Source organism: Nelumbo nucifera, chromosome 6 (assembly GCF_055504915.1).
Source record: "Nelumbo nucifera cultivar China Antique chromosome 6, China Antique-T2T, whole genome shotgun sequence".
Taxonomy (NCBI): Eukaryota; Viridiplantae; Streptophyta; class Magnoliopsida; order Proteales; family Nelumbonaceae; genus Nelumbo; species Nelumbo nucifera.
Window position 1 is genome coordinate 23477489 of NC_142654.1, and position 71940 is coordinate 23549428.

The window sequence follows — 71940 nt, forward strand, 5'->3', positions numbered from 1 at the left end:
CGCGTCCAAATTTCAGCTCGCATTCAAGCTTTTAGCTCGCGTTTGAGTTCTCGTAGTCCGTTCAAGCCTTTTTCGGGGTGAGTACTTTCCTGGAATCCATCTTCTCTTTCCGATGTCGAGCTCGAATAGCTCAGACAGTTCTTCAAGGGGGTTCGATGCAGGTTCTACGAACCGAGTTGCATCCCCCGACAGTCCTAGCGAACCTGAGGTAGAGCTCGAGGAAGAGTTCGAACCCATAGGCCGAGTCGCCTCGGGTAGTTTGGCGTCCTCCTCCCGCCGAGGTCGAACGTTAGACAAATTTGGGCCTTCGACCATGACACCTGAGGGGCTTCACTCCCTTATTACCCAGTTTTAACTTGCCTAGGGAGTACACCTATTTTATACCCTCGGGCAGTTTCCCTTGGGAACACAGTCCTGATGAGATCGTGATATTCCAGGAGCAGCTCGCTGCTGGGTTGCGCCTGCCTTTCCACCCCCTTATAGTCGAGGTCATGAACCACTTCGGCGTTACTGTCGGCTAGCTTCACCCGAATTCTATTCGTAACTTGGTGGGAACAATCTCCCTATTTTGCGAACAGATTTTGCCCATAGACTTGGAGATTCTTTCTTCCATTCTGATGCTTAAGAAGCAAGCGGGTCCCCTTCTCGGGCGTAGACGGGCATATTACCTGTCTCCTCGTCCGGGCTTTAAGCTTTTACACGATCTTTCCAATAAGGTCCCGGCGTGGAAACAAGACTACTTCGGGGTGTGAAGTGCATTGGGGTGGCCGTTCCAAACCGGGTGGGGGATGGCTGCCCCTGATGCCGGTGTTAGGCTTGATAAGGAGACGACGAAGGGCCTCTGGGAATGGGCACGGCTTGGGCTAAAATGCCACCATTATCTGATGGAGGCCAAGCTCATTGAGGCCAGTTTGAGTTCGGGTAGGTTCCTTACTCAGAGGCTTACCTTTTGTTTTTGCTTTGTTCTTTCGTTTTTCTGATGCCGAGCTCTTTTTGCAGGTGTGATGGACGCAAAGAAGACTCGTGGTGGGAATCTGTTTCACACCATGAAGAGGAGGAAGCGAGTCGCCAAGTGAACTCGTGCCGAGCTGCCCCGAGATGCGGAGCCCGAGGTACCAGACTACCCGTCAGTGGATCCGCCTAGGGAGCCCGAGATGGCCCCTCCAGTACAAGCAGCGGCAGGGGCCCCTTATGCCGAGGCTACTTACACGGGGGCTCCCGCTTACTTTGAGTCCGTTTATACCCGAGCTGGGCCTTCAGGCTCGGGATACCAAGGCGAGTTCAGGAGCGTGTTGTCGCCGAACCACGCTCTTCAGAAGAGTAGGGTGGCCATTTATCCTGAGGAGGTCGCGGCATGGACCGATCTCCCTCTGAACCAGGTGGCTTGTCGTGCTGTCACTCATGCCATGGTGGTAAGTCAGCGATTTTCTTGTCGGGCTCTTTGCTTTTATCTTTCTTGCTATCGTTCTTTTGATCATTTGTTATTTTTCCTTTTGGTAGGTGAATTCTTTTATCCACACCTTGGCGGCCCAAGTGGAAAGGAGCTCGAGGCAGGCGCGAGCTGCTGAAGAGGCTTCTCGAGCTACTGAGGCGGCTTCTCGTGCTGCTCAGGCCAGGCTGGCGAGGTCTCAGAGGAATACCGAGGCCATGGGAGTTGTCGTGAAGCATATGGCGGACCTGAGGCTGGATTTGCAGCATCAGGTTGAATACCTTCAGGAAGACATTAGGGAGAGGACACAGATCTTTTCTCAAGGCATCGAGGATGCCAAGAAGAAGGTCGTTGATGAATACATCGCCTCGTCGCGCTTTGACGACCTGATGGTGGGCTAGTACAGAAGGGGCTTTAAACTAAGCTGGTGGATGATCCGGAATACGTACCCCGAGCTCGATATCAACACCATAAACACTTCGCGCATTACTCAGGAGATGGCCAACGCTGTAGACGCTGAACCGGACTCTGAGGATGAGTCAGGTCCTTCGGGCGTTGTTGAAGTGGCCTCTGATGATGACGAAATGCCTCCGGGCCTGTGAGCTCGACATGTATTTTTTTTTTTGGAAATGTACACTCCCTTATTTTGAAATGGAATGACTTTCTTTTGGTTAAGTGTTGGTTGCTCTTTCTCCCGAACTGACCGTATTTGCCGAACTGACCATATGCCCGATCTGTTTTTTGCCCGGGTTACTGCACTCGCGCGGCCTGTTTTTGTGTTAATACTTAGCCTCTGAGATGCCGATGCCCCTATTAGTTCATTGTCAACACTTTGCCTGAGCCTTTGGTTGGCACTTTTTTCCTTTGCTTGCCTATGCCGAGGTTTCTTCGTTAGCTCGGCATCCTAACCCTTAGGCTCTGGTCGCGACTTTGTCCACTTCGCTTGGTGGTCTATAGGTAGTATCGCCTTAAGTTGACGACGTTCCACGCTCGGGGTACTTGTTTGTCCTCTAAGGTTTCGAGCTCGTATGCCCCCACCCTGAGCGCTCTCTTTACTCTGTAGGGCCCTTCCCAATTTGGTCCAAGTTTGCCCACGCCGGGTTCGGGTGCCAAGATCTTACGGAGAACCAGGTCGCTGACATGGAAGCTCCGCTTCTTTACTCTGGCATTGTAGTACCGAGCTACTTTTTGCTGGTAAGCTGTTGTCCGGATGTACGCGAGGTCGCTTACCTCGTCTAGTAGGTCGAGGTTGGTACGTAACTCGTCTCCGTTTGTCTGATCGTCATATGCTTCTAGTCGCAATGTAGGTACTTTGATCTCCTCCGGGATTACCGCTTCAATGTCGTAGGTGAGTTTAAAGCGGGGTCTCTCCCGTGGTGGTTTTTTCCGTAGTTCGGTGAGCCCATAGAACACTTGGTAGCTCGTCCGCCCACAACCCTTTAGCTCGGTCTAGTCGTGCTTTCAGTCCGCGGAGGATGGCTCTGTTCATTACTTCTGTCTGACCGTTTGCCTACGGGTGTGCAACCGATGTGAAGTTCTGACGAATTCCCATATCTTGGCACCATTCCTGGAACTTGATATCCTCGAACTGCTTGCCGTTATCGGAGATCAGTACCTGAGGTAACCCGAAGCGACATACTATGTTCTTCCAAAAGTTCTGTATGTTTCGGGCTGTAACTGTTGCCAGAGGTTCAGCTTCTATCCACTTCGTGAAGTAATCTACCGCCACCACTAGGAACTTCCTCCCACCTGTTGCTGGCGGGAATGGCCCCAGGAGGTCGATGCTCCATTGCACAAAGGGCCATGGACTGGTGAGGTACTTGAGGTCGGCAGCAGGCTGATGGTGAATATTGGCATGCTTCTGACACTTGTCGCATTTTCTGACGAGCTCGACGGCCTCTGCCTTCATCGTTGGCCAGTAGTACCCTTCTCGAAGTGCCTTTTGGGCGAGGGCCCTGCCTCCCAAGTGTCTGCCGCACAGACCTTCATGAGTGTCGCGGAGTACGAGCTCGGCTTCGGTAGGTCGCAAGCAACACAGGTAGCGGAGCGTGTAGGACCGTCGGTACAGCCATTCGTCTATTATGACGTATTTGGCTGCCTGGCGTCGCACCCTCTTGGCTACATTGCGGTCCGCAAGGAGGGTTCCATCTAACAAGAAGCTCGCGAGTGGGTCGATCCAGCTCGGCTCTGCTTCAAGGACGGGAGCGACCTCCTTTGCCCCACCGAGAATGCTAGGCCGAGGTAAGTCCTCTATGTACACGGTTCTCATGGTGTTGTGACTCGTGCTGGCTAACCGGGACAGGGCGTCGCCCTCAATGTTCTCTGACCTCGGTATTTGCTTGATGAAGTGTGCCTGGAAGTTGAGCAGAGCCTCCTTTACTTTTGCCAAGTAGGCGATCATAGTTAGCTCGCATGCTTCATATTCGCCCGTAACCAGGTTGACCACAAGCTGGGAATCGCTACAGATAACTATGTGTTTTGCTCTTACTTTTTGCGCTAGGTTCAGTCCGGCTATCAATGTCTCATACTCCGCCTCGTTGTTGGATGCAACTCAAAGCGTAGTGCGTATTCCAATTTCGTGCCAGCTTGGCCGCGCAACACTATTCTAGCCCTGCTGCCTTGTTGGTTCGAGGAGCCATCTACGTGAAGGATCCAGGGCTCCTCATCCCAGTTTGCGTTTGGCCTAACCAGGAGAGATGCCACACTGGCTACTACTTCACGGGGTTCAGACTCTATTGGCTTGGGAGCTCCGTGCTTACCCGAACTGGGGATCTCGGGCTCAACCGACCTGGGGACTTTGAGGCTGAACGTGCACTCAGCGATAAAATCTACTAGGGCTTGGGCCTTAATAGCAGTTCGTGGCTTATACTGGAGGTCGTACTCGCTGAGCTCGATGGCCCACTTCGTCAGCCGACCGGAAACCTCGAGCTTGAGTAAGACTTGCCTCAGAGGTTTGTCAGTCAAGATGATGACAGTGTGAGCCTAGAAATATGGGCGGAGTTTCCGAGCTGCAATTACTAGTGCGTATGCTAGCTTTTCTATCTGCAGGTATCTCGTCTCTGCTTCCTGCAAAATTTTACTAACATAATAGATGGGTCATTGGACCCGATCTACTTCTTTTATTAGTACCGAACTGACCACCTCGTCGCTTGCCGAGAGGTACAGTTCCAAGACCTCACCCTCCTTGGGCCGGGTTAAGATTGGCACACTAGTGAGGTAGTTTTTTAACTCGTCGAACGCGAGATGGCAGTCTCGGGTCCATTTGAACCCTTTGCCTTTGATTGCTTTAAAGAAAGGCAGGCAGCGATCTGCTGATTTGGACATGAAGCGGCTCAGAGCGGCTATGCGGCCGTTTAGCCTCTGAACCTCTTTTACTTTTCGGGGTGGTCTCATATCTAGGATGGCCTTTATCTTGTCCGGGTTGGCCTCAATACCGCGCTAGTTGACAATGTACCCTAGGAACTTACCCGAGGTGACACCGAAGACACACTTGTTTGGGTTCAGTTTCATGCTAAATTGACGCTAAATTTGAAAGACAAAATCTAAGTCTTGTATTAATTCCTATGAAAACTGCGTCTTGACGACCATATCGTCTACATAACATTCTATTTTCGTGTCAATTAAGGGCTGAAACAGCTTATTGACAAGTCTTTGGAAGGTCGCCCCAGCATTCTTCAATCCGAAGGGCATGACCTTGTAGTAGTATAGGCCGAACTCGGTTATGAAGCTGGTTTTTTCCTCATCGGACTGGTCCATCCTGATTTGGTTGTAGCCCAAGTAGGCGTCCAAGAAGCTTAGCAACTCATGTCCCGAGGTCGCATCCACTAGGCGGTCAATTCTGGGGAGGGGTAAGCAATCTTTCGGGCAAGCTCGGTTCAGATCGGTGTAGTCGACGCACATACGCCACTTGCCGTTTGCCTTTTTCACCAGCACTGGGTTGGCTACCCAGCTCAGGTAATGAACTTCCCTTATGAAGTCTGCTGCGAGGAGCTTTTCAACCTCCTCATCGACCGCCCTCCAGCGCTCTGGGGCTAAGTTGCGTTTCTTCTGTCTAATGGGTCTAACTATAGGGTCAGTATTAAGTTTGTGAGTTATAAGGCTGGGGTCAATACCGGGCATATCAGCCACGGACCATGCAAAAATATCTAAATTTTGAAGTAAAAAACTCACCAGTTCGGTTCGTAGAGGTTCCTTGACGAAAGCACCGATCTGTAGCGTACGAGCCGGGTCCGTAGCCGAAGTCGGGATTGCGACCGTTTCCTCTGTGGGCTAAGCTCGTTCCTCGCCTTGCTCCGTAGGCCGCTCCAGTTCAAGGTCATTGGCCGCCTTGGTTTTTCCCTTCAAGCGGCAACATAACACTTGCGGGACTCAAGCTGGTCGCCCCGCGCTACCCCCACACCGAAGTCTGTAGGGAACTTCATTGCCAAATAGTAGGTGGAGACCACTGCCCGCAGGATATGCGTAATTGGCCGCCCTATTATGGCATTGTATGGGGAAGGGGTCGCGACCACTAGGAAATCGTGGTTGAGTCTGACCGCACAAGGCCATGTGCCGACTTCCACAGGTACTGTTATTTTCCCGAGGGGCCTGACTTCCTCTCCGCTGAAGCCCACCAGAGGAGTGTTTGCGGGCTTCAACTCGCTTCTCTGCAACTATAGCTGGTCAAATGCCGACTTGAAGAGGATGTCTGCCGAGCTGCCCGAATCCACAAGTACGCGCCTGACCTCGAAGTCGTTGATCCTTAGTTTTATGACAAGTGCATCATCGTGGGGGTAGTGGACCCCTCGCGCATCATCTTCTGTGAAGAAGATCGGTTCTTTCGTCTCCGGCCTCTTTGGAGGGTTCTGTTCTTCTCGGTCTGCTTCGCGAACTGACGTCCGGGCCGCTGCCGAAGTACAACCTGCTACCACCGAGCCTCCCACTATCACATGGATGGTTCCCCGAACTGGCCTCTCTTTCGGAGGCTGTTGTTGCAACGGTTCGGCTGGCCTGTTGCTGGATTCGGGGGCATCCCTTCCGTGCTCCCCTTGCCGACCTGCCTTATTGTTATTATTATTATTATTATGCTGTACAAAATTTCTCAAGTAACTGCGACGGATGAGTCCCTCTATCTCATCCCGGAGATTATTACACTGTTCGGTACTATGACCGTGATCTGTATGGAAACTACAGTACAAGTTTTTATTTCTCTCGTTTGGGTTCCCCTTTAGGCGAGGTGGCCATTTTACGTATGGGGCGTCTTTGATCGTCATCAAGATCTCGGTCCGCCTCATGTTTAACGGTGTGTAGTCTGTCCGAACTGCTAAGGGAGCTCGGAACAGCTGGCTCGGCTTCGGCTCCCGGACTAGGTTTTTTCTTTTGTCGACTGGGGCTCGCCTTCCCTCTGTTCTCATGAACTTATCCGCAAGCTTGAGGAATTCGGCCACGGTTGCGGGCTGGTTAGCTACCATGTGCCATTTGAACTCCTTGTGTGTTACTCCTTTCTTGGCCGACACGAGCTGCACCGCGGGGTCCAATTGCGGTATTTGCAAGCACGCGTCATTGAATCGCTTGATATAGCCCCGGATGGACTGTCCTTCCCTCTGGACTACTCCAAAGATGCTCTCCTCGGTTCTGGGGCATCGCTTGCTGGTGACAAAATGCGCGGTGAAGACTTGCACGAACTGGGTCCAGCTTCTTATCGACCCGGGGGTCAGGTTCCTGTACCAAGTGCGGGCCACCCCCCTGAAGGTGGTGGTGAAGGCCACGCACATGCACGATTCACTGGCCCTAGCTAGGTGCATTTGGGACTGGAAAGCATCGACGTGGTCGTTAGGGTCGAATGACCCGTCATACTTGTCCAAAGGTGGGAGCTTGAACTCTCTGGGCATGGGGACTGCCAAGAGTTCCGATGCGAGGGGGGAAGGAACTAAGAGAATCGGGGCAGCTTTTACCTCGTTCGAGCTTGTCTCTTCTTTACCTCTGAGCTTGGGCAGGACACGGGTGGCAGTTCGGCAACTTTGCCGGCGCCTTTGTTGCTGAGTGGGCCTGGTGCTAGCGCTGCTGGCCTCTGTGTTGCCGAGCTCGATGGACCCGGGCTGTTGGTAGTCTGCCGCTAGGACGCTGAATCGATTCTCTGTCAGCGGGAGCTCAGACTTGGAGTGCCGAGATACTGACTTGGCGAGCGAGGTTCCCAACCCGCCGGTGAGTTGCGAGGCGGGGGTAATTTTTCTTTCCCCTCAGCCCGGGGATGAGGCCTGGCTCTTGTGGGGGTTCTGAGGTTGGGAGGCCTCTCCTCGATGACGGCGTCCACCCTGAGGGGTGGGCTTAACCGGCTTTGGAGCAGGGTGCCGAGGTGGAAGCAGTGGTTGGTTCAGAGGCAGTTGGGGGAACTGCTGCTGATAGTGATACTGAGAGATGTGGTGCAGTATTTGGTGCTGCTGGAGCTGATGTTGCTGGAATTGTTGCATTTGGGCTTGCATTGCCCGCATGCATTGCATCAGGTCGTCCAACTGGTTCTGGCTGGTCGCCAGGGGGACAACAGTTGGTTCAGGAAAGGTTGTTTCGACAGAGAGAGGAAAGGGGACGTTCATGGCAGGAAGGTTTACGGGCGCCACTGTTTGTGGCGCATTCAGGCTAGGGATCCCATCCACCGGAAGGGGGATGGTGAACTGTCCGATGCACACCACGGGGACTTGGAGTTGTTCCCTGGTGGTGTTCATCTCCGTGCCACGTCCGACATTGCTGGAAGAAGCCATGAGTGTTGGGGTTTTGAGAAAAAGAGGTTATGAGAGTTTTAGAGGGAGACTTTTAGAAGCGTTCCCACAGACGGCGCCAATTGATGGTGCACAATCCGGCGGGTCCTAGCTGTCAAAGATCTTGCCTCGGGCTGGAGCAAAAGGTGCCTGAAACGAAGGGGGAAGAGAGTAATCTCCGGGGAAGAACCCGGTGAATATGATCCGAAGCTCAAGTTAGTATTTCCTCAAAGGCAAGATAAAACCAGATGGCACAAAGTCCACATACCTTGTTCTTGGGGGATAGAGAGCCTTTTATAACCACTTCGCGCACTCACTCCTAAGCTTCTGTCAGGTCGGGTATGATTACTTCTGTGCTTTTGCCAGTTCGGGTGTCATCACCTCTGCTGGGACAGAACCACCACTGCTCTCTTTGTCGGAGCCGTCTCTGTAACTGGAGATGGCAGTGGCAGGTCGCCGTTGAAGTGCGGCTGTCAAGCGTTAGATCCCAAATCAGTCAGGTGCGCCGCCCTTGGATACGGACTCCTTCGGTGTCAGGTACGGTGCGGTTTGTTTAGTTCGACGTCTTGGAGGCGAAGTACTGGAGTGGTGTCCGAGGTTAAGTCTTGAGTTCGGATAGAGGTGTGGCCCGAACTGCCATGTGCCGGGCCAGTTGGGGTTGTTTCGTAAGGCACGGGGCCTAAGGGAGAGCCCGGGCTCCTTGCGGGGAGTTCGGGCTCTTTGTGGGGAGTTCGGGCTTCTTGTAGGGAGTTCGAGCCACTGGTTCCTCCCTTCGGAGCTCTCGCCTTGGGCGTGCTGTTGTGCCGAGCTGTTGCCTTTTCCACGCATTGAGTGGTTACGAGGTCAGGCCAAATCTTCCTTCATCAAAACTATTTACTTGTTTTTTAATGTTTTAACATTTCTGTCTGAGCAAATTCAAACAAACAGGCACACTTAGGGTGGATTTTAAGCAATGTTTTAAAAGATGACCCAGAACCAGAATTGTTCTGGCCACTGGTTTCTGAGTCGATAGTTTGATCGTCCAATTCAAACAGACAACCCATTCTAATAAAAAAATAAAAATAAAAAAAAATAATTAAAATAAAAAACAGCCAAAGCCCGTTGAACAGGTCGACAGTTTGATTCCCCAAGTCAATGGATCATTAATCGATTCAACAGTTTTTTGCCAGTGATCAGTTTGGGGTAAAACATAACTGGTTGCCCGAATGGTTCCCAGGCCGAATGGTCCGATCGTCTACGTCAACTGCGATTTGAAAATCATGATTTTAAGCATTTGGATCTTATCTCCAGGCTCACAAACTTGGTATCTTATCTCTTAAATAATCACTTTCTTTTAATTGATTAGTTTTCTTTAAATATCCATGCGTCAAGACTTGTGAAAGTTTAGCATATCCATCTATCCATCTTGATCTAACAAGCCCAAGATAGAAACAAAGAAAATAATATAAGTTAAGAAACCCCTATTGCAAGTAAAATTGGAGTTAAAAAAAGCTAATTAGATAAATGATCTCAACCTTAACAAAAAAAAAAAAAAAAAGAAAAAGAAAAGCAATTGAAATAACTAGCTTCTACAAATTATCGTTCATAATAAAAAATGTTCCAAGGGTGTGTTTGGTTATAGTGCAATTGCATGGGAGTGCAAAGGAAAAGAATACAAATTTTGATTTAATTTTGTTTTGGGTTTTATTTTATTCTACTTCATATCTTATTTTACTTCATTTGTATTGCAATCAAACAAAATAAAGTAAAATTTGAAACAAAAATAAATCAGAATTTGCACAGTTACATTAGAATAGTTTTACATCAGTTCAAATAAATTTGTACTGCAACCAAACACAGCCTAATAGTTTAGTTGTTGGGAGAAGTAACCAATTACAACCCCTCCAAGATATCAACTACTGGTTAGATGATCAAGATATATAAAATATAATTACTTAGTTAAAGAATTGGAACTCAAAATTTCATGGTGCCCACATGAATGTTTTTTATGTTTTTATGTTTTTATTTTAATTAAGAAGCAAAGTTATCAGTTTTGTTTCAAAAATTATCCTTATTTTTTAAAATCATCAAAATAATGACTTCTACAAGAAAATCAAAATTTTGAATATAAACGATTATATAATCTATAAAATATGATATCATTGATCAGATAAAAACACATTATTCGAATCATCTTGGGTGTTTAGAGAGGCAAACCAGGCAACGGATTGGCTCACTCACAAGTCACAATGCAATGTCTTCTATTCATTCTGTTTTCTCTTTTAACTCTTGTAATGTTTCTAGGCACATTTTCTTTCGTATAAAAAAGAAAAGAACACTAATATGTGCAAGAATTAATCTGTGTAAATTTTCAGAAAGATAATGGCTTTTTAACCATCAGTAGCTAAAAGCCTTCTTTATTTTACGCTTCTCAAGAGTATGGTTACTGGCTATGGTATGGAAGAAGAACAAAACCGTTATAGCGGTCGTTAAAACCGTTAAAAAGATTGGTACTTGTTATCCAAAGCCACGAACTTCTTTTATTGTGAGGACGGTGTGAGCGGTGTGAGCAGGGATTTTCTGATGAGGACGAAATCCATGTTCTTATTTTCGAAGGAGAAGAGAATTCCGCAGACCAACCACACAAAGTTGTCATCTTTCTATCTATCCGTCCATGGAAAGCTTAATCTTTCCTTCCTCTCCCTTCCCCATGAATCCTGATCTCCTGCGCTTCTCATTTTTCAAACCTCGCCAACCCTGTAGTCTTCCCAGAGTCCCAACTTCTAAAATCCCTAGGGTTTCCATCAAAGCTCCTCCACCAGAATTCGATTTCAGAACAGAAGTTCTGGAGGACTCCCGAAACGTCGTTGCTGAAATGTATCCGGAGCTGCTGGACTTGGTCGAGAACGGAAGCCTGGTCCTCATTGAGAAGAGGCGTTTCGGTCCTGTGCCAAAATGGAGAACTGAATTCGTGGAGCCGGAGGTGATTTGGTTAATTGGGACGACACATATCTCGCGAGAATCCGCCACTGATGTTGAGCGTGTTGTGAGAGCTGTTAAGCCGGACAATGTCGTAGTAGAACTCTGCAGGAGCAGGCAAGAACGGTTCAATTTTAACTTTTCTATTCTTCTGAGAATATGAGCAATTTTGGATGCAACATTACAACTTAGTTAGTCTTCCAAAAACTAAAAATCGTTAGACAGATGGCAAGGAAGATTTGATGATGCCATGACAATTGCTCGAATTTGATTCATTAATACCGGATTTAACACTCTGTATGTTTCAGGAAGAAAAAGGGGGGAAACCTAGATGAACAATAATTGATAATTATACTATTTAATTATATTATTTCTTGCATTTGTGTTGAATTAGAGAGCCTGACGTCTGCTGAACTGAAATAGTAATTTCTTGTATTTAAAGGAGTCATGTTGTAATCTGAGGTGATTGTTCTGATACAGTGGTACCCATCATACCCGTCAAAAAATATATTCTTTCAACAAGCAAATTATATTTTTGCTCAACGGTTCAAATGCTTAACAATTCCACTAATAAAAATGATGCCAAACAATTTGATGATGTGTATGTACTCAGTAGAGATTGTTAAGTCCCTCGAATTCAATCTCTTCTGCAGTTTTTGTTCAGATTCAATCCCGCAGCTTAACTTCAATTGTTGCAGAGCTCATTTTCAGAGCTGGAATCATGTATACTTCCAATGAGGATGAGCCTAGTACGCAATTAAGATCGAATATGTTTTCCCTGAGTGGGGCTGGCTTTTTTGGAGCTGTTGGTCGGAGCATAAATTTGGGTAAGTGCCAATTTAGGCTAAAGTATGCTTTTAGAATGTACTTTTTTTCCTTCCTTTTCTTCTTAACATGTTAGAAAGAATTCCATCAAGCTGCTTCTGAATACCGAAGTTACAAGCAGCTGTTTTTACACTGGCAGGGGGTCAAACTGCTCTCGCACTACGGCTGCTTTTGGTGGTTTTCTCCTCCAAAATCTCTTCAAAAGTGGACAGACCTTTTGGGGATGAGGTTAAAGATTAGATTAGAAAGAAAATTATCTGAAGTAGCATATACAATGATATATTAAACAAAAGAATGGAATGCTATTCCTTATTAATTTCCATTAAAGGCATTTTCTTCCTAATGACCAGTTTCGTTCTGCTCGGAGAGCATCTGAGGAGGTTGGAGCTCAATTAGTGTTGGGGGATCGGCCTATTGAAATAACTGTATGTTACTTCCTCATCCAAGTTAAATGTGGTTATCTCATCCATTCTGGTTAAATGGGTTTTGATATATTGAGTGATTATAGGCTATATTAATTATTAAAGAGGGCACATCTGCTGCAACCACAGTTGTATAAATTCCTTGAGACCCCCCAAATAAACACGGACACGCCAGTGAAGGAAAAAAACAAAACAGATCAAATGATGTCTTGAATTTTATTTCCATCACAGGTCTGTGTTTAATTGGAAGGTCAGCAAGGAAGTTCTTCAGATATGAACTTTACATTAAGTCCTTATTTTCTTTTCTCACAAGTTCAATTGTTGATTGATTAATGTCTGCTGTTACAGCTTGAAAGGGCTTGGAATTCTCTCAAATTGAATGAGAAGCTAAGTTTGGTAACCTCGGTTCTTCGTGGAATCACTTCACCATCTGAGATATCAGGGAACAAATTGAAGGTCAACTTTTACTGATGTTTATTTCTATTATTTCAAAAAATTGCCCGCATTTAATTTTTCAAGAATTGCAGATGAAATTTCTACCAAAAAAAAAAAATAGAAGCTGAAATGTGTTTTTAAGCATGTTTATATTTTCTTGAAGAATCTTCCATTATGCATTTCTTTGATTGTTTCTGTGTTTTTTCTAATTCATCTAGTGATGTTTGGAACTTTTTTTCTGGTGTATGTAAAGTCCAAATTATGGTGCAATACCTTGTTCTATATTTTCTCTTGGTATTGTGTTTTGGTTCAAAAGCTTCAAATTTGTATGTCAACCGGAAAGATGTCTACATCACAGTTGTGAGATCATAGTAAAGTTCTAATTAACTTAGTCAACAGTTCTCAACAGAGGAAAAAAAACCATGTCAAGGTCATGATATCTAATGTATTTTAGGACTTCACTTTTACAGAATATAGTATTTTGAATATATAGTTATACATTTCATATCCAATTTTTGTTGCGAGATCTTAATTAGTTTCTCAAGGAGTTACATCAGTGTCAACATTGCAAACCAGCAACCTCAAATATAATATAAGCCATAAAGGATAACTCAGATTGATCATTTCCATGTATAATAACACCATTAAAGGAATTGGAAATTGGAAACACAACTAACTTCCATAGAGACCAACTTCCATAGAGTAGAGAGAGAACTAGTTTGAATGTGATGTGCAAAGTTTCTATGCTCGTAGAACTATCTTTGCAGCATAATAGCATACCCAGATTCTCCTACATTAACTTCTTTTACACTTAAAAATTGTGTTCTGTGGCAGGGATCAGAAACTGATGATGGTCCATTTCAGCTGTATGAGCAGCTAAGTTTTTCATATCCATCGCTCCTGCAACCTCTCATACATGAGCGTGACACGGTTAGTAGTTCTTTTTCTTCTGGAATAAAGTAACTACTAAAAATCAAAGTTTTTTCTGTTGGCACTGAATAATACGCCATTAGTGATCAAAGAGTTCAGCCTTCCAGGTATCTAATACATTTCTATTAAATTGAAGTGTTTGTAAGAGTTAAGAAAATTCTCTTGCTATATGAAACTCCTTTTTACTTGAAATCATCCCATTGCAGTTGTTACTGTTTTGGTTTTCTGTGGATTCTGTATGTAGTTGAAGTAATGCAATATTTTCTAACTTTATCGTGGCATCTCAATTTATGTTGCATACCTCAACTGACTATTGTTCTTTTAGTATCTAGCATGGTCCCTGAAGCGGAGCAAAGCTGTAAATAGTAGCAAGAGAGTAGTAGGAGTTATTGGGAAAGGCCACATGAATGGAGTCATATATGCATTAGTATCAGATCTGGGAGACTTGCGGTTCCGTGACCTTGTGGGCAAGAGGCAACCTGGTAGCAGTAATAATGGATGGCTCAACACACTTTTCAAAAGTTTGATAAGAGACACTATAATTGGTATTCTGTTGTGGGCTTTATTTGAACAGCTAAAGACTGGATTATAGAATATAGACATCAGATCCCGGTAACATGTCTTAATTTATGTATGATTTAAGTGCACAGTTACATGGAAACATGGTAATTGAAAAGGGAAGGAGGAAAGAAAAAGGTAGAAATAATTGCAGATTTTATTCCTTTTTTATTTTTTTTGCAATAGGGGAATAGTTTTCAATTCTACAGCCAGCATATGTCACTAACAAAATTCTAAGTATGCAATTTTTTACCTTGATATAAAATTTATCGAACCCCGTTGTTTGAAAAAAAAAAAATCGGCTCCTTTACGGCCGGAGGAATACACTGAGGGATTAAATGATTGTGGGCCCATATATTTTATGACTGATGTAGAGTGTTATAATTGGTTTTACAGCCTACTCAACAGCTATCGCATTCGGGTAATCCTATCTGTCTTTCTACAAGTTGGCGGGGTTAAAAAAAGACTTGATTAGAAGTAATAAGAGATAGTTTAAACACCCATAATTTAACAATGGATATGTTACAAACAGAATGCATTGGTGAAACATGATTCAAGTAGTCGATCCCATATGATTGGTATAGGCTTAGATGATAATGACAATGACAACGATGATGATGATGATAATGTATCACTACCCTTTAACCCATGCATGATTAATCAATACATCAATGCATAAAAGAAAAGGGACATTCTTGGTTGATAGAGTGGTCCATGTTTGAAGTATCAATGCCAAAAATAATATACTTTCCTCTATCACATCTAAGCAAATGCAAGAGTTCAAGTTTACAGATATCACCATCACCAAGGGAAGAATATATACATGGGGCTGAGGGTTGTGATAGCATTCCTTGTGGTTGATGATGATTGATGGAACCCATATACTTTGAAAGCATTGCTCTTATATGTTGCCCTTCTTATATATAAAACGAAGTCACCCCACGCTCCCTCTAGTTTAGCTTGTGTGTGTGTGTTTGAATTTTTTGTTAAATAATTATGAATTAGCGCCCATAGGACTCCAACGTATAGCCAATGGTTTGCATGAGGTGGGTCTAAATTTCCAATCTGAAATGTATAGATATTGAATAAGTAGAGGAACAATCTCTCTAAACTACCTTGTATCTACATTTGTACCTAAAATCTCTCCATTTTAATCCCTCTTCACTCTCTCAGTCTCATTCTTATTATATGCATATCTTTCTCTCAAAGAACCCATGTATTAGTACATAATAATATTGGACAACTACCACATCTGACTGGGTATTGCTGTCTTTACATGCTTCTTGCAGAATTTTCTTATTTTTGCAAGAAAGGGTTCAGAAGAAAAGTTGAAAAACTATAGAATTTTTATGACATTCCATGAATTTTGGTGGTGTATATCCTTGTACTATTTTGTCACAATAAATGATGAATGACTGATTTCTAAAAAAGAAAATTGAAGATTGGTAAGATAAAAGATAAGATGCATCAAATACAAATTTGGCTATTGCTTTATTTTAACATATCATTATAAAAATAAAGGTTTGTTATTCATATAGAAAGAGTATTATAATGTAATTGACTATATTCTTTCTTTGTACAATAAAAAGTCATTAAGTACCATTTTAATCAGTGAAATTCTTAGCTCAAGCCATGGTTTTCAAAACCGGATGATCGGACCGGTTCCCTGTTTTTCCCCAAAATCGTTGATTTTGGTCAGTAAATTACTGAACTGACCGGTTAATCGTTTGAACCGTTCGAACGATTTTGACCGTTTTTAAATTTTTTATTTTTTGTCAAAACGATCAGACAGTTTGACCCGGTAACCGGACCCCTGACCAGTTCGGTCACCGGGTCGGTTTTAAAAACCATGGCTCAAGCTTTGCAGCGGGTCATCCTTCGCTGATGCTTGACTCACAAGGAGGATTTCTAGGATTCCCGAGAGGTAAGTCGTAAATGCAGTGTTGCAGACTGTAGACATCTATTAGTCGACAAGGGAATTTAGACGTTTAGATTTTAGAGTAATGGAAGAGATCTGTCGCATTCAACCAAGGATCAAGGATGGAACACTATGGATGTATTGGTCATTGGTCGATTGGCTATGTGGTGTTGGATTGTTGGATAATGCATTGGCCTTCATAAAGAACATGTCCATCAAGACTGGTGCAGCCTTGTAACTACTCCTTGCAACTTGTAGAAATTTAGGCATTTTGAGCTTGCACACAAAGTGAGCAACACCTAATCGAATTAGAACCTGATTCTTGTGAATGCTATGTTCAGTTCACAAATCGCGGCCGATTGCATCAGAGATTTTCAAACCACTGTATTTATGGGTTAAAGAACATGTTCAATTATTAAATCTATGCTATGTTCAGCGGTTAATATAATATGTTATAAATATAAAAAACCAAAGAACCGAACCGATCAAAAACTGAAACCAGTCAACCAGTTAACCGGTGGTACCAGTTCGATTTCAGTTCGGAGAAATGCAAAAACCGATAAGACCAATTCGGTTTCCGAAAATTGCTCATGGTTCGGCTAACCAAACCGTGAGCATCCCTAGGTTCTAAAGCTTGAAGTGTATGCAAATCTAAAGTCTGAAACAAATCAAATATTTCAGAAAACTTGTTAGTTCAGTTGGTTAGAATTCCATGTTATTAACACAAATTGTTTAAACTCTAAGCATCATAAGTACAACATCAAATGCAAGATTAATTCATTAAATACAACTACAAGCCTGCTGAGGCACACCTTGGTTCACATGAGGCCACAAACTGAATCTCGCCTGTGTGCCTAAAGCATATCTTCTAAAACATTGCATGCAACTATTTAGTATTCAGAAAATCTCAAATAGTTCATTGTAAGAAATTGTAAAGAATGGAGTGCCCATGAAGTTTTAAGATATCTCAACTGCACATTCACTTCATGGAACTTTCTACACCTCAAGACCATGATCAGGATTCAGAACACTTCCATTAGTATGTAAAATTTTCTTTATATGCATACGTTGCTTCCAAGAAGCAAAGGAATAACCCATTCCCAAACCAATCCACTTATCTCCTCACTTTCGCTATCGCCTTGTTTCTAGTTCTCCAATAGGAGCAAGTTCTAGGTTTCTGGGCATTGATTCATGATTACCTTGGTTACTTCCAGTTCCCAATGGATGCCCATGGTCAGGTAGCAGCCAGCCGTTAGAATTGTCACTCACAACCTCAGGACCATCAATTGATTCATGGAGTACATTGAAAGTTGGTGATCCCTCATATTTTGACTCAAATGATTCTTTTAAAGGAAATCGGCAAACTGGACATGTTGATTGTTTCTGTAGCCAGATATCTATGCAGGTTAAATGAAAATTGTGGCCACAGTTGGGCATAATTCGCAATATCTCCTTCTCTTCATACTCAGCCAAACATATCGAACACCTGCAGTAGCATAAACATAATGAATTCTTAACATCTAGATTAAAATTACAAATATAAAGGATAAAAATCAGGAACCAAGAATGTATATATTCTATATAACATCTATTGATGAGCCATATTTAACATGGTTTTGGCCATTTAAAGCCTTTCTTCATATTCGCTGAATACCACCTTGTATGATAATACTAAGTTTACCAAAAGTAAATAAAACCTTCATTCCAATTGCAGAAAACATTAAGTAGAAGACAGTACAAGATAATTAAATTTAAATGCATGTATTCCCTACAACCTTTGCCTTTCAGGCCTCCCTATTGCAAACTCATTTACTCTGCTGCTTGAGAAAGAATAAAACTCTGCCTACAGAAGACCCTGTGAAACTTGAGAGAGAGAGAGAGAGAGAGAGAGAGAGAGTTCCTGGATATACAATATAAACTTACTGTGCATCTTCAACAGAACGGAAAGCCTTCCTGTCAAACTTCATTGTGGGGATGGCAGCAACCACAACAGGTTCAAGCCCACTGATCCTATGTTCTGGCTGTCAACAAATTCCAAAGGATTAAAACTATAAGACCCAAAAGAAATTCTAAATGTAATATGAGAAAGATGGAAACTTGTATGATCTCAGTCAAGCCAACCCACTGTATTTATGGGTTCTGAAACAAACAATGGTAAGGAATACATTTTCATACATAAAGAAGCCATCCCTGGAACATGGAGGTACTCTAATCACATTTTTGTTGGTAATGGCTACTCGGCACTATAAAAATAGAATATCCTTAGCAAAATAAAAGGGCCCCAAACTTACACTCCCAAAGCCCAAAAGGAGAAAAAGAGAAAGAAACAAAAGCTTCCCTCTCAACCATCTGCAGAAGACTTGATATAAACACCCCCTGCCTCCAAAAAAAAACCAAAACCTAAGGCAGATTCCATCGAAGAAAAATAAATCCCTACAACCACCTTTTACAAAACTTTGACAGCAATTACCCATCTCCACCAATAAAAGAAAATATTTACAACCATAGATTCTGCTCAACCTCTGGATAACACCTCCACATTAAGCCTTCCCAACAATTAGACCAACCAGAAAAAATAAGATTCAGAAGTAGCAAATTAATTGAGATGAAAATTTTCCCCTTGCAGTTTCTCCCTTGATCTCAAGAAACATTTTTAGCTTCTTTTCCCTGTCCCCCTTTCTCTTTCCACTTAGCTATCAATTCTTCCAAGAACCAAGATATCCTGAAGCATCAATTGAGCATGGTTTCACCATTATCCTCTTTCCCACTTTGAGTAATTTCAGAGGGATGTTCCTTACCAATTACCTGAACAGGGTTGCTAACAACTTGGCCAAAATCCTGATGCTCCCCTTCCTGGCATTCTCTTTCTTCCTGGCATCCCTTATCCTCAAGCACTATGGAATGATCTTTAGATCTAGCATCATCACCATGGAAGAGGGAAAAAAAACTCAATTTGTTGCTAAGAGCCACTGCTTTAACCAGAATTTCCATATTCTTAATCCTGGATTCTATTGGCTTTGACTGTTAATGAAGCTCTATAGTGGAGTATGTGTTGTAAAGATGGCAGCATTGGACACTTCATTTTGCATGGAGATAACAAATTTCTACGTCAACCTCTAGAGCTGCATCAAATGTTGATCTTGGGTCTTGACCAAGACCCCAAATAACTGAAACCAGCATGGGTGATGGACTTTTTTTTTATTTGTAGGGAGACTTGATTCTTTCATTTGGCTGTGATTGATGTACATGTTACCTTATATTTCCTCTTTTTCCATGGTGATTTCTTATTACTTGAAAACTCCTTTTTATGTTAATGAAACTTTCCTTTATTACATAAGAATACATTGAACGCTTATTGAATAAGAACCACTTACACAAGCAATCACTGATCACATATCTTTGTAAGCAACAAAAACCTCATTATCAGACCACAACTTTTACGTTTGAACTGCAGTCTTACCTTTCAGCCTTATTTATGCTTGACATCATGTATCAAACAAGCAGTTCAATGATGCATGGATACTTCAAATTCATACCATGGTGGATGGGCAGCAATGTTGTTGAAATCTTGCAATCAATGATAAGATTCACAATTCAATTAGTGAATCCCCAGAGTTCTGATTCAAATCTTACTTCAAAATCCTTGTATTGGGGAAAAACCACAAACTATAGTTCAAATTTCATTATTCAATTCATAAATGTTTCAATTTTGTCAATTCATACGAATCAAATTAAATTGACTGGAACCCATTTCCATACCTTATAATTTTCTTTCCTTTTTACATTACCCTTACTAAACTAAAGATTTATTTGGAGAGAGATTACCCTTACATCACCAAACCTATTCAGAGACTTTTTTTCAGTATCAGCATGAGGGTTAATCGACTTTGAAGAGAAATTATAGCAGCTATAGATCATAAGCATAACCTAGAAGTGGTAAGTTTGGTGGTATCAATTGCTTAGATGTAGGATATTGATGTAAAATCAAGCTCTTTTTTCTATTTTAAGCTTTGATAAATTTCTAAGAAAATGGAAATAATCATAAGATTAGATTCATGCAAATAATAAAATGAAAAAGTTACAGTAGCAAGAAAAGTTAAAAAATGTAGAACAAAGAAGCACCAAAAAAAAAAAAAAAAAACTAAATATTAACAAAGAAAGAAACTACTTTATCTTAAACAAAGGGAAATGTTATAATGCTGTTGTATCTTTTTCTTATATTTCGAACCGTTTTTCATAACAAAGACATGATCTGTGAAAGGAACAATACTATCACACCAACAGAACTCTAGCGAAGAGCAAATGTCACCATGTAGCAACGATATGATTTGCAGAGTAACCAATCAAATTAATCGATCTACAAATAAGAACAGAGTCCGCTCAAACACAATTGAATAGACCATATCCAATGAAAACCGTAACTTTAAATCTTGAGATCAAAAGGAGGATACGCAGATCCGAGACCACCACCATAAATCATGAGAAAGAAGATAGCAATACCAGAATCCAGCATACCTGCTCAATATCAGTCCTGGAGTCCATTTCGAATACTGGGCGAGATTCAACTGCGCGGATCCTTCCGCATATTAGTCTTGTGCATACAAACACAATAAAAGTCGCGCTCATCCCAAACCCGATTACAGTTGTAATAAGGTTCATACTAGCAGTCGACATCGCTATTCGCTAAACTTAGCTCACTTCAGAAGTCCAAACCCAGGAGAACAAAGACCGTCCGCCACTTGAAGACGAAGAACAAGACGAAGAATAAATCAATAGGAGGACACCAACAACAGCAATAACTGCAACTAACCCAGATCAGAATTCTTCAAGGGGTCAAAAGGCTTCAATTCAAGAATGCGGGAACTAATCATACACCAACAACCCATTTGGAATCCAAATCGCTTTGCAGGGACTCAAAGTTGATTCTGGAGGGGGCCAGGAACAGAAGGAGTGGATGAGAAGAGAAATGCGAGAGAGAGGGGGGGAAACTCTCTGGTCTCGTTTTCCTGTTCTTCTTGGAGTCTCGCATAGGTGCGGTCACAATCAGAGGGACCCACCAACTTGGAATTAGAATCAGACGGCCATGAAAGGTTGCAACCTTGGCGGCAAAGGACAACTCGAAAGAAGAAAATGAACAAAAGAATTAAGATAAAATAAACAGAGAAAGAATTTACAAGATTCCTCTCACCGATCAACCCATTGCCCAGCCCAGCTGCTTTTCATGCCTCCTCCTTTTTCAGCTTTTATTTTCTTTTGGATAAGATTTAAATTTAGGAGGTGCTGCTGCATCTCTTTTTTCCGAATTTACTTCACCGTCTCTGTCTCTATCGGACTGTCTCTATTCTCTTAAATAAACAAAAGAAACGAACAGGTAAAATGGGAGCCTCCCCGGCCCCCACCGATGAGTCACCCATGGTCCGACGTGGCAAAGGAGATGGCCTTGTCACCCATACCCATATAAGTAATAAGGCTGAATGAGCGGAATATTTTGCTATTCAAGTTCAACTCGCCAAAAGAATTCAATTCAAACGCCATATGTTCGAGCTAGGCTGAGCTTGATGGTGGTCTAAACTTCATATGAAAAATGAAAAATTATACTGAATTTCATTAGGCTCAAATTCAACTTGATTATTAACATTCTGAGTCAAATCAAGCTTTTCTCGAGCCAAACTTGAATATTTTGTAAAAATCTAGATTCCTATCCACCTCTACATGTCACAAATTAAAAGCATTGACTTGAAATTAAGGGTGTAATCAAACCGAGACAAGCCAAACTTCAACATGTTCAGCTCGATTAAAGTATTTTCCAGTTTGAGCTCGATCTATGAGTTCAAGTTTTGCTTGAAAGTTCGAGTCAGGCTTGGGAGGCGAAACTGTTCAACATCCCATGAAAGCTCAAATTTGATTGCACCCTACCTGAAACTGTGGCACATCAAAAACGTTGACCTGAAGGAAGCTGAAAGACTTTTTTTTTTTTTTTGATGAAAGAAGCTGAAAGGTGAAAGCGCAAATAATACTAAAATATCTCCCTCCAATCCAACTCCATTCCTTCTAAACAGAAACTTATCAACTTTTGGATGACTACAAATTGGACACAAATTTTATAAGAGGAATATTCAAAGAACAAGTTTAAAAAGAAACTAAAGGATTGGGATCTAGCCACGTCAGAAAAGGGTGGCAATTGCACTCACAGAGGGGCAATCCAGTCATGCATGACCCGATAAAGAATATGACATATCTTGATTCTCACTTTTCTACATTCTATCATTCTATGCTATTTCTTTTCATATTCTTCTACTCAGAATATGAAATATCTTGATTCTCACTTTTTCTACTTTTAGTTTTAGAGAGCATTAAAAACAAAAAAAAGGAAGGAAGAGTGGGTCAGTAATGGCAATTGTATCTTTCTGGGTTCTAACTACCTGCCTGGCAAAAACTGCTTGATTTTTTTCCTGTAAATACGATATCTTTTCTTTCTTTTTTTTTTTATAGAAAGGCCAGAGACAACTGCCAATTCGTATATTCTATATTGACAAAATCAGAAGCTATTCCCGATTACAGGCCGACCCCAACTAACAACCTTGGCCCAAGGCCAAATTGTTCAAGTACCAACTCCAGTGATGTCGGGCACTTAAAGCTTAGCTAACATAGTTTTCGCCATCCGTAGTTAGTCAATCACAGTTCAGACTTCAGAGGTACCATTACGAAACGAATAATAACTCAGGATCAGTGGGTCACCATATCCAATACAAGATTCAGCATTGGACGGACCTATCTGGACCAGGAACAGACAGGTTAATAGTTGGAGTGAATCACTCGATCAATCATGATTCGTGAAGATCGAGCGTCAATAACAGTGGTTAAACTCAGAAGTGAGAACGGACCAAACAATTGAATTGAAGCAATGACCCGATCATCTCGTTTAATTTCCAGATCCCAGTTATTTAACTATTTTCACCGTATCTGATCGTCCAGTTATTTGGTAAAAGTAAAACCATGACCCCAGTGACAGTGAGCCTTCTTGGTCTGTCACTGTCAGGTCCAAGTCTGACAGCTTTGTTTACATAATTTAATAAGATGTTATTAAATGCTTTTACCCTAAGCAATCCAAAATAAATAAAGTGGCATGATTCAGGCTCCAACATGCAAGAAGAAACTCTAAATTTAAACATTAGCGTCTAAGCAAAAACAGCTTCACTGCTGAGTGCTGATGATTAAAGAATAAACAAATAGCAGGCGTCGCTTTTAGAAAAGAGGTTGGATCTGGAAACTATATTAGACGCTTACAAGTTTACATACTCTACGGGACAAAAATATTTATGCAAACCTGCTCAATATAATGCATGGTCACGACTCACAATCGCGAATTGTTCTAACTTGTAACATTGCCAAATAAATTCTGGATAGGCATCCACTCTAGTCCCATATCTGCCATGGATGATGGATCCCACAATCCACTAAGGTTTGAGAGTGCTGACAGCCTGACGCTCAAAGCAACACGATTTCTGGATTACATCACAGTTCAATATAGTTCAAAGCAATGACTTAAGATAGTTGATAACTTTAATATATAAAGTAATGTATTGGGCTTGCCAATCATCCAGTCTTTTTGGTTGCTATGTCAGAATTCAGATTGCTGATTCTGATGGCATTTGGTTTTTGTTGTGACTGGTTCCTCATGGAAATGGCCCTTCCAAACATATGATATAATATGTTCAAAAGCTCTGCTTTTCTACCAATTCAATGAAGGCAAATTACCAGCCTACCTCTCTATATGGTGCAGCCAATAGAAACTCTTTCCTAAACTTCAGAAAGTGCATAGTGGTTGGCCATTGGCTCTCCATTAACAAGCAAAGCCCCATGGTTATAATAAAAATGTATAGTAAAAATGAGCCTATACTTAGTTTTGCAGAAGAGGATCAAGTTTGGGGAATCAGAGAACCAGGTTCACGCCTTCCATATTTTCATTGTGCAGTCTTCACTGTATGTAACCACCACATTACCTGCCAATAAACAGAAAACATTTGAAGATGTAGTTATATGGTTCATGCTCAAATTTTGGAATGCTAGACAAGCAAACCAGTCATTTGCAAGCAAGGGAATCAACAACTACACTAAGTCTTATAAAAGCTTGCCCACAAAACATGTATCAAGCAAACATGGAGGAAGAATGAAGTTCTTTATATAATGGGCCCAAATGATGCTATGTAGATTCTTTAAATTGTTCCTAACTTGCACCCTACTCCAGACCAACCAAAGTACCCAACATCATGTAAATACACCAGACATGGAGGAAGAATGAAGTGTAAACCACATGAAGGTTTATACCATGCTCCACGCATGATAGCAAGCTGTCTTTTGGGATGATATCGGGGATTTTATAAAATGCATTTTCATGGTAGCTTTATAAAAATATTTTGATCCTCAGGTTCTTCTGTAACATTGTTTTTGTAGCACTTGGTTTGCTGAAATCCTATGACCAACAGCTTGTAATCAATTTTCTGTTTTAACAAAATTCTTTTTAACTACCAAAAAAGGGATATATTATATATCAAAACCACACCTAAAATGAGGGTATCGCTAACCTGTCTTCTCCAACACAGTAAACCCATTCTCCTTTCGGTGAGACACAGGCTGCAACAAAGTCTCCACCTTCTCTCTTACCAGATGAGAAGCTTTTCACTACCTAAACCGCAAGTGCTTAGAAAATTACTATACTTTGTCAACAATAAACCACTTGGCCTACCAAAACAATGATACGATATTTATCAGAAGTCAGAACAGAACAGTTTAAGTTAAAATGAAAGGTGTGCAGAAAGGGGAAGTGAAGCCCATAAAGTCAATCCCATGCAATTAGATAGGTTTTCTTTTTCACAACAATAAAAGGTCTTATAAATATTTAGAAATAAAAAGATGTACATAAAGGGGCTGAAGCCCATAAAAGGCCTTTAAACTGCATGTTTTAGGGCCATTACAGTATCCCTCCAATTCAATCCACTAAAATCTTCCAGAGATAAGATCAATCCCTCAGAAATTGCCTGCATCAGCACTTGCTTGCACCTTACCTTTCTTTTCAAAATTCTATGATTCCTTCCAAATACTCCAACAGTAGTATAAAAGGGATCACATCGATGTTCTAAAACTGGACCTAACCTTATTTTGAGCCAGGTTGAACCAGAACTGAACCCCCTTTCCTGTTCATTGAAAACTGGAAAACAGAGAATTTTGAGGTTGAACCACCAGTAAAACTGAAAACCCTGAATTAAGCACATTTCTGGTTTGATGCTTGGTCTAATATTCAAAATACTTTATCATATTCTTAGTACAGGACCTCTGCTGCCCGCTTAAAGGAAAGCACATGAAAGAATAGTGACACAGGCAAAAGAGGAGCAAGACCAAGCTCCATGAATGAGGAGACAGGAGGGATCTCATAAAGCAGATTCTACCAAGTAGGGGAAAAAACATAAGCAGCGACAGTCCACTGATTGTGAAACAGATAGACAAGATCATTAGTCTATTTGGTATCAAGAGTTCCAGACGCCTTAATGGTCAAAACAGTAAGTGTCTTGTATTCATAGATCCTTAGTCTATTTGGTATCCAGATGCCTTCATGGTTAAAACAGTGAGTGCCTTGTACTTTTAGCTGACAAAAGCAATAAGGCACTTCCTTAGGGCAACCTCACATGGACGCCTGGATGATTAACATTTATGTGGCACCTGCCTGGTGTCCAGGGCCTGCTAGGCATGGCAAACCACAAGGCAGGTGCCTAAGTGTTGATGGCCTATGCTTTAAATTGTCAACACAGACCTATTAACTACACATATATAATGACAGTCTTAACATTGTTTCGTTTCCTTGATTTGAGGTTCATTATCAAAAGAGATGAAAAAAGGGCATAGCTGTTGAGGAATCAAAGGGAGAGATGAATCCTTAAATTTGGTGTTCGAGAATCAAAGAATGAGGGCATTCACAGATCGTGATCTGCAAAGGATTATAGGTCGAAGTTTTTGCCTAACACAGATGAGTGGATCTGGGTTGTAACAAGGTACAACCATGCAGGGACATATTCTGATGGAGGTGATGAGGGTATGAAGGTTTCTACCATTAAAGAGCAAGCTGATCATGTTGAAGAGGGCGGTCAAGCTCCTTTCTGTGCTATGAATGTTCAGCAGAGGGAGGAGATAAAGGAGGTGTTATTCGTTCTGAAACCCTGGTCAAGCTGTCAACTTCAATGTTGTGACCACTGAGGTAAAGGTTCTTCGGAATGTTGTGTGAATAAGCAAGGAGGGGAAAGAGGGGTGTTAAGTGTAGGAAACCAGGAAGAAGTGGAGAGGATGAGAGGGGGTTGGGGAAGAAAAATAGGAGAGTTTTGTGAAGTATGGTGGTCTAAGGGGTGGGTTTCATGCAATTCCAGAAGGGTTGGGTGCTGGAGTTGAGAGAGGGAGGTCAATGTGTGTTGTTGGGGGATGAAGTTTAAACTTTTAACTGTTGGGAGTCAGAAAGAATCAGAGGAGGGTAGTAAGAGTGTAGGAGAAGAGATGGGTTGTCTTGAACCCCCTCTGTATATCAATCTCAGACCCACCACAATCCTTTACTTCAAACTGAATGTGAACTCTGAGTTCAAAAGTCTATAAAAGGAAGAAAAAGTAGAGAGCTAAGCCAGTTCAATAAGTTGTTGAGGCCAAAAATGAAGCAGATAAAGGTTTCAATTCAAATGAGGAAGTTTTAGTTATTGACGACTCATGTGATTGAAAGATCAATTGATTTGGAGACAGTGGTTGATACGGAAGTCGCACATCTCTGGGCTTGTATTTCCTTTGGGTGAGGAATTTGCAAGGAAAATAAATAACTGGAGGAAAACTATGGTTTGCCATCCAAGGACAGATAAATAGATAAACTTGATCCTGTTGCAGTTGGTTTTAATTCAAGTTCTGAAACTGATCAGGACAGAGTGAGCTCTTTCAGTGGCAATAGTGGAGATCCTGATCCTGATGGTGGAGTGTCAGGTGCAGATCAGACCTTTAATAAGAATTTGGTCTTGGAGATAGAGAGAAGCAGTGCTAGTTGCAAGGAGTGGAAGATTTCTGAGAAGCTTCCCAATGCTGTTAGGTGTTTCAGGAATCAGAAAAATAAACTGTTTGGATTTCAAAAGTTTTTGCCTGGTTTGTGGTTGGACATATCGAAAAGGTGAAGAAAGTTAAGAAAAGTTTGTAAAAAATTTAAAGGGAATCATTTACAAGATTATGAAGTTGTTGGATAACCAAGCATAGTTCATGATGAAGTTTAGTTGAGATCTTGTGTCAATTTTAGGGGATTTTGGTGCTTTTATCGGTTGGGTGGTTGTAGTTCTTGTTGATGTTGAAGAGCTGTTTTCTTTTTTTTTTTTTAGTTGAGGTAATTGAGGGTTTGACTGGGGAGTTCTTTGAGAGAAGAGTTGGTTTCTTTATTTCTCAGGTGACTTCTGGTCACCTTGCACTCTCTTTTTTCTTTGATGCAATTTTTATTTTATTATCAAAAAAATCAAGGGTTTTGAGATGGAAGATGAAGGGGAAGGACCAAGAACTAGCATTTTGGTACTTGGAGAGTTGCACAAGAAGTTGACAAGAGGCTTATTGTAGTCATCAAATTTAAGCTCATGGAACAGAAAAAAAAAAAATACTAAGTTCGACAGCCTGGGGCAATAAGGCTCCCCCAACAGAACAGATTCCCATTATACACTGGTTTTCCAAGATTTTCCATCTTCCACGTGATCTCAGTGACACTTTTTCTCTGCAGGTCTTTTTTTTTTTTTGATAAGTTCTCTCTGCAGGTAATTGATCCTATAAATTCAAAAACCAGAGAAGAATTTTATTTAGCAGTCCATCCCCAGGTTATATTTCTCTCATAACATACTTTCCTATCTTCAATTGATAACCTGCAAAAGAAGAGACCTTATCTTTGTCTCTCCCCAAACTGGTGTATTTTGTGTAAAGTGCATAATGAGGACTCCCACCACTTGTTGTCATCTTGTGCATTTGCTGCTAATATTTGGAATTGGGTATTTATGTTGTTTGGGTGCAAGTGGAACTTAACCTCTGAAGTAACTTGCTTTCTGACCCATCTACTTTTGGGTGGCCAACTAAGAGAGGGAAATTAACGTGGAAGTGCATCAGAGCAGCCTTTTTGTGGACTATCTAGGAGGAGAGGAAAGAAGAATCAATGAAGTAAAGAAGTGTATTTTGACAAGGACAATTCATTGGCTGAAAACTTCAGATTTGTTTAGAGATTACTCCTTTGATGATCTTTGGAAAAGTTGGGCAGAGGTGATCTCCACAGCCCCTAAAAAGAATAGACTACAAGTAGATTGGAGACCTCCTAAAGAGGGGGCAATAAAGCTGAACTTTGATGGTAGCAGTCAAGGTAATCCAGGACCTTCGGGTATAGGAGGGATCTTAAGAGATAAGGATAGCAACATTCTATCCTTATTTTCAGGACCAGTGGGAATTGGTGATTCTACAAGGGCTGAGATACTGGCAGCAGTACAAGGAATACAAGTTGCCAATCAACTAGGAGTGGAAATTTTGATAGTTTGAGGGAGACTCTAAGGTGGTAGTGGGTTGGCTATCAAATCCAGAAACAGTTTTCTGGGGCTACAGGGATCTTCTTAAGAAAGCTAATTGGCTGGGAGTCCCTTTCCACTTCCAGCAGATGAAACCCAATTCCTTTGTTACAATTTGCTGATGACACCTTTTCTTGTAAAACCTTTGTGGAGTAACTCATCTAGGAAATGTGCTAAGGTGGTTTGAAGTAGTTTCAGGGCTGAAAGTTAATCTTACAAAAAGTGAAATGATGATGATGGGTCAAGAGAAATGGCAGAAAACTAGCTGATGAAATGGGGTGCAGAATTGGAAGACTTCCAACCAAATACTTAGGGCTGCCATTTGACGCAAAATATAAGATCCAAAGACCAAAAGATTTGATATAAGACTGGCTACATCAAAAGTTAACAAAAGGAGGAAAAGTGGAAACTCACATTAATAAAAAGTGCTGTCTTCCCTCTTTGGGTTGGATGAAGAGCAATTCAAGTTTCACTTGGTAAATTGGAACAAAATCTGCTACCCAAAATGATCTGATGGCCTAGGTGTGAGAAGATTAAAAAGAAGTAAACACGGAACTTTTAGGAAAATGGTTATGGAAATTCAATAAGGAAGCTGACAGCTTGTGGAGGCTAGAAATTGCGGGTAAATATGGGTTGAATAACATGATCCACAAATAACGACAGAGCAGGGCCAAGCTTGTGCACACATCCAATCCTTTTTCATTCATGAAATGCGGGTCGGTCTCATGTATAACCACCTCAAAATGGTTCCAAAGCCTCTCTGTGATGGGAATAATTTAAGAGTTAATGCTAACTCTACCATGGAATATAACACTCACTAGCAAGACCTCATGGTAAGTTTGGCTCAATTTGCATGTATGAACTGTTTTCTTTTAACCTGAGACATGTTTTCTGAGTGAGTTTTGAAATTCAGCGCCACCAGCTCCAAGATTTTAGTAGAAACTAATCAAACAAACTAAATATTCGAAACCAAACTGCTTTAACTCCTTAGTTTAAAAAAAATCCAAAGGAAAAAAAAAACTCCCACGAGGAATATAATAACTGTCAATAGGTCGAGAAGGAATGATATAGAGAAAGTCCAGGAAGGTTATAAGCAAGAAACGTACTCTCTACCTTCGTATGTTACTGAATCTTCTTTCTTCTTTGTGTTTAAATGTATGTATCAAATCTATCCCTATCATCAGGAAGAAATTTACTGGCTTATTTTGATACTGGATTTAACTAACTACAGCTTAAGAAATTTCTATGCCCTCATTAGAGGAGTGTTATGTCCCCCATTCAGGTCAACTCATTTACCTAAACAAAAGTTCAGATAACTCAAAAAATATTTGTTGGTCTCCTATTCCTCTCTTATCTGGCATCATTAAAAGAGATCTTTTATTCTTTGTTCTTCTAATTAATAGGAAAAAAGTACTGAAGAAAGGATTATCTCTCACCTCATAGGTCATAGCCATTGATACACTGTGTTTCTGCATTGAAGTTAAAATGCATCACCTTACCTAGGAGATTACCTGCATCAATAATCAGCATGCATGATAGTCAAACTTTTCTGCAGAACCTCACACTTAGGCCTCATTCGTCTACCTAGGAGATTATCTCATGGGGGTAAGTTGATCAAATGGGCAATTCACCAATTTCTCTATGTTTGAGTGCCAGTATAATGGGTCCTTGGAAAGATGAATTTCCGGATTTTCCGGAAAACCAATACTCTCATGGGGGTGGATAAATTGCTTACCCACCTGCCCAAAACATTAAAATCCCCCACCAAAGTCTTTACCCAAAAAAGAATCCGTGCAATCAAACACTGGCACCACAATTTGCCCATGTAACTCTTGCCCAGAAATCATTTGCTGCTAATGGGACATTAACAGGAATGATATGCCACACAAGCCTTAATTAATCTCTTGCCTGTAACAAAGAAGTTTTAGCATCAGCATCGATTATTAGAAGGCCAGACAATTGGCTGTTTTGCTGGTGCAGTCTTAAATCAACAATTGTCAAAGATGGCATAAATTGATTCACTCAACACCTGTAATCTGCCCCTGTATGCATCTCTTTGCATTCCAATGTGAGATGACGTTTTAGCTTCAATATCACTCACCATTTAAGTAACTATAGAGAAACACATACAGAGTACTGAGAGAACAAGTGAATATAGGTTGCCTAGTCTCACAGAAAACCCATATACAAGGCCTTTTAGTTCCTTAATGACCTTGTAAACCATGCCACGCATGCATACATACATACATCCCCCCCCCCTCTCTCTCTCACTCATGAACCAAGATCATACAAAGGAAGTGATGTCTGACCTCTTGTACTGCATTATCCAAATCATATACAAGGGGAAAATACTAGCTTATTGAGAGAAACAATTTACGATGGCACATGTGTAAGTACTGATTTATATAGTTATTTGGAAACATAGTAATAGTTGATTTCCAGACAACTAACCAACCTGAAATCCTCTATTTTCTAGTTTCAAATCTCTCTGTCTTTGTCACAAATCCTCCCTCAGCAGTGCCATATATGCATCATTCACCTACTCCCATGTCTAATTCTCATTACATTACATTTGAAGCTCATCCAAGTTTTGAGAAGAAATCAGTGAAAGCATAATTTTGTGCAATGGTAACAACATAATGGAGATGACATAGGTTTCATTGATTCAGATATGGTACCTTCTCCTCCTCCAAATGTCTAAGCATTTCTGAAAGGGAAAGGAATGGTTACATGGTAAGTTGCTGAGAAGCAACTTGCTCCTGTAAAATGTGAAAAACCATACAATCGCATCAACTTCCATATAAATTATCTTAAGAAATTTTAATATCAACAAAACCTTCGCATGGAAGCACTGTAACCATTATTGGAAATCTGACAGTCCATCACCAAGTCACATATGATTAATTACCATTGGGAATAGAAATGAATAAACTGTGCACTAGTGAGTATCACATGCAATCATAAGCAAGAGTTGAACACAACTGGAATTTTGCTTGTAGTGTTTGTCAAGTCAAATTATCCTTGTACAATGGTTAAAGAGAAAATAACACACTCTTTCCCTATGATCTTTTGTTTTCTTTCTTTCCTTCCTTTTGGAGGGGAATCAATTCATGCACAAGCACTCATCATAAGCAGTAGACCAAATAAAAGAACACCCAAAATGCAAAGACATTCCATGTTTTCATCAAGACATTATAGGCATGAAACTGAGATTGATAATTGGTACCATAGCCAGGGCAATGGTGCAGATATTTTCAAATTAACGAAGGGGAATAATACATGTATAAACATTATGTAAAAAAACAGACAACAAACAAAAATTGTGTAAGGAATAATATTTAGATTTTAAATCCCAAACATAATGAACAGTGAAATAATTCAAGGGATATGGGCTACATGGAGAAATGTAAAACACAGAGGGTGTGGAAAAGAAAGTATCAGATCAATGGTATAAATTGCCCATGTCATCTATCTGCAGTGCAGAAAACCATAAAACTGCAGGATCTGAAGCTTGGTTGTTAGTCCCTTAATTTACAGTTTTAGTTAATTGTAAACTATTTTGATATTGTATTAAGCATATATTGCTTGCTTTGCATGATTGGAACAGGTGCCCATTCAGTCTTTGAACTTGGAATTGACCCCAAGAAACTATTTTCAGTGATAGCCATAGATTTGCAAAGCTGAAAAGATTGTGAGAAGACCTCTTTGGGTTTCTAGTTGTGAACCCGTCATATATATTCATCAATGAAAGGATTCACCTTATTGATTAATTAGTTCAAAAGGTAAATAAAATTACCAAGATCAAGAACCACAAACATCAAAATTATAACTTGTTGCCAACTTGCCATACTTGGCCCACCAATCAATGAGGCTGATATGAGAGATTCATGCTTAAAATCAATTTCATCATATGATTGAATACTATCCTTTTTATGCATGGGAGATGTTCAAGACAAAGTTTGTAGGAGAAAAAGGTTGTAATGAGACCAGTTCCACTTTTCATCTAGCTTAGGTGGGATCTATAGAGCAGTGTTCTTCCATGCACCTGCTTCTTTTGTATTGACAGTCCTCGTGGTCCACTCAAAAGATACCTGCTTAATATTGATCTTCTTAATTACCAGAAAAGATAGTTCTTAAAATGCTATTTTTAATAGCAGTCATAAAATGAGCATGAATTAAGCGAAGGCCTAAGACACAGTTTCCATTGAAATGGAAGATTTCAATAATTGATAGTAAATTCTGCTTACTGGTAATTGCTTAACCATGGTTATATTCAATAGGGTAGTATGTAAGACCAGATTCCAAATATCAAATGAGCAGAAGTTGGCTCTTCAGGTTCATGTATCCACTTATTTGCTCAAAAAAAAAAATGCTAATGTATACCTTTTAGTCTTTTACCTTTGTTATCTTTAATTTTATCATATGTTCTGCTCGGCCAACTGTGATACAGATGATGATGCTGATGACAATGACGCTGAAAGTGGAGGTGGAGGGTAGAGTTGCTTCCATGTCAGAAGTTAGAACCATTAATGCTCAAAGCTGTTTTCAGGGGAGGGGGCGACAATAACATCAAAGAAAGCACATTTCAGTCTACTTGCCATCATTAGCGCCTTTACCATTAGCAGAAGAAAATTTTCTACAGTTCCACATACTTAATTCAAATTCTCTTCTTCAGATCAAACTATACAACACTTCACAGTCAACAGGTTTGTCTGACCACTTTGTATTGGAATGACTCCCTCTAACACATCAATACAACAGTTCCCTCATTAATAATGCCTTGCGCTAGGATGTGTAAAGCCTATTTTGGAAATAAATTACCAGGCTTTTCCATTTGATCTGTTAGCATCTGCTTCTCAAAATAATACCAATTTCATGTCTTCAGAGTTTTTTTTTTAAATATTTGTGAAATGGTAGTCCAAAATTTGCCCAATTAATATTATATGGCATGTCTCCCTTCAGAAAACCATTTCTGCCAACTAAGATCCCTGCTCCTTACTGGTCATTCCAGACCTAAAAAATTCATCCTTTCGCATATATGAAAACTCACTTCTAAAAAGGATAGCAGTGCACAAGGCTCCCACCAATGCAAGGCCTGGGGAGGGTAGGTATGCAGCCTTACCTCCACAGATACACAGAAAGGATGTTTCCAAGATCTGAACCCAAGTCACAATGGAGAAACCCAATTGTTGTGTTAAGGCCTACCCCCTCACTTCTGCATCATTAAAAAACAAGTAAAAAAAACAAATGAACCTGTCAAAGGATTATCAAGATTTGCCTCACTTTGAAAAACAATTGATGGTTACACTCGAGAGGTAATACATTTGAAAAATATATCATTGCAGAAAAACAAACTAGGTGGTACATGATTAGAAAACATTGACTGCTACTGCGATGTGATCTCTCCATGCAATTATTCCCCTTTGAAGGGTTGCTAAAATGATGAATGATAAATGTACAGTGTAATAAAAGCAGAACCAATGGTCACTGCTGTCATCTCCTTCGGCCCCACCAATCTGGGATTTTCAGCCTTCGGTTTCTATGTTCTGCAAGCTTGGCTCCAGGAAGCTTGTGTCTGACTTGTCTCCACAACATGTTGACAGCATCTCCCCTCTTAGGGGGATACTGGAACTCATAGTGATGGGAGATGTTCTTCAGCCTCATCCACATCTTGATCCATCTCTCATTTGGGATTTGGTGGAGCTGCTGGACCATGTAACCAGGTTGTAGTGCTTCTTGGATAGAGAAGAAAACTGAGAATTGGGTATAGTCAAGCTCGTCCTCATAAGGAAGTTCGATCCGGTCACTCACAATGACAGGAACACAATGACTTACAATGGCATCAAAGAGGCGGCAAGAGGAAGGGGTGTCTCCTGCAGGGTGCAGACAGAACTTCGACAAGCGCATCCCTTGTGAGGACTGTTACAACAGTGTAAGAGAAATAAAGGTAACACAATATAAGTTTACAGTGTAAACACTACAAAAAGATACAGGTAATATACAAGACTCAATGTGCAAAAATTGCACACAACATGCTACTAAATATGTTTGTTGGTGACAAGTCAAAAGAGAATCTGAACTTCAAATGATAAGAGATTAGAGATTAGTAGATTACTAACATTACAGATTTTACAGCAAAATTAGGACAAGTGCATCCAAAGTCTAAATATTGCAAACAGTAATTACTGTGTAGATTGGAGAACAACATTCTCCTTGGTGGATGAAAAATATACCCCTGACAACTTAACTGAGAATATAACAATAATATCATATCACCACTTACTGCTTTTATGTTTTCTCCTGTCGCAAAGCTGTTTTCATAATGCACATCATCATAACCAGCTAGTACCTTAGCTAATTTTGCCCGGACAATTCCTTCCTATAATATTACAAGAGACATAGTCATTCCCCAAGATGATTAAAAAATAACAAGATTAGATGGATGTTGTTGAGATATCAATAGGCTAAATATACATACATCTTTTCTGAATGTCCTCCCCCTAAAAAAGAGAAGTGTGGTACGAGATTCAAATGGGTCTGGAGTGTCATCATCTATAAAGGAGTCAACAACATGTACATACGGGGCCACCACATCTTTGCTCAGATATGACATGCTTTTTGGATAGCGCCCAAAATCTGCAACAACAAGAATAGATGCATTCACCTGATCCCGAAGAAATCTGAAAGCATTTGGGTGATGCATAGGAATTACATGATCTCGGCCCCCAGACCGCTGCCAATACTTGGATTTCCTCAGAAACTCCAGCAAGTCAATCTAGAACCACAAGCAAGTCTTATTTGGGCCCAAGAGAAAATCAGGGAAATGATTCAGGGAATTGGTATTTCATAATATTTGCTAATCAAACAACTGCTTTATCCAGAATGATCAATGGATAAGAAAAACGTGAATAAAAGAAAATTATTATAAAAATAGGTTTATTTTGTAACGCACTATGTCAACCAAAAGAGACCCACGCTCTCCTTTCCCAGATGGCTGGGATCATATCACCACCAGCACTCTCCAGGGGCTATGCACTAGATATTTTTAATTTTTTATATAGCATAGACAAGCTTAGTAAGATGTTCGTTTTGAATTATCTGCCCTGTAGGCTAGATAACGTTGGTGTTTTCTCTTTTCCTTTTATAACTCCAGGTTGAATGCCACAAATTTCCCTACAAATGTAACTTAGGGTCCGTTTTGTTTGTCGGAATAGGGGTCTGGAATCAGAATCGTAATGACCTATTCCAATTCCAACTGTTTGATTGTGCGGAATTGGGACCCATTCCCGTTCCTGCTAGAATGGCATTCCCCATTTGAGGGAATGGCCATTTCCTCCCCCTCCCTTGTGAATGAGAATCCATTCCAGCTGATTCCCATTCCGATTCCAATTCCCGTCTGAACCAAACAGGTGGGAGGAACAGACCATTCCGATTCCAACTGTGAACCAAACGGACCCTTAATTTGGAAGAAATTCAAACTGAATTAAAACTCAGTTGTCTGTGATTCTGAACTAGAGACAGATATCCTACTGGCAATACCAGCTTCCCCATTAAAATCTTACTGTTATCCAACTTCACTTCAACAATACGCACTAGTAATTTAAAATTCAATATTTCAAGATTCTCCAGTTCAGAAAATGGGATCAAAAGGATATCAATTTAATGGATTTAGAAGTTACAACATGTGGAACCTACAGATTAGTGTACTGAACTGAACCCATCCTATAATTCACACACAGACTCACACACCAAAAAGAAAAAAAGGAAAGAGAAAAACACTCGTTCTAAAGTAAAGTTTTTTGCATCCAAGTTCAAACAATTCTCTAATCAAATCGTCACAACAATTAAAAAGGGTAAGAACGTTACGATGATGAGAATAAGAATAAGAAATACCTGAAGTTGTCGATCAATCTCCGTATCGGGATCCGTCATGTTATGCCCGTGCGTATTGAAACTCGTCGACGAGAAGAAGGGCACAAAGAAGACATCCGCCGAGTCAGGATCCAAAACCCTAACCGCCTCCCTCGACTCTTCATCTCCTCCCTCATAGAGAAGCGACGCCATCATCCAGTATTCAACACTGTGCTGCCTTTTGAGGCCGGAACTAGACGGCCAGGAAGGCAAATTCTGGGCATTGACGGGCGTGTCGTCCGAACTCCGGCGGTCGATCATGCCAATATTGAATCGACGGGGGAGATCATACATGTAGACTCGGAGAGGAGGTGATCTGGTGTGGCAGGAAGGAAGTTGGTGGTAAGGTGAGAGGGGCGGAGGTGGGAAATAGGACCTGAAATCGACGGTTCCGATGAAGAAGAAGGTGACGAAGAGGAAAATGAAGAACACAAGGGACAGTAGAGCTTTCCCCAGCATTTCTCTTCTCAGATCTGTTCGTTTCTCTGCACTCTGCTTTTCTCTCTGTCTGTCCGTCTTGTCTTTCTGTACTCACGTAGTCTCTCTATCGTCTTTGCTAGGTGGTTGCCAATTTGTCATTCTTCAACCAACAACGGCGGCAACCAACCTGAACCTGGCGTCTTACTTCGCGTACGTGAGAAAAAAGTACTTTTGACTATTCTAATGCACTCGTCGTAGCTTCCGCTTAGATTGTACCCATCACATCGTGATCACGTGCAGCATCTTACTAGATCAGCATCATTTCAACTCGGTCCGATCTAACGGCTTATAACAGGCCACATGTTGAATCATAAGAATATTGAATACAAAACTCATTATTGAATCATTTTATGTACCGACTACCGAGGCTATCTGCTTCTTTTTTACTTTTTAGGCTTTAGAGCAACCGGATATTTTAATTACATTTCCACGTGTTAAAATTCTATTGAACGTAGTTGTACAAAGGATCCATGTGAGTGAGGTGGATCAACCCCACTGCCTTCTCATTGAATACAACCGACACACCCTGGGAATTTGGTATTTGGATCGTTGGATCGGTAGCTTTGTCCATCATCAGGCTATATATAGTTGATTCAGTTTACTTTGTTTAATGAAAGTTGATTCAGCTTTAAAAAAAAACGGAAAATTACGGATAGGTATAATGCAGATTCTTGATTCCCACGGGAAAGCTATAAACATTTAGAAGGTCCAAAAATTACACTTTATGCATTCATACCTGCCCATAAATTGGTATTAATTGTCGAGCTGTCACCTGTCCCAAATGTATTTTGAGCCTACAAATTCTGACCTTATAATTATTGGTCATTCTCCCAATGGGGTGCCATTTGGGTGGTTGAGGATTGCCACAAAGCTAGGGCTGGGCTAGATCTTATAATTAATGGATGCTAAGCCCAGCCCATCCATGATCACTCTAGCCCGGCCCAGGCCCTAGATAGATTATAATAGATGCTAGGCCTGGTCTAGCCGGGACCACTCCTAAGTAGACCTATCACCGACCGAGCTCTGCCTCTTTATAAATAGAATATCACTAGGCCCAACCCCGAGCCTAGTCCGACCATCGGACCTAGATCTTGAGTCCGAGGCCGGCATTATATAAAGCTTGAAATTCGGGCCGAGCCCAAAGCCCGACTTTGATAGGCATTTTATAATGTATTAATTATATATTATTAATAATATGTTATATAATATTTTATATATTTAATAATATAATACTTTTTTGCTATTAATTTTACTATTATATAATATATATTATACATTATAACATTCATATTATATTTCTATTATAAATATAATATTATCAGGTCGGGCTTATTTGGGAAAGCTTGAGCCCGAGCCTATGGCTTGTCCAAGCCCGATTTAGGATGGGCCAGCATGTTGGACTACTTGACCCATGAACAGGTCCATTCCTAAGTGAGGTGCAATTTGGGTTCGGTTAAATTAAAAAAAAATGAATCAAAAATTTTGGTTTTGGTTATCTCTGTTTTATTGGATTTTAAATCGGTTAATTTGGTTTTAGGTTAACTAGATAATTTTTTAATTTTCAAAATTGAAAATCAAAATTTCTGGTTTGATTTTTAATCAAATAAACTGAATGCTCACCCCAAAGCAAATGACTTATTCAATTAAATTTGGAACGGGCCTTAACTCTAGGAGGCCATTTGATAAAACTAGTGTGACTGAATTGAAAGGCTAAATTTTGCAGTATACATATTTGCATTTATACTCTTCCCAAACCGAATCCAAGTTTTTAAGGAGTTTGTAGGCTTCTTGATAGCTGAAGCTTAATTCAGTAAAGTATAGACGTGGCAATTGGGTTGGGTAGGTCGAGTTCGGGTTGGGTCAAGACACTTTAGGTTAATTTAAGGTCAAGTTGAATTTTAAGTTGAGTTAGCAAATGTTAGACCCTAATGTTCAGGTTAATTTAATGTTCAGGTTAGGGTTGACCCACGGGCCAATTTGGCCCCTAAAAATAACTGTGATTCTAGAAAATAAAGAAAAAATACATGAAAATGCCAAAAATAAAGAAATTAACCTTAAAATCACAAACATAAAATAAAAAAAAATGAACTTTCAACAATTCAAAGGGTAAACGATAATAAGTGAAGACTAAATAGTAAAGATTAAAAAGTGGCAACTTCTAACAATACATAAATAGTCCCAATTAATCATGGCAATCGGGTCAGAGGTTGACCCATGACCCAACCCAACCCAACCTAGGTTTTTTCAAGTTGGGTTAGGTCAGGTCATTCTCAAATTCGAGTAGCTAAATATGAAACCCTAACCCTGATTTTTCGGGTTGGGTTGGGTTGAATTTACGAGTTGGATCAACTTTTTGCCAGGTATAATAAAATACCATATCCTTGAGAACCATGTTTTTTTTTTTGAAAAGTAAAAAAACATTAAAATAAAAAGAAAATATAGAGGAAGGTAATAAGAAATCACCGACTTAAACACTTCATACACTAGATAATAGCCAACAAAAGACTCTGAAAATGAACAACTGACTAACTCCTCCAGCACCATCCTAGAACAATCATAAAGGTCAACTGCAACGCGAGCAAAGAAGAATCTAGCAGAAGAGAGAATTCCCCAACAAATAGCTCCTCTTAGATGTCACTATCTTCATCCCATCTCCCTCCTCCAAATACCCTTTTTCTTAATATTTCTTCCTTCTTTTTCCTCTCAAATTCTTCAAAAGTTTTTTTTTTGTGAATTCCTCACCTCCTCAAAGACTGCGTTTAGAAACAATGCAAATAAGTGTGAATGTAAATATGTAGAGTGTAAAACTGTCCATATAAATTGTAAAGTTGGGTTACGTTAGTTTTGCACTAACAAATGTACCTTCTTACCTTTTAGCTATAATGGATGCAAACACAAATTCCAATAAAGCATGTTCCTTTTTACTTCTTTTTTATTGATGTACTTTTACATCTTATTATCAATATAAATATGCATTGGTTTGTCATTTGTCAATGCAAAGATGTAATGTTGCCAAACACAGGCAAAAGTGAACCAATGTGTAAATTTACCCTGAATCGGGATTTACACTCTATTTGCATCATTTCCAAATGCAACCAAAAGAACAAACCCAAGCTTTTCCCAAAGGCTTTCTTCCTTCTTTTTCCTCTCAAACTCTTCAAAGGCTTTTCTAGCCACTGCCTCGAAAGAAAAACTACAATTTTTCTCTGCCTTCTTTTAGAGACTTTTAGTAAAGTCTATTACCCACACCAGATGTGGGTAAATTACTTTCCCATCATGGAGAGAAATGGACCAACTTTAATCAGACAAAAATATCTCTAAAATATTACCAAATTGCAATTTTTTTTTAAATTAATGACTCAGCTAGTCTATTATGTGGCTGAAACTTGAAAAGGCTAAAATTGTTATGACATAGTTGCAAAGCATAATGACAATAATCTTGAGGATTATTGATATATTGGATAAGGTTTTATTTAGAATGGACTCATTATAAGCCATTAAATAGGTTTCTAAAACAAAAGGTCCAAAACCGTTTTGGGCAGAAACAATGATCACCTTACCCAAGATAGTGAGTGAGGCAAAATAACATGGGTAAGTTAGGGTGTCTCATTTATCTAGATAAATTTCAACAAAAAGAACATAGGAAAATAAACTTCACTCAATCCCTCGAAGTAAGGGATCAAATCCACATGACTGTAGGCTCTCCATAATACATTAGTAGGGATGGCAATTTTCCCCATTCCTGTCAAGTACCCGACCCCACCAGGTTAGGGGTAGGGAATGAAGTCCCTGCTCCACCCTAATCCCAATTACCAATTATATGTATATATATATATATATATATATATATATATATATATATATATATATGATATTAGTTATATTAATACATATTGATGAAGGGAAATTTGGCCCGACCTCGCAATCACCCGACACGTGGCAAAAGCAAACAACTCGAGACAGTAGAGCGCCCGAAGCGAACATCGAAAGCAAGTCCAAGCTCACTACCGAGCCCGAACTCCAGACCGCTCTACTAGGAGTTCGAGCTCCCTACTGGGAGTCCGAGCTCCCTACTGGGAGTCCGAGCTCCCTATTAAGAGCGAGCTCCCTAATAAGAACCTGAGCTCCCTACTGGGAGTCCGAACTCCCTATTAAGAGCGAGCTCCCTATTAAGAGTCCAAGCTCCCTAATAAGAACCCGAGCTCCCTATTGAGAAACCGAGCTCCCTACAAGGAGCACGAACTATACTGGGCCCCAAGCCTCACAAAGCTGTGACTCGAGTTGGCCCATGGCAGCTCGGAACACTCTCCAAACCGAACTCAAGACATCTCGCTCGCCACTTCAACACTTCGCTTCCGAAACACCAGGCTGACCAAACGTACCTGACACCAAGGACATCCGTATCCAAGGGCGACGCACCTGACTGATTTGGGATCTGACGCCTGACAGCCGCACTTCAAACGGCCTCCTGCTACCACCACCTGCAACCGTCGTTACTAGCCGCAGAGATGGCTCCGACAAAAGGAGCAGTGGCGGTTCTGTCCGGCCAGAGGAAATGACATTCGAACTGGCAGGAGTTCAGAAGTAATCATGCCCGATCTGACGGAAGCCTGGAAGTGAGTGCGCGAGGTGGTTATAAAAGGCTCCTACCCCCCAGGAACGAGGTATGCTAACTTTTGCGCTATCTGGTCTATCTTGCCTTTGAAAGACTCTAACCCAAGCTTTGGAGCCCTTATGCCGGGTTCTCCCCGGAGCTTCTCTTCTCCTTCCGTTTCAGGTCCCTGCCATTCAGTTCAGAGGCAAGATCGCTGACAGCTAAGATCGGCCGGATTGTGCATCATCAATTGGCGCCGTCTGTGGGAACGCTTCAAAAGGCCTCCCTCCAAAACTTTCATACCCCTTTCTTCTTCTTTGAAAAACTCAATACTCATGGCCTCCTCCAGCAACGCCGAACGCGGCACAGAGACAAACACCACCGGGGAACAGCCTCAAGTTCCCGTGGTGTGTGTTGGGCAGTTCACCATCCCCCTCTCGGTGGACGGAATTCCCAATCTGAATACACCACAAGTAGTGGCGCCTGTAAACCTACCTGCCACAAACATCCCCTTTCCTCTCCCCATCGAGACTACCTTCACTGAACCAACCGCCGTCCCCTGGCAGCTAGCCAAAATCGGTTGGACGACCTAATGCAGTGCATGCGGGCAATGCAAGCCCAGATGCAACAATTCCAGCAACACCAGCTTCACCAGCACCAAGTGTTGCACAACCTCTCCCAGTATCACTATCAACAGCAGTTCCCCCAACTGCCACCGAACCAACCACTACTTCCACCTCGCCACCCTACTCCGAAGCCGGTCAAGGCCTCTCCACAGGATGGACGCCTCCACCAAGGAAAGGCCTCCAGGCCCCAGATCCCCCCAAACAGTCAGGCCTCGTCCCCAGGCCGGAGAGAGAGAAAAGTCATCCCCGCCTCGCAGCTCGCAGGCGGGTCGGGAACCTCGCCCGCGAGATCGGCACCTCGGGGCTCCAAACCGGAGTTCCCACTCGTGGAAAACCGATTCGGCGCACTGGCAGCAGCGGACTACCAGCACTCTGGGCCCATCGAGCTCGGCAACACGGAGGCCAGCAGCGCCAGTACAAGGCCCACTCAGCAGTGAAGGCGCCGTCGAGGTCGACGAACCGCCACCCGCGTCCTGTCAGAGCTCAGAGGCAAAGGCGAGACGAGCTCAGACGAGGTAGGAGTTGCCCCGATTCTCTCAGTTCCTTTCCCCCTCGCGTCAGAACTCCTGGCAGTCCCCTTGCCCAGAGATTTCAAGCTCCCGCCTCTAGACAAGTATGACGGGTCCTTCGACCCCAACGACCACGTTGACGCTTTCCAGTCCCAAATGCACCTCGCCAGAGCCAGCGAATCATGCATGTGTGTGGCGTTCACCACCACCCTTAAGGGGGTAGCCCGCACTTGGTACAAGAACCTGGCCCCCGGGTCGATAAAGTGTTGGGCTCAGTTCGTGCAGGTCTTCACTGCACACTTTGTCACTAGCAAACGGTGCCCCAGAGCAGAGGAAAGCATCTTCGGGGTAGTCCAAAGGGAAGGAGAACCCATACGGGGCTACATCAAACGATTCAATGAAGCATGCTTACAGATACCGCGGTTAGACCCCGCGGTGCAGCTTGCCGCAGCAAAAAGAGGGGTGACGCACAAGGAGTTCAAATGGCACATGGTAGCTAACCAGCCCGCGACCGTGGCCGAGTTCCTCAAGCTCGCGGACAAGTTCATGAGGACAGAGGAGGAAATCAACCAATGAACCGAGGGCGGAAACGAGAAAAGAAAGAGGGATGGCGAGCCCTCTAACTCAGCCGACTGAAAAAACCCGGCCTAGGACCCAAAACCGAACCAGTCGTTCCGAGCTCCCTTGCCAGTTCGGACGGATTACACGCCACTGAACACGAGGCGGACCGAGATCCTAATGACGATTAAGGACGCCCCGTACGTGAAATGGCCACCTTGCCTAAAGGGAAATCCGAACGAAAGAAACAAGAATTTGTATTGTAGTTTCCATAGGGACCATGGTCACAGTACCGAGCAGTGCAATAACCTCCGAGACGAAATAGAGGGGCTCATCCGTCACGGATACTTAAGAAACTTTGTACAGCACAACAATAATAGCAATAAAGCGGATTGGCCAGGCGAGCACGAAAAGGACGCCCCCGAAACTAGCATTAGGCCTGCCGAACCGATGCGGCGACAGCCTCCGGCAGAGAGGCCAATTCGGGGAACCATCCATGTAATTGTGGAAGGTTCGGTGGTAGCGGGGTGTACATTGGCGGCAGCCCGGACTTCAGTTCACGAAGCAGTCCTCGAGGAGCGGAACCCTCCGAAAAGGCCAAAGACCGAAGAGCCAATCCTCTTCACAAAAGACGACGCGCGAGGAGTTCGCTACCCTCACGATGACGCGCTTGTCATTAAACTAAGAATCAGCGACTTCGAGGTTAGGCGCGTACTCGTAGATTTGGGCAGCTCGGCGGACATCCTCTTCAAATCGGCGTTTGATCGGCTACAACTGCCGAGGAGCGAACTAATGCCCGCAAGCACTCCCCTGGTGGGCTTCAGCGGAGAGGAAGTCAGGCCCCTTGGAAAAATAGCACTCCCCTGTGGAAGTCGGCACGTGGCCTTGTGCGGTCAGACTCAACCACGACTTCCTGGTGGTCGCGACCCCCTCCCCATACAATGCCATAATAGGGCGGCCAATCACGCATATCCTGCGGGCGGTGGTCTCCACCTACTATTTGGCCATGAAGTTCCCTACGGACTTCGGTGTGGGGGTAGCGCGGGGCGACCAGCTCGAGTCCTGCAAGTGCTACGTTGCCGCCCTAAAGGGAAAGACCAAGGCGGCCGGCGACCTCGATCTGGAGCGGCCCGCGGAACAAGGCGAAGAACGAGCCTCGCCCACAGAAGAAACAGTCACGATCCCAACCTCGCCTACGGACCCAGCCCGCGCACTCCAGATTGGTGCTTCCGTCAAAGAACCCCTACGGACCGAACTGGTAAGTTTTTTACTCCAAAATTTAGATATTTTTGCATGGCCCGCGGCCGATATGCCCGGTATTGACCTTGGTCTTATAACTCACAAACTTAACACTGACCCTTTAGTCAGACCCGTTAGACAGAAGAAACGGAACTTAGCCCCAGAGCGCTGGAAGGCGGTTGATGAGGAAGTCGAGAAGCTCCTCGCGGAAGACTTCATAAGGGAAGTCCATTACCCGAGCTGGGTGGCCAACCCTGTGCTGGTGAAAAAGGCGAACGGCAAGTGGCGCATGTGTGTCGACTACACCGACCTGAACCGAGCTTGCCCGAAAGACTGCTTCCCCCTTCCTAGGATCGACCGCCTAGTGGACGTGACCTCGGGACATGAATTGCTAAGCTTCCTGGATGCCTACTCAGGCTACAACCAAATCCGGATAGACCAATCCGACGAGGAAAAAACCAGCTTCATAACCGAGTTCGGTCTATACTGTTACAAGGTCATGCCCTTCGGGTTAAAAAATGCTGGGGCGACCTTCCAAAGACTTGTAAATAGGCTGTTTCGGCCCCTGATCGGCACAAAGGTAGAGTGCTATGTAGACGACATGGTCGTCAAGACACGGTTTTCACAAGAACTAATAAAAGACTTGGAGTCTGTCTTCCAAATCCTGCGTCAGTATAGCATGAAATTGAACCCCAACAAATGTGTCTTTGGCGTCACCTCGGGCAAATTCCTAGGCTACGTTGTCAATCGATACGGTATCGAGGCCAACCCAGACAAGATAAAAGCCATCCTAGATATGAGACCACATCGGAAAATAAAAGAAGTCCAGAGGCTAAACGGTCGCATAGCCGCTCTAAGCCGCTTCATGTCCAAGTCGGCAGATCGCTGCCTACCCTTCTTCAAAGAAATCAAAGGCAAAGGGTTCGAATGGACCCAAGACTGTCAGCTCGCGTTTGACGAGCTAAAAGGCTACCTCGCCAGTGTGCCAACCTTAGCTCGGCCCGAGAAAGGCGAAGTCTTAGAACTGTTCCTCTCGGCTAGCGATGAGGTGGTCAGTTCGGTACTAGTAAAGGAAGCAGACCGGGTCCAACGACCCATATATTATGTTAGCAAAATCTTGCAGGGAGCAGAGACAAAGTACCCGCAGATAGAAAAGCTAGCATATGCACTGGTGGTAGCAGCACGGAAACTCCGCCCGTACTTCCAGGCTCACACCGTCATCGTCCTGACCGACAAACCTCTGAGACAAGTTTTACTCAAACCCGAGGTTTCCGGCCGGCTAACGAAGTGGGCCATCGAACTCAGCGAGTACGATCTCCAGTACAAGCCAAGAACTGCCATTAAGGCCCAAGCCTTGGCAGATTTTATCGCAGAATGCACGTTTAGCCTCGAAGCCCCTGAGCCGATCGAGCCCGAGATCCCCAGTTCGGGCGAACTCGAAGCTCCCAAGCCAAACAAGTCCGAACCTCGTGAAGTAGCAGCCAGTGTGGCATCCCTCCTAGTTAGACCAAGCGCGAACTGGGATGAGGAGCCCTGGATCCTTCACGTAGATGGCTCCTCGAACCAACAAGGCAACGGGGCTGGAATAGTGATACGCGGCCCGAGCGGAACAAAACTAGAATACGCACTACGCTTTGAGTTCGCGGCATCCAACAACGAGGCGGAGTACGAGGCACTGATAGCTGGGCTAAACCTAGCGCACAAGGTTGGAGCAAAGCACATGGTTATCTGCAGTGATTCCCAGCTCGTGGTCAACCAAGTTACAGGCGAATACGAAGCGCGCGAGCTCACAATGATTGCATATTTGGCAAAAGTAAAGGAGGCTCTGCTCAACTTCCAGTCACACTTCATCAAGCAAATCCCGAGGTCAGAGAACGCTGAGGCCGACGCCCTGTCCCGACTAGCTAGCATGAGCCACAACGCCAGGAGAACCGTGTACGTAGAGGACTTACCTCGGCCCAGCATTCTCGGTGGGGTAGAAGAGGTCGCTCCCGTCACTGAAGCAGAGCCGAGCTGGATCGACCCACTCGCGAGCATCCTGCTAAATGGAACCCTCCCCACGGACCGCAACGCAGCCAAGAGGGTGCAGCGCCAGGCAGCCAAATACGTCATGATAGACAAATGGTTGTACCGACGATCCTACACGCTCCCCTACCTGCGATGCTTGCGCCCAGCCGAAGCCAAGCTGGTACTCCGCGACACCCATGAAGGCTTGTGCGGCGGACACCTGGGGGGTAGAGCCCTCGCCCAAAAGGCACTTCGACAAGGATACTGCTGGCCAACGATGAAGATAGAGGCAATCGAGCTCGTTAGAAAATGCGACAAGTGTCAGAAGCATGCCAACATGCACCATCAGCCCGCTGCCGACCTCAAATACCTGACCAGCCCATGGCCCTTCGTCCAATGGGGCATCGACCTCCTGGGGCCATTCCCACCAGCGACAGGCGGGAGAAAATTCCTAGTGGTGGCAATAGATTACTTTACAAAGTGGATAGAAGCTGAACCCCTGGCAATAGTTACAGCCCGAAACATACAGAACTTCTTTTGGAAGAGCATTGTATGTCGCTTCGGGCTACCTCGGGTACTGATCTCCGACAACGGCAAACAGTTCGAAGATATCAAGTTCCAAGAATGGTGCCAAAGTATGGGAATTAGTCAGAACTTCACGTCGGTCGCACACCCACAGGCAAATGGCCAAACAGAAGTAATGAACAAAGCCATCATCCGCGGACTGAAAGCACGATTAGACCGAGCCAAAGGTTTGTGGGCAGATGAACTACCAAGTGTTCTATGGGCTCACCGAACCACGGAAAAAACCGCCACAGGAGAGACCCTCTTTAACCTCACCTACGGCACCGAGGCGGTGATCCCGGTGGAAATCGAAGTGCCTACATTGCGACTAGAAGCGTACGACGAACAGACACACGAGGGCGAGTTACGCACCAACCTCGACCTACTGGACGAAGTGAGAGACCTCGCGCACATCCGAACTGCGGCCTACCAACAAAAGGTAGCTCGGTATTATAACGCGCGAGTAAAGAAGAGGAACTTCCGCGTCGGCAACCTGGTTCTCCGTAAGGTCATGGTGCCCGAACCCGGCGTAGGGAAACTTGGACCAAATTGGGAAGGACCCTACAGAGTAAAGAAAGCACTCGGTGGGGGAGCATACGAGCTTGGAACCCTAGAAGGAAAACAAGTACCCCGAGCATGGAACGTCGTCAACTTAAGAAGATACTACCTATAAACCACCAAGGCAAGTACCCCGAAGCCTAGGTAGAAAACGAATTGAAGGACCGAAATGGTCAGTTCGGCAAAAAACGCAGCTCGAAGACAGGACAATCAGCACTTGAACAAAAAGCCATTTCATTTCAAGTAAAGGTGTCAGAAAACGAACTAAAGGATCGAAATGGTCAGTTCGGCAAAAAATGCAGCTCGAAGACAGGACAACCAGCACTTGAACAAAAAGCCATTTCATTTCAGATAGATGTGTACATTCAAAAAAAAAAAGCCATTACAAGCCAGGGGCTACTTCATCATTATCAGAAGCCACTTCGACGACACCCGAAGGACCTGCCTCCCCCTCGGAGTCCGGTTCGGCATCCGCAGCATTAGCCATCTCTTGAGTAATGCGCGAAGTGGATATGGCGCTGGTATCGAGCTCGGGGTACGTATTCCGGATCATCCACCGGCTTAGCTTGAAACCCCTCCTATAGGAGTCCACCATCAGATCATCGAAATCCGGCGAAGCAATATAATCACTGACAGCTTTCTTCTTCGCGTCTTCGATGCCTTGAGAGAAGATCTGAGTCCTCTCCCTGATATCCTCCTGAAGATACTCGACCTGGTGCTGCAGGTCCAGCTTCAATTCCGCCATATGCTTCGCCACCACTCCCATGGCCTTGGCATCTCTCTGAGACCTCGCCTGGCTAGACCGCGCGAGGCGAGCAGCAGCCTCAGCAGCACGAGCAGCCTCCTCGGCAGTTCAAGCAGCCTCCTCGACAGCTCACGCCTACCTCGAGCATCTCTCCACCTGGTTCGCTAAGGCGTGAATAGAAGAGTTCACCTATCAAAGGAAAACGGGATCAAAGGAACGAATAGAAGAATAAAAGCCGAAGAACTCTAAAGAAGGGAGCACTTACCACCATAGCATGAGTAACAGCACGGCAGGCCACTTGGTGCAGAGGGAGCTCGGTCCACGCCGCAACTACCTCGAGAAACATCGCCTCCTTACTCCGTTGAAGAGCATGAACAGGCGACAGCACGCTCCTGAAGTCCCCCAGGGCCTCCGAGCTCGACGGCCCAGCTCGCGTATGGGCAGACTCGGAGTAAGCGGGAGCCCCTGTGTGTGTGGTTTCAGCATAAGGAGCCCCCGTCGGCTCCTGCATAGGAGGAACCATCTCGGGCTCCTCCGCCGGATAGTCCGGCACCTCGGGCTCCGCACCCTGGGGTGGTTCGGCGCGAGCTCGCTTAGCCACCCGTTTTCTCCTCTTCATGCCCTGGAACAAGTGTCCACCTCGGGTCCCTCGAGAGTCCATCGTACCTACGAAAAGGAGTTCGGCATCAGTAAGACACGTAAAAGGAGCAAGACAGGATCGCTAGGGAAAGAACCTACCCGAACTCAGGCTCGCAGCAATAAGCTTGGCCTCCATCAGATACCGTTGACACTCCAGCCCAAGCCGCGCCCATTGCCGGAGGCCCTTCGCCGTCTCCTTATCAAGTGTGACGCCGGAGTCGGGAGCGGCCATCCCCCAGCTGGTCTGAAACGGCCACCCCAGCGCACTTCGCACCCCGAAATAGTCCCGCTTCCACACCGGGACCTTATTAGGGAGTCCGTGTAAGAGCTTGAAGCCCGGGCGAGGAGACAGGTAGTATGCCCGCCTACGCCCAGGAAGGGGACCCGCTTGTTTTTTCAGCATTAAAATAGAGGAGAAAATCTCCAGATCCAATGGAAAGTTCTCGTCACAAAATAAGGAGTTCGGGTGAAGCTGGCCAACCGTCACACCGAAGTGGTTTAGAACCTCGACGAGAAGAGGATGAAAAGGCAGTCGCAGTCCCGTAGCAAGCTGTTCCCGGAAAATCACGATCTCATCAGGACCGTGTTCCCAAGGGAAGCTACCCGTAGGGATGAAGTAGGCGTGCTCCCCAAGCAAGTCGTAGTAGTCTATGAGGGATTGAAGTCCCTCAGGCGTCATAGTCGAAGGGCCGAACTGATCTACAACCCGGCCACGACAGGAGGTGGACGCCGACCTACCCGAAGCACCTCGGGCTGTAGGCTCGACCCCTTCCTCAGGACCTACATCGGGCTCACTTGAACTACCGAGGGACGCAAACTGGTTCGTAGAACCTACATCAGACCCGCTTGAACAGTCTGAACCCTTCGAACTAGACATCGGAAAATGGAACGGGATTCCAAAAGCACTCACCCAGGAAGAAGACTGAAGTAGACCACGAAATCTCGAACAAGCAAGGAACCTGGGACGCGAACTGAAACTTAGGCGCGAGCTCAAGAGGTACAACAGTAACAAGGACGGGCCCCTCCCCCCCCCCCCCCCGTGCGCTATTTATATCCATAGCGGCCGGAAAGCGACGGCCCAGATCGAAGCCAATCCAACGGCCCACAGCCGCGCTAAACCGCCCATCTTCCGAGGCCAATCAGCGCACGTCTTTCCGAAACTGTCGAGGCGTCGCGCACGTCCTGTCAGAGGACGGGTGTCAGCACGCACCTTCTCGAAACTGACGGGGTGTCGGCGCATGTCTCCTCGCAATAAAAGCATCTGCAGCTCAACTGTCGAACGACTGCTGTCACGTCTCCCAAACGCGCGCCCTTTTTTGAAAATCAAATTAAATCGAGCGCCCTCAGCACGGACCAAAACCCTCCTGCTACCTTACGAACTCCCCGCGCCAAGACAGGACCCTTGTCGCAGGGAGTGGGGGGCAATTGATGAAGGGAAATTTGGCCCGACCTCGCAATCACTCGACACGTGGCAAAAGCAAACAACTCGGGACAGTAGAGCGCCCGAAGCGAACATCGAAAGCAAGTCCAAGCTCACTACCGAACCCGAACTCCAGACCCCTCTACTAGGAGTCCGAGCTCCCTATTAAGAGCGAGCTCCCTAATAAGAACCTGAGCTCCCTACTGGGAGTCCGAGCTTCCTATTAAGAGCGAGCTCCCTATTAAGAGTCCGAGCTCCCTAATAAGAACCCGAGCTCCCTACTGAGAACCCGAGCTCCCTGCAAGGAGCACGAACTATACTGGGCCCCAAGCCTCACAAAGCTGTGACCCGAGATGGCCCATGGCAGCTCGGAACACTCCCCAAACCGAACTCAAGACATCTCGCTCGCCACTCCAACACTTCGCTTCCGAAACACTAGGCTGACCAAACGTACCTGACACCAAGGACGTCTGTATCCAAGGGCGACGCACCTGACTGATTTGGGATCTGACGCCTGACAGCCGCACTTCAAATGGCCTCCTGCTACCGCCACCTGCAACCGTCGTTACTAGCCGCAGAGACGGCTCCGACAAAAGGAGCAGTGGCGGTTCTGTCCGGCCAGAGGAAATGACATCCGAACTGGCAGGAGTTCAGAAGTAATCATGCCCAATCTGACGGAAGCCTGGAAGTGAGTGCGCGAGGTGGTTATAAAAGGCTCCTACCCCCCAGGAACGAGGTATGCTAACTTTTGCGCTATCTGGTCTATCTTGCCTTTGAAAGAATCTAACTCGAGCTTCGGAGCCCTTACGTCGGGTTCTCCCCGGAGCTTCTCTTCTCCTTCCGTTTCAGGTTCCTGCCATTCAGTTCAGAGGCAAGATTGCTGACAGCTAAGATCGGTCGGATTGTGCATCATCACATATATACCAAAATATGTTTAAAATATTATTTATATGTTAAACTTTCTTTTATTTTTCAAAAAGGGTCCCCGTGGAGGACCCGCCCCTGTCAGGGATTGAGGATGGAGGACAATTTTTATCCCCAATGGGGATTGGGATTGGAGATAGGGATTTATCTCTAAATCGTAATTGATGACAGCGAATATGATCCCAGCCCTGAACCTGCCCAGTCGCCATTCCTATACGTTAGTGGATCCACGTGCTCTCTACTCTGCCCATGGGTTGGCATGGCCCGCAGTGCTACATTGTTGTGATGTACGAGGCACGGCCCACACCCCTGGGCCAGGCTGGGGGGCTAGGGGTTGAGGCCCACTGCAATGCAGGTGGCATGACAAAAGTGGGCCGTAACCACATTATACCTATACATCTCCTTTAAAGTTTCCCATAAAAATGGCAAACAGAATGATACAAAATTTGTATTAGAAATGTATAATCATGATAAACATTTAGGCTTTGTTTGTTTTGATGGAAAAGGCAAGGAAAGGAACCTATACAAGGTTTGTAAAGGTTTCCCTACCTTATCCTGCATTTTCCTTCAAACCAAACATAGCCTTAGGTCTTTGTAAGCATTAGACAACCTAGTCTAATATTTGGATCTTTGGAATGCCATTAGGGCAATGGACATCCGAATCAGTTTGCTTCATTGCTTCCATTATCTTGTAACATACGAGTGTGACTATGATTAAAGCTGATGGATAGGGGTGCTTACGGTTTGGTTATCGAACCGTGGGCATTTTTTTTAACTGAATCGGTACTATTGGTTTTTAGAAAATTGGTAATCGAAATTGAACCGAAGCCAACCGGTTTGATTAACTATCGGTTTGGTTCATCGGTTTTTTGGTTTTTTAATTTTTATAATATATATTATAATCATATATATAATAAAAAATTATAAATATATATAAAATATTATATTTTAAATAATAAATAATATATCTTATATTATATATATATATATATTTATATAATGCATATTTATTAATTTATAATATATATTATATTATATACATAAATATATATATCGGTTGGTTCGATTAACCGTTAGTTTTCTATATTGGTTAATCAAAACCAAACTAACTGGTTCGATTAATCGATTTTTCGGTTTGGTTTTAATTGGTTCGGTTTTTCAGTTTTTTTGTTCACCCCTACTAATGAATAAAAATGGATCAAATAGTATGGCATTAATTGCAGAACATATTGTTTTTGGAGAGGGAGAGAGATTGTTAAATGCCCTAGGAGTATATTTTACAAAAAAAAAATAGATGAAATGACATTGAGTTAAAGTCATTTTTATCATTTAAAAGCTATTTTTATGGGACCAGAAGAACACTTGATATAAAGAAATTATATCATCCATTAAAAAAAAATCTAACAAGGCTCCCGTAGAGGTATCTAAAAAATCAAGAGAAGTTTTAGACATCATCAATAAAGTTAGGGGAGGTTTTAGATAATCTTCCCTAGTTTGATAATGAAAGTGATTGATCAGGGTTGATTCAAACAAACCCAAAACTGTCAGAGGCTCAATTTATTGCAAAATGCAAAGCCTCAAGTATTACGGGATACATAGCTGCTTGATGACAGCTGAAATACCCGAACTGAATAAAACAATTCTATAATAAAATATTTGAGGATATAGTAATGAATCTAATTGAAGCCTCAAACCCTACTTAATAGCCAAATCACTAAAAGACAAAGCAACAAGTAATTCATCTCAGCCACTTCAGCTGTTATTAAACCAGCCCCTTAATATATTACTTGGTAATCATCTTGGTTCCACAGCTCAGAGTATCCCTTTCACCTACCCCAACTACCATGCTATAAACACAGACAACGTGATATTCTGGTTCTGATGAGTAATTATCTACCCACGGTTAAAATGAAACTGCAGCTAGATTCATTTTTGTTTTCCTAAAAATATTTTTTAATTGAGGTATAGGTAAATCTGAGTCTGACCCAGTAACATATATCATAGATCTGATCGGGTCTTACAAGTAGTGATTCAATTCACATACGTTAAGAATGTTGAATATTCAAATATGATTTGATCCGATTTAATTTTTTGAAAATTTAATAAATTATAAAAATAAAAAATAAAAAACAAAAAAAATCAAGTATTTTTTCAACTATTTCTATCATATATTTATTTTTATAAAAAAGTTACAAAAAAACAATGTATATATATACATGTCAGATAAGATTAATTAAATTCTTTTGAATTGAATAGGGGGTGATCTGAATTGGATTCCATTTTTTCCATGGCATCCTATTATCCCATCTGATCTATTCAACGATCTGAAGGAGGAGGGGTATCCGACAAAATAAAATCAGATCTGGATCGAATCAGATCGTGATCCGATTTATTTGCACCCATGTTACAAATAGAATCAAGTGCAATTCATTTGTTATCTTTCACTTTCGCGTCCAAAATGAAAAAGTATATCTACGAAACAAATCAAGTTCCACCTCCCAAACAAGTGATGGACTGTTTGCCAGGTAGCAAATTAGAACATCATAATCGATATGACATGCCAGTGGCTGAGAGGGAGAAGAATGTATAGAGCTTACATCCATAGAAAAGGACATCAACCAGTACTGGATAAGGATCTCAGCCAGAACAACTCTTACCTTATCCCCATATCCTGTCCCGGAGTTCAATTTTGCTAATACGTGGCAAGGACTGTATTGGGTTCGGATTCGAATCGGATCTCTGTCTACGTCTTCATCTGCATCTGATTATCAAACTTTGCATCGGATTTAATCCACATCCGATTCCATTTACGTCTGCACTGCACCAGCATCCAAATTCAGGATTTTGGATAGGATCAGATTAAATCGGCATCCATAAAATGATAAAATAATTTTAAAATTTATTTATATAATTATATATAATATTTATATTGCATAGGATTAATCTGCATTAAATTCAATTATTAGTTAAATACAAATTATAAATGCAGCCTTTGATGTATTTCTCTGGCCACCGGTCTTATTTTTTAATTCAAGGTGGGGCCATTGCAATACATCCAAGGCCCAGGTGGGCCCAAAGCCACCACGGGAAAGCCCTCCCAAGCGGGCAAAGAATATTCCCAAAAGAGGCCACATCTGTTGCGACGTCCTTGATGAGTTGATGTGGGATCTGTGATTAATTCCAACCCAACGGTTGAAGTAAAAAAAAAAAAAAATTCCTACCCAATGATAATGGAATTTTCATTGGCGCCCCCACATACATCCCAACCGTGTAGGGGAATATTTTCAATAACAATTAGGGGTCAACCTGTGGGGCACACTCTATTGGGCACCAATGTGAACTCATGATAATGGGTCATATATCAAATCTCTTCTTCTGCGTGCAATGACTGCTGGGCACACTCTATTTGGCATCAATTCAAAATTATAAACAGCTTCACCTATAATATTCAGAGACGAGATCGGATCTCCTACTCACATAGGGCGCCTCACACCCATTTCACATGCACATCTTACCATACATTAGGAACATTTCCTGTACTTATAAATTATTATTCACGGGAGATGTTCCCAATGCACGGTGGATGTACATATGAGGCGCCCCTGTGTGAGGAGCAGATCTCGTTCCTAAATCTATATCTGCTTGTAAATTGGCATCAATTCTGACCTAGCACATACCCCACCTATATGGTAGAGCTAGGAATTCTGGGGCTGGACTGACCTAAATTCAATTCTAATCCAAATCATCTTTTCCCTCGTCTTAGACTCTAGGCTTAGTTTAGAAGGGGTACAAATCAAGGTCTTTGAACCATTGTTGACTTGGTCAGCAACTTGCTGACCTGGTCGAACTATGACCAATTCAATTTGGACAATAGTTTTTGGCCATTTTTTTTTAATTGTTTTAATTATTTTTTATTTTTTTAAATTGCAACTAGCCATTCATTCAGACTAGACTAGACGGTTAAACTGCTGACCTGAAAATCAATGGCCAAAACGGTTATGGTTTCAAGTCAAAAAAATAATTAGGTTAAAATAGTAATATATTCAGATATTATTAATTGTCAACAATTATTAATAATTACTGTTAATATTTTTAGAAATAATTACTTTTAATTGCTACTAACAATATTTAATATTATTAATAGTTATAATTTGTTTAATATATTTTATAAAAAATATTAAAATAATTTATCGTGGGAATGATGGTAATATAATAACAGTAATTATGGTGAATTATTATTATTTTCAGATATTATTATTAATAATTACTGTTAATATTAAATAATTTTAATAATTATTATTAATTTATATTTATTAACAGTAATTTGTAGTTTACTTATTATACTGTGTAATTACCCAAAACTTAAATGGATATGTATTCGGTTAAATCCATACCCATATCGTACCCGATTCATTTAACTTAATACACATCACTAGTTAAATGGACATAGTATAATATGGATATATGAGTATAGTCCGAACCGTACCTAATCCATTTTAATCACCATCTTTACCCGTTTCTGTGTCTACATGTTCGCTCTATAGATTCAAATGGGACTTAAATATCACCTATATACCTGATTCAATTCAGCCAGGTATAAGTTTGGAGCCCCCCAAATTTTTTTCTCTATCTAATTTTTTTCTCTATCGGATTTACCCTTCGTGCTCTGATCGTCGCAAGAGCTTCCGCCTCTACCTATTTTGTAAAATAATTCACCGCTACGATCAAGAATCTCTTCGGTCCCGTCGTTGGCGGGAATGGTCCAAGAATGTCAATTCTCCACTACATGAACGGCCATGGGCTATTGAGGTACTTCAGGTCAACAGCGGGCTGGTGGTGGACGTTGGCGTGCCTTTGACACTTGTTGCATCTTTTGATGAGCTCAAGCGCATCTACCTTCATCGTGGGTCAGTAGTACCGCTGTCGTAGTGCTTTCTGGGCGAGAGCCCTACCCCCCAAGTGTCCGCCACACAGGCCTTCATGAGTGTTGCGGAGAACGAGCTCGGCTTCTGAGGGTCACAAACAGCACAAGTAGGGGAGTGTGTAGGATCTTCAGTACAGTCGTCTGTCTATTATGACATACTTGGCTGCCTATCGCTCTACCCTTCTAGCCGCATTGCAATCTGTAGGGAGGGTCCCGTGAAGCAGGTAGCTCGCGAGTGGATCGATCCAGCTCGGCTCTGCTTGTGCAACAGGAGCGACCTCTTCTGCCCCCGATAATGCTGGGCTGAGGCAGGTTCTCTATGTACACGGTCCTCATGGTGTTGTCGCTTGTGCTGGCCAACCGGGACAAGGCATCGGCCTCAGCATTCTCGGACCTCGGGATCTGCCCGAGGAAGTAAGACTGGAAACCGCACAGAGCTTCTCTAACCTTGGCTAGGTAGGCAACCATGGTTGGCTCACGAGCTTCATATTCACCGGTGACCTAGTTGACCACGAGCTGGGAGTCACTGCAGATAACGATATGTTTGGCTCGTACTTTGTTCGCTAAAGCAAGCCCAGCTATCAATGCTTCGTACTCCGCTTCATTATTGGACACGGTGAACTCGAATCAAAGCGCATACTCCAGCTTCACCCCGCTTGGCCCGTACAGAATGATACCAGCTCCGCTACCTTGTTGATTTGATGAGTCGTCCACATGGAGGATCCAAGGCTCCTCATCCCAGGTTGGCATTGCTCTAACTGGGAGAGGTGTCGCGCTGGTTGAAGCTTCCTCTCTGTGCTCGGGCTCGATCGATTCAGGGACTATAGTGCTGAAGGTACATTCCGTGACAAAGTCGGTTAAGGCTTGGGCCTTGATAGCTGTCCGAGGCTCGTATTGGATGTCGTACTCACTGAGCTCAATGGCCCACTTCATCAATCTACCGGAGACCTCGGGCTTGAGCAAGACTTGCCTCAGAGGTTTGTTGGTGAGGACGACGACAGTATGGGCTTGGAAGAACGGTTGAAGCTTCCGAGCTACGGTGACCAGCACGTACGCCAGCTTTTCGATCTCTGAATACCTTGTTTCTGTGTCCTACAAAACTTTACTAACATAGTAGATGGGTCGTTGAACCCGATCTACTTCTTTTATCAGTACCGAGCTGACTACCTCGTTACTTGTGGAGAGGTATAGCTTCAAAATATCTCCCTCTTCGGGTTGGGTCAGAACCGGGATACTGGTTAGGTATTTTTTGAGCTCGTCGAAGGCGAGCTGGCACTCTTCGGTCCATTCAAAATCCTTACTTTTTTTAATTGCCTTGAAAAAAGGCAGGTAGCGATCTGCTGACTTGGACATGAAGCGGCTCAGAGCGGCTATACGACCGCTTAACCTCTGAACCTCCTTCAATTTACGAGGTGGCCTCATATCTAGGATGGCCTTTATTTTGTCAGGGTTGGCTTCAATGCCACGTCGGTTAACGATGTAGCCCAGGAATTTACCCGAGGTGACACCAAAGACACACTTGTTAGGGTTTAACTTCATGTTATACTTGCGCAAAACATCAAAAACGCAATGCAGATCTTTTATTAAATCATTTGAAAACTGAGTTTTAATGACCATGTCGTCTACACAACATTATACTTTCTTTCCGATCAGCGGCTCAAAGAGTCGATTTACAAGTCTTTGAAATGTTGCCCCGGCGTTTTTCAATCCAAAGGGCATGACCTAGTAATAGTACAGGCCTAGTTCGGTTATGAAGGGCATTTTTTCTTCATCGGCAGGGTCCATCTTGATCTGGTTGTAGCCCAAGTATGCATCCAGAAAACTCAGCAACTCGTGCCCTGAGGTCGCGTCCACTAAACGGTCGATCTTGGGAAGTGGGAAGCAGTCCTTTGGGCAAGCTCAATTCAGGTCAGTATAGTCGACGCACATGCGCCATTTACCGTTGGCCTTTTTTACCAGAACGGGGTTAGCCACCCAGCTCGGGTAGGGTAATGGACCTCCCTGATGAAATCGGCTACAAGAGGCTTCCCGACTTCCTCGTCGACTACTCTCCAGCGCTCTGGGGCTAACTTCTTTTGGAGGAGCATAGTATGTCGCTTCGGACTACCTCGAGTGCTTATCTCTGACAACGGCAAGCAATTCAAGGATATCAAGTTTCAAAACTGGTGCAACGAGATGGGGATACAATAGAATTTCACCCCGGTGGCACACCCTCAAGCAAATGTTCAAGCAGAAGTCACGAACAGGGCCATCCTTCGTGGACTGAAAGCACACTTAGCTCGAGCTAAAGGACTATGGGTAGACAAGCTGCCCAGTGTACTATGGGCTTATCGAACCACTGTGAAGACCGCCACGGGTGAAACCCCCTTCAACCTCACCTACGACACAAAGGCAGTAATCCCAACTGAGATCGAGGTGCCTACGCTACTCCTGGAGACATACGACAAAGAGACAAACGATAACGATCAATGCACCAACCTCGATCTAGTAGAAGAGGTACGAGACCTCGCATACATCCGGACCGCGGCCTACCAGCAGACAATGGCTTGGCACTATAACGCCTGGGTCAAGAAGAGGAACTTCCACGTTGGAGACATGGTTCTCCGCAAAGTCATGGTGCCTGAGCCTGGTGTTGGTAAGCTCAGACCGAATTGGGAAGGACTCTAACGAGTAAAGAGGGTGCTTGGGGAAGGTACGTACGAGATCGAAACCTTAGAAGGAAAACAGGTACCTCGAGCATGGAATGTCGGCAATCTGAGACGATATTATCTGTGACCGTCTAACTGGAGAGTGGACTACGTCTAACTGGAGAGTGGACTACGAGTCACTCCTAGAGCCTAAGGGCCAAAATACTAAACTAGCGAAGACCTCCTAACCATATAAGTCCCAGTCGCCTCTTCGGCATGGGCAAGATCAAGGAGGGTGGATTGCAAGTAACTCCCAGGAGTCTAAGGATTAAAAGTGTTGAGCTGATAAAAGACCTCGGCATTATATAAGCCCCAGTCGCCTCCTCGGCATGGGTGTATAAATCCCAATCGCCTCTTCGACTTGGGTGATGAAGTCCCAGTCGCCTACTTGGCATGGGCACATTAGACCCAATCGCCTCTTCGGCATGGGCATATAAGTCCTAGTCGCCTCTTCAGCATAGGCAAATTGCTTCTAATGCCTAAAGTGCAGACAACTCGGGTGTGGGCCCTACGATGTGCAATCCACTTCGGCATATATCAATAGGTTGGGCCCATTAGGGACAACCGACACTTAACGAATAGCCCATGTGCGGATAGTTCGAGGTAACAAACACTTAGATAACCTTTTGCTTTGGTTACCCTTACTTGTTGTCCAACTCAGTAGCTCGACAATTCGGGTAACCTATATATTAGTTGCCCAGACCGGGGTTCACTCACAGTTAGAATTATTTTGCACATAGGTTACTTATAAGCATTGTATTTCATTGATGAAAGAGAAGGCAAGTACAGAAATTTTGTCATGACCCGAGCTTAGTGGCTTCGGGGTGTACATCCATGATTCAAAAAAGGAAGAGAAAAAGAAGAAGAAGCTATCATGCAGGAGGACTACCAACCATATCCGAGGGGTCCACCATTTCGACTTCGTCATCGCTCTCCTTCCCTGACAAGTCGGGCTCCTCGTTCACCACCTTGGCCACTCCAGGGGCTAAGCCCGACATCGTGATGGCACTGAGGTCGAGATCGGGGAACTTTTTTTGGACCAGATACCTGTACAGCTTGAACCCGGAGCGATAGAAGCTTGAGCCATATTCAACCTGGAGAGCATGAAACTCCGAGGACTCCTTGAAGCGCTCGATGGCCTGGTTCCTTTCTTCTGTCTACGCCTCCTGGATGGTGGTCTCGAAGATCTGGGTACGCTCTTGGACCATCGCCTCGAGGTTTTCGACTTCTTGTTGAAGCCGCGCATTCTCCTCGGTCATCGTTGAGATCAGCTCCTTCTGCTTTGCGTTCTCCTCAGATAGCGTGGAGGTCTGTCCCTCCTGGACCAAGATCAGTTGCTTCTGGCACTCGACTCCCTTTTTAGCCTGAAGTGCCTCACCCCGAGCTAGGTCCAGCTCGCGATGGAGCTTCCATACCTCCACCTTGGTGTCTCGAGCCTCCTTTGAGCGGATCATGGACTGGCAGGCCATTGCGTGAAGGGCATAACTGACCTATCAAAAGAAAATCGAGGTAAGTAAAAAAAAAAAAAGAGCGGAACTGAAGGTAGAATACTTACCACCATGCAGTGGCTAGAAGCTAATCCCAAGAGCCGGGCCGAAGACATATCAGCCCATCGTACGACCTCGTCTGGAAAGACGTCCCGGCTCTTGCGCATCGCGAGCACGTGAGTCATGATGCTTTCTCTCTCGCTCACGGGGGCGCTCTCTGGCTCGACGACTGGCCCCTCTGACGCAGACGTGTCCTCTAGTTCCTGAGGACGAGTATCCTCCTTGCGGCCCTCGTCCATGACCACTTTGGGGCACGCTGGTCGGGCCTCCTCCCTGGGGGGCTCAATGGAGATCGGCTCCACGGCCAGGGCCTCAGTTGGTCCAGAGGTTGAAGGCCCGACTTCCCGGCAAAGTCTCTTTGCGGCCTTCCACTTCTTTCCCTTCTAGGAGCTTCTCAGGAGGCTCTCCGCGTCGACCTCTGGCATTGTAACTACAAAAAATGGGACAGTTAGTCAAGAACTTAAAGGGCATTTTAAATAAATATCCGAAAGCAAACCTACTGGGAGGGCTCAAACTAGCTCGCACCAGCGCGTCGTCGGCCAAGAAGTTTTTCATCTTGAGGCCGAGGTCCCTCTACGAGTTGATCACCGCCCTGATCTTTGCGTCCAAGCTCACCCCGGGGTCCTGAGTAGCCACCCTCCAGTGGGTTGGGAAAGACCACCCTTCTGGGTTACGGGCGACGAAATATCGCCTTTTCCAGGTCGGAACCTTGTTCGGGCAGTCGAGCAGAATTTTGAATCCGGGCCTGGGAGAGATGTAGTAGCTCTGTCTGATGTCCCTGCACAAACAGGCTGAGTTTCGCTTGATCGCACAGATCGATCTGAAGATATCTAGGGTCAAGGGTCGGCCGTAGGCGTGGAACAGGGAAATGGTGCCAACAATGTTCCAAATAGAATTCGGATGAAGCTGGTTAATGGTAATATTGTAAAACCTAACTATTTCTACTAGGAAAGGGTGAAGTGGGAAGCACAGCCCTGCCGCGAGCTGCTCCTCAAAAATAGCGAGCTCATTGTGATCATGAACCCAAGGGTATTGACCTAAAGGTAGGCTAAAGACCAAGCTATCAGGGAGACGATAGCGAGACACTAAGTACAACAATATGTCCGAAGACAGTGTGGAAGGACCGAAGTCATCGGGATCCCGACCTCGGGAAGAAGATGGGGCCCCCGATCTGGAGGACAGACCCTCTTCCTGAGCTTCGGTCTCCCCAAGCCGAAATGGCTCGACTTCAGGGTTAGAGGTTCCCTCTAAAGGCCGGAGAGGGGAGGCACCCTGCCGCGAGCTGACTTCCCCGGAAGGAATAACAGCACCCTCCACCTCGCTAGCACTATCTAAGAGCCTATCTACACTAGGACTAGACATGATTGAAAAGCAGGAAAAAACTAAGGAACGAGGACTCACCGAAAAGGAAAGACGAAGTGGAAAACAGAAAGAAGACCGAGCTGGAAGATTCCGACGTGACCTTGGGAGAGCTCAATCATAGAATTTGTGGCGAGAAAATGAGTCGTGGACCCCCTATTTATAGCCGCTATGTCCGAGAACTAACGGTCGAGATTGAAGCAATCCAACGGCTCCTAGGAAAATCAGTTGCGCGACCCCCGAGGATAAAATCGGTTTAGCACGTTTTTTGACGTCTGCAGAGTTTATAAATCGTGCGACATCCGCGTGTAAGTCAGATGCGACCTACGTTTTCCCGGTTGAGCCGGGTGGCTGAACAAGTCCGACACGTGATTCATCTGGTTAGCTGCCCGGACCTCGGACCAAATCCACTTGGCTCGTCGTGAACTCCCCGCACCAGGTCAGGACCCCTGGCTCGAGGAGTGGGGGGCAATTGATGTAGGGTGATTTGACCCGACCTAGTAATAGGGGGACACGTGGACACGACCTAACTGACAGGATGACAACTCACTCCGACGCATCAACTCTGCAATGGACCAAGCTCGGATAACTGAACCACCTCGGGGCAAGTCCACCTCGGAACACGATCGCATCAGGACCACCTCGGTTCCAGGGCACTTCAGCATTCGTATCAGGTCAGATCCAAATGGCACTAGCTCGGGTAATATTGACCGACCTCTGCATAACAACCCCAAAGATCTCGCCACCAGATTCCACGCTTTACGGGATCACGCCTCGTAACTGCTAGCACTATCTCCCCCGTCCTATTCGGGCATCAGTGATAAGCCTTATCGGCTAGCAGCGTTATCTCCTGTTAATACGGAAACGGGCCTTATCATGGCAAGAATCCCAGAACCACTCCGAAAAACCCACGAGGACTCCAGTATATAAAGACCCCAACCCTCCAGGGGCGAAGGTATGCGTAATCTCTGCCCTCTAGCTCTCTTGCCTTCTTAAATTCTCATTAACTCACAACTAGATACCGATTTAAGCATTGGAGTGACCTCGCCTGACAAGTCACCTCAGGTTCTCTGGTTCTCTTTGTGCAGATTAGCCAAATCCTTTATCTACTGGAAGCCAAGTCATCAATTACATTTAATTAGGTAAATCATTTACCAAGATGTGAACGAGGCTTTAGGTCCCCAAATTTTCATTTATTTAAGTAAGAGACAAATGACGGTTGAAAGAAATAGAGCATCTACCATTGTTGGTTCTAAACAATTCTAAAAACTGACTCCATTCTACCTAATTCTTCTATAATGGATCTGGGAGCCCAAGTATTGGTTTGGGGGTGGGGGCAAAGAGAAAGAGTATGTTCTCTAAGCTGGTTAGAACCAATAATGACAGACACTCTACATCTTTCTTTCATCTCTCCTTCTTTTTCTTTAACAAATAAAAATAAATAAAAAGATAGGGAAAAACTAAAACTTGGATTTTATTTTAGAGAGATGTAATAAAAGAGAGGGAAAATGGTCTTATAAAATTCAAAACTAAGGCATGAGCAGAGTGTTGGAATTTGGAAGTATATGTTAATTCTCCATTCCTAATCAAAATTCAAGGAGCTAAGTGTCAATACCCTAGAGTACAAAATAGTTCTTTATATTTTACTAAAAAACGAGAGAGAAATACAATATGATGGGTATGATAAAGGAAAAAAAAGAAATAAAATACAAAGAATTAGAATAAATATTCTCTATTAATCCAATGAATCATCACAACTCGTCCTTAATCAAGTAGATCTATAGCAAACCTTTGATCACAACAGAAACAAATTAATAACAAGAGAACAGTGGTGATCATGCCTACTAGTATACATCCAACAATAATATATAGTGGATTTGGTTCGAGGTTGCTTGTAGGTCAGCCAATGTATCTGTTCGCAACAATGACGATTCTAATAGAAGAGGAGAGGGGCTGGCAGAATACATCTGCTAAGAACGTTATCACACAACTCTCTTCTGACCCAATGAAACATGAACATATGATGATGGAAATAAATTCAAAACATTACGTCAAATGCCTTTTAATTTCCATCGACGGCATTCCAGTGTTTGATTTGGGGAGTGCTGCCACGATAGTCGCAATAGATTTGGGTTAAAAATGTTAATTGTCATAGTGAATTCACGGAGATTGGATTAATGGGTTACATGTATTTTATGACTAGTATGGGACATTATCATTGATTCCATAGCCTGCTACATAACCATCATATTCATCTAGTCCAGATACACCTAAAAGGGTTTTAAAACAAATGAGAGGAATGTAAGCAATTGCCATTGATTTGCCACAAACCCCACATCTAACTAACATGGTGTTTGGTTCGAGTTTGGATCTCCTGTCCACACAAATTCTGCCCATGTTTATCGCAGCCATATATGAAGAATATTTCACCCTCTGCATAGTTATTATGTAGGGGGAGATGTTCCTAATCAAGATTTTTAAAAACGAACGGGAAGCAGAATTGGTCAGGGGACAGGTTTTTGGTTAAATGGTTCAACCGTCTGGTCGAACAGTTTGACCCGTGATATCATAAATAAATTAAAAATAAAAAATATATTTATAAATAATAAAAAATAGCATAAAATTAAATAAAAAACAGAAAATAAAACTATATAAATAAAGATAATACAGTACAAAACACATAGAAAATATAAAAACAAAATACAGAAAAATTCTAAAAATACAGAAAATCTTCAACAATAAGTGGAGTAGCTATGACTAGCGACTGTGAATCCTCCTTCTACAGCCAAGTTATGTCCACTAGCATCAACTGATTCGTCTGAAGCAAGAAATAGAGCAGCCTCTGCTATATGGGCGGGCTTTAACATAGTGCCCTTCAAGTTGGCTGCAGCACAAGTGACAACTTCCATGCTATTTGGGTCCAGATTGTAGGCATTGCAGGCCAATGGGGTAGCGACTCCTCCGAAAGGGGAGATGCAGTTGACCCCAATGCCATGAACCCCCAACTCGCTACAGGCTGACTAGACTTGCCCCACCATTGCGTGCTTAGAAGTGGTGAATGCATGAGGAGCAGAGCCACCCAAGGCCGCTGCTACACTTGTAGTGCAGATGATCAAGCCACGTATCTTTCTCTCCACCGTAGCCCAACCTGTGTGCTTAATCGTGGATGCCACCCCTCATACATTGGTGAGCATGGTGTTGTCGAACTCTTCCATGCCCATCTTTAGAATGCTGCTTAGAGGACCCAAGATCCCTGCTGATTGTCACAGGTGATTGCTGCTACAAGTGCTGCTGCAACTGTTACTGTCGCTAGAAACCCCTGCCCACCGCTGCAAATTCGTCGGCCACCAAACCTGTTATTGCTGCAACTGTTACTGCTGGAGTAAATGAAGCTCACCGCTGTCGCGGGTTGCCGTTAATCATCGTCGGACGCCGTAGGTCAAGGCCGCCGCAGGTGGTTGGTTGGGTGTGAGGACTAAGAGGAAGGAAGGGCTAGAATGAAAATGGGGGTTCTAACATTTTTTTATTTTATTTAAAACAACGAAAATAAAAATGATAACCCGCGAACCACTGCCCTGGTCGAACAGCTTAGTGGTCCGACTGCCCTAGTCAACGGTTTTCTGACTTTTTCAACAGATTTTAATGCCTTACCGGTTTATAGTATAACCGAACCCTGAGAGCCTGACCGATTACCGCTTTTTCCAGTCCGATCATCAAGTCCAATCCAATTTTGAAAATCATATTCACAATTTACAGGGGTAGTGTATTGTAGGTAGACGTGGCAGAATTCACATAGACAAGAGATCCGGAGTCGTTTGGTTCTACCTTATACGCAAGCTTGTATTGGGGTATATAAAGTAATAAACACAAGTTCATAATTTACATCCATGTATTTAATGCCAATATCTAATGATACAACGAAGAGAATTGGTTTGACTACCTATATCGGAATTGTGTACAGTAATTTAGGGATCTTTAATAATTTGTAGGGTTGTCAATGGGTTAATTCTAGTCGATCAATTAAATTAAATCAATCATATTTGTTTTGACCCAATTATTAGTTAATAATCTATTACAATATACTACTAAAATAAGGATGGTCATGTACAACAGCCTCTCCTTACTCTATTACAATATATTCAAATAAGGATGATCATGTCGAATGACCTTTCTTTATTTTATTACCCCAATCCTATAATTCTAGAGGAGTAGAGGAGGTTCACTATTTACTTTCAAAACTATGAAGTTGCCACTTTAGCATGAAAACCTTTTTTGTTTTGTCAAAAAAAAAAAGGAAAATATCATAACAGAATATGAAAGAAAGTTCATCACGTTATAAAATAGGAAACAAGGGATAATTATATATATTTTTTATATTTTCTATTTTCTTTGTCTGGAGCAAATCACCATGAAGCAGTAGATTTATGTGTATTGCGTGTGTTGTGACTTCAGTGAAGCATAGGGATGGCAATTTTTCCATCCCCGTTGGGTATCCAGGCTCCCCTACCTGGTGGAGTCGGGGAATGCAATTCCCACCTCACCCTGACCTCGATTAATATATATATTATTTATATTTAAAATAATATTATAATTTTATTTTAAATATAATTGTTTAATTAACTAAACAAATTAACAAAAACTCAAAAAAGTCCAGTCGACACTTAACACTCGACAGAAACAGAAGTGGGAACCTGAACCCTACTTCTTCTCTTCTACTCTTTTCTTCATTTCGTCTTCGGTGGTTCGGTGTACTATGACTTCCACTCTTCAGACTTCAGGTAACGGTTTCACACACACTCTGAAATCTATTTCGTGTGAAACAAAAATCTCCACCGCAGCCAACAGATATAAAACTTCCAAGTTCCACTGGCAGATTTTGGTAAGTCTATCAGCCCCATCTCCTACTTTTTTTTTATTAGTGTATTTCAAAGGGAAAGAGTTAATGATTATTTTATTCTGATTTTAATTTCTTCCCTTTTCTAGTAATGTAACCTCGTGCTTGATAGTATTTGATCACCGCTGTGTTTGGAATAGGTGTAAAATTTTACATCAGTTCGATTTTGTTCGCATTTGAAAGGATAATGTAATCATAATTGACATAAAACTCTACTTCAATTCAGTTTTGCGTACATTTGGATGGAGTGAAGTTTTACATCGATAATCGATGTAAAACCTATCAAACGTCTTCACTCATTGTGTTTTTCAAAAAGCAATGATCACTTTTATAATTCAGTGTAAAACGTTATCAATATATTTTTACACCGATGATGTTTTATACTGATTCGAAGCGCAGCTTAATGAAAAATTTTTAATTTTACAGTTTTTGTCCCAAACATACAGTACCATTAAAGAAACAATGAACCACATAACCAGAAGAACCAAAATTTAGTGCTAAAACCTGGTAGGAACCAGGACCAGTCGGAGATCCGGGTCTTTGACGGGGAACCCATCCCATCATACATGGCTGTAGATGTAAATCGGGCAAAGAAGATAAAATCTTCAATTAGGTTTGGATCGGGTTAATAATATCATACCTGGTCCATTTAACTAAAGTGACATGTCTTAAGTTAAATGTACCAGATTCCATGTGGATCTGAGCATAAACCAACCCATAGCCGGCCCATTTGAATAATGAAATGCTGTCAGTAATTACTGCTAATTTCATTAACAATATTAGTTAGTAGTATTTAATGAATTAATACTGTTAAACAATTAAATTATTAATTATTAATTAAATTAACACTATTAATATTGTTAATATTTACTAGTAAAACCTGCTAATTAAATCAATTAATAATAACATTAATTAAATTAATACTGTTAATATTACCAAATATATTAATAATTAATAAATTAATACCATTAATATATTACCAAATATATTTTTATAAAAAATACAATTACAAAATAAATACCATTAATAAATTACTAAATATATTTTTAGTAAACTAACAAATATTTTTGAAGTAAAAATTACCAAAAATAATATAATTTTGGAAAATTTTTATTTAAAAAACAATATATCTGTATTCATTTATGATTAATTTTAAATTATTTTGAGTGATTTTTTGTAATATTTAAAGTGTTTCTTGTATTTTAATATTTTTAAAGATGTACCTAAAATTAGGGGAGGCAATGAGCCGAGCTTTTCACGAGCTGCTCAAGCTCGGCTCGGCTTGATCTCAACCGAGCTTGAGCTCGAACCCAATTCACTGGCTCGATTATAAAACGAGTCGAGCTCGAGCCTACTAGAGCTCGATTCATAAGGCTCGCGAGTCGGCTCGAATATATATATAAAATTATAGAAAATGATATATATAATAAAAATATTATAATTCTTAATTTTTTACATATCAAATAAAAAGTAATTTTATATATAATTTTTTATTTTTATAAAATATTTTTTCTCAAAATCGAGCTCGAGCTTATGAATTTTTTACTCGAACCGAGCTCGAGCCTTGTAGAACAGTCTCGAGCCGAGCTCAAGCCTTGTACTATTTGGCTAGGCTCGGCTCGAATCCTTGTTAATAAATATAATTAGTGTTAATAATAAATACTGTTATTTTTTTAATATTTAAAGTATTTTTGTAAAATTTTAAAGTAAATACTGTTAATAAATATAAATCATAATAAGATTGTTAATTAACAATAAAATTTACCAAAAATTATCATCACTATTTATAGTAAAGGTAAGTGCCAAATTTGCCTAAAAGTACCATAAATAGTATAACAGTATTTATTTTAGCTTCTTTTTAATTAATTTTTGGTAGTGTTAAGTAATTTTGGTAATTATTAAAGTATATTTGATAATTTTTGATAATTTTTAAATTAAATACTGTTAATAGTTTAAAATCCAATGAATATTGTCTATTAATAGTAAGGGATTACCAAAAATATTTTATTTAATAAAAAATGTTAATGAATATTATTAATAAAAATTACCAAAAATATTATAATTTTGGAAATTTTTTATTTAATAAATAATATAACTGTATATTTATGATTATTTCTATATTATTTTGAGTGACTTTTTGTACCTTTTGGTATTATGTGAAGTATTTTTGGTAATTAATAAATACTGTTAATAATTATAAATTTATTTATAAATACTGCTAATAAATAGAAATTTAATAAATACTGCTAATTAATATTGCTAATTTTTAAGTAAAATTACCAAAAATGTGAGTAAAATTACCATGATGGGTGGTGAGCTGAATACATACATTTATAAAAAATTATCATAAATTTGTAGACATTTTCAGAAATTAGCACAAATTTTCTTGTACATCACACGGGCCCTCAGGTTTTTTAGTTTTCTGTAACTTTTATTTTATTTTATGTCTAAAAGGACAAACTTTGATAATTTTGATTAAAAGCATTTGATTTATTAACATACAAATAAATTTGCATAAATAATTATAGATGTCATGAGTATAATTCTGTCTAAGTGGATTAGACTAGGGGTGATCATTTCAGCCCGGCCCAGCCGCAAATTTTAGGGCCGGGCTTGAGCTTAATATTTCAAGCCCAGCCCAGGCCCAGCCTGGCCCGCATGTATTTAAACTTACAATTTTGTGTATAAAGTATACATATGTATACATGTTATTTTACATTATATTATATATTTTATATATAAATATTATAACATGACATGTATAATTTATATTATATGTAATATTTTATATTATATAATGTATAAAATAAGTTTATATGCATGTTATGTCATTTAATATAAAGATATGTAATGTTTTATAAATGAGTGACATTGGCCCAGAATCAGCTTGGCTCGGCTTGGGCCCATATAGACCCGGGGTAGGGCTTATATTTCAGGCCCAGAACCCTGAACCTAAACTATAACCCTTATCATAAGTGCAAATCCCGGCCCGTCCCATGATTACCCCTAGATCAGACCCAATTAACTTGATTAATAAATATTCGGTTTTGGTGTATGATTTTGTTGTCCCGATTAATAATCAGCTCAAAACGAATACAAGTTGACCCGAACCAAACCCGACCCATTTATATCATAGCCCAAACTTTATCCCCAGCACCAATAATGGGGAATCAAAAATTAATATCAACTCAGTACCCATCATGGGATTTATCGAATTCAGCCCCATTTCCAATCCAATTGAACTTTGAACGAGATAACACAAAAATCGTCGGACACGTGTGTGAGTTGGGAGCCAAGTAGGTGAGCTGAATCAGATTTAATTGGTTCATGTACAATTCAAGGTGATGTGCACAATACAAGTCCTCAGCACATAATATCTATGAAATAAGGCATAGGATATTGGAAAATGAACAATTGAACATCAGCGTGGGGGGTAAGCAACACGCTCATTTATTGTTTGATTAAATGACGCACAGAGCACCAAGCAAGGGAGAAAAAACAATCCCTCTGAGATGTGGGCAACCTCTTATTAACTCTTTCAAAATTAGAAAGCTCTCAAACAAAACCTCCCTAGTTGTGTTATTGATGGTAATTGCTTCATATGGATAGCATGAATAAACAGCCTAGACCTAACCGACTGGTTATCTATTTATTTGATCACTATAAAAACCTGAACAGATACAACCCACCACCCCAATTACCATCTCCTCCCACATGCTTCTCTCTTCTTCTTCCCTACCTTCTAAGCAGGACTCATGGCCTGTGCTTCCCCATTTAAACAGGTTGACCAGCATAGCAAGGAGAAACAAGTTACAGGTTTCCCTAGCTCAGATCAAGAAACAGCAGACACAACATGTTTTGATTCTGAACTCACTAAGTGGAGAAGTAAGCACCACCACAAGTACAGGAAAACTCCGGGTGGCATACCAAGGTGTTCCTGGGGCATACAGCGAGTTTGCAGCTAAAACTGCTTGGCCTGATTGCATCACTGTCCCTTGCAGGGTTCTCACTGATGCCATAACAGCTGTTGAGACCGGCCGAGCAGACGGAGCTGTTCTTCCGGCCGAGAGCACCAAGGAAGGGACTGCTCTTCAGAACTATGGTCTCTTGTTACGCCATGATGTGTCCATAGTGCAAGAATTGAACCTTTTTGTCCATTATTGCCTGCTGGCAATACCTGGTGTGAAGAAAGGAGAGCTTAAGAGGGTGATCAGCCACCCCATGGCACTAGCTCAGTGTAATAGGACCTTGGCACGGCTTGGACTTGACTGTGAGTCTGTAGAGGACACAGCTGGTGCAGTTAAGCTTCTCCTCTCTCACAAGATGCTTGACACAGCTGCCATTGCCAGCTCACGAGCAGCGTCACTTTATGGCCTCAACATCCTTGCTCATGGATTGCAGGATGAATCATGGAATGTAACCCGGTTCCTAATTCTGTCCAGAGTCCCCAGAATTCTGTGGGAGAACAGATTTAGAATTAAAACCAGCATGGTTGTTGCCCACCACAATGAGACTCTAACTCTGCTTCTTAAGGTTCTTTCTGCTTTCTCTTCACGCAATATCAATCTCACCAAGCTGGAAGTGAATAATCCCTCCAAGGATGATGGGCTTGTCATGATGTTGGATGTTCAAGGAGGATTCTATAAGGAATTCCCCTGTGTTCTTTATGTTGATTTTGAAGGATCAATGGCTGATCAGAAGGTGAAAGATGCCATAGCTGAAATCTCCAAGTCACCTGTTTTCATTAGGATATTGGGTTGCTATGCTGCTGATCCTAATATCTATGGTCTTCAGTAATCCTATTATATGTGCCCTTTTCCTTCAATGATTTATTTCGATTAGATCTGATTTTGAATTTATTAATATAGGCTAGAAAATTTGTGTTTTGGTTTCAGAATCATATATTTTTCTGTCAGAAGTTAACTCCTAAAATAGTCTTCATATATT

The 71940-nt window shown here is 42.5% G+C and overlaps 3 protein-coding genes and 2 pseudogenes across 3 annotated transcripts; 2 read left to right on the forward strand and 3 right to left on the reverse strand.

Moving 5' to 3' along the window:
* Positions 1-10675: 10675 nt before the first annotated feature.
* Positions 10676-14444, forward strand: LOC104612694 (TraB family protein). The gene is made up of 7 exons (XM_010280224.3): positions 10676-11238; positions 11833-11948; positions 12086-12174; positions 12297-12371; positions 12717-12824; positions 13638-13733; positions 14059-14444. The coding sequence occupies exons 1-7, from the start codon at positions 10817-10819 to the stop codon at positions 14323-14325; spliced, it is 1173 nt and encodes a 390-aa protein (XP_010278526.2). The 5' UTR covers positions 10676-10816; the 3' UTR covers positions 14326-14444.
* A 2514-nt stretch (positions 14445-16958) lies between these two features.
* LOC104612695 (RING-H2 finger protein ATL38-like) lies at positions 16959-21524 on the reverse strand. The gene is made up of 3 exons (XM_010280228.3): positions 20725-21524; positions 18133-18230; positions 16959-17695 (listed from the first exon to the last, which is right to left on the reverse strand). The coding sequence occupies exons 1-3, from the start codon at positions 20881-20883 to the stop codon at positions 17341-17343; spliced, it is 612 nt and encodes a 203-aa protein (XP_010278530.1). The 5' UTR covers positions 20884-21524; the 3' UTR covers positions 16959-17340.
* Positions 21525-34078: 12554 nt separating this feature from the next.
* LOC104612696 (putative arabinosyltransferase ARAD1) lies at positions 34079-37352 on the reverse strand. The gene is made up of 4 exons (XM_010280229.3): positions 36702-37352; positions 35287-35583; positions 35092-35187; positions 34079-34727 (listed from the first exon to the last, which is right to left on the reverse strand). The coding sequence occupies exons 1-4, from the start codon at positions 37176-37178 to the stop codon at positions 34302-34304; spliced, it is 1296 nt and encodes a 431-aa protein (XP_010278531.1). The 5' UTR covers positions 37179-37352; the 3' UTR covers positions 34079-34301.
* Positions 37353-64831: 27479 nt separating this feature from the next.
* On the reverse strand, positions 64832-67561 carry LOC148790666 (short-chain dehydrogenase reductase 3b pseudogene; annotated as a pseudogene).
* Positions 67562-70707: 3146 nt separating this feature from the next.
* On the forward strand, positions 70708-71790 carry LOC104612747 (arogenate dehydratase 3 pseudogene; annotated as a pseudogene).
* The last annotated feature ends 150 nt before the right edge of the window (positions 71791-71940 follow it).

What these genes read in the sequence shown, in the direction of transcription:
- LOC104612694 (XM_010280224.3), top strand. Translation starts at nt 10,817, where the DNA reads ATGGAAAGCTTAATCTTTCCTTCCTCTCCCTTCCCCATGAATCCTGAT. An exon ending in GTAGAACTCTGCAGGAGCAG is followed by an intron (nt 11,239 to 11,832) that starts GCAAGAACGGTT and finishes GCTCATTTTCAG; the next exon opens with AGCTGGAATCATGTATACTT. An exon ending in TCATACATGAGCGTGACACG is followed by an intron (nt 13,734 to 14,058) that starts GTTAGTAGTTCT and finishes TTGTTCTTTTAG; the next exon opens with TATCTAGCATGGTCCCTGAA.
- LOC104612695 (XM_010280228.3), bottom strand. Translation starts at nt 20,883, where the DNA reads ATGTCGACTGCTAGTATGAACCTTATTACAACTGTAATCGGGTTTGGG. An exon ending in CCAGGACTGATATTGAGCAG is followed by an intron (nt 18,231 to 20,724) that starts GTATGCTGGATT and finishes ATTTGTTGACAG; the next exon opens with CCAGAACATAGGATCAGTGG. An exon ending in CGTTCTGTTGAAGATGCACA is followed by an intron (nt 17,696 to 18,132) that starts GTAAGTTTATAT and finishes ATGCTACTGCAG; the next exon opens with GTGTTCGATATGTTTGGCTG.
- LOC104612696 (XM_010280229.3), bottom strand. Translation starts at nt 37,178, where the DNA reads ATGCTGGGGAAAGCTCTACTGTCCCTTGTGTTCTTCATTTTCCTCTTC. An exon ending in GGAGGACATTCAGAAAAGAT is followed by an intron (nt 35,188 to 35,286) that starts GTATGTATATTT and finishes GTAATATTATAG; the next exon opens with GAAGGAATTGTCCGGGCAAA. An exon ending in CAGGAGAAAACATAAAAGCA is followed by an intron (nt 34,728 to 35,091) that starts GTAAGTGGTGAT and finishes CTGTTGTAACAG; the next exon opens with TCCTCACAAGGGATGCGCTT.